The sequence below is a fragment of the Peromyscus maniculatus genome, chromosome X (genome assembly GCF_049852395.1).
Source record: "Peromyscus maniculatus bairdii isolate BWxNUB_F1_BW_parent chromosome X, HU_Pman_BW_mat_3.1, whole genome shotgun sequence".
Taxonomy (NCBI): Eukaryota; Metazoa; Chordata; class Mammalia; order Rodentia; family Cricetidae; genus Peromyscus; species Peromyscus maniculatus.
In genome coordinates, this window is record NC_134875.1 from 98,359,678 (window position 1) to 98,431,766 (window position 72,089).

The following is a 72,089-nucleotide window of genomic DNA, read 5'->3' on the forward strand; positions in this document are numbered from 1 at the left end:
CAGATACCCTGGGACTGGTATTTCTGGAGGTTGTGAGTTGATATATATGTGTTGGGAATAAAAACCAAGTCCTCTGGAACAGCAGCCAGTGCTTTTCAACACTGAGCCAATTCTCCAGCCCCTGGGGCACTTTTTTAAACAGAATTTTATTCTTCTGAATGCCTCAAATGACAAATGTATATCCCCATCCAAAAAAAGAAAGAAAAATATCTTCATACATTAAAAAAAAGGGTCATTCAAGTTATGATCCTAAATTACTGGAATGTCCTGTCTGTTCCTTCCTATATTATATATTTGTAATGACTGGTGACAAACTTCTATAACATGCTGGAGACATGGGAAGGCCAATATGAGAAAAATAAATAGTAATTTATAAGGAATCATTAAATGTCTATCAGCATATAAATGATGTAAAGGCAACTGAGATTTACAAAGAAGATATGAGAGTGTGAGAAACTGAAAAAAAGAAAACAGCAAGATCAAATAAATTGTTCAAAGAAAATCACAATAGGCCCTGTTTTCGCTTATGGAACTGTCTCCTCCAAGTTGCTAAAAGACACACGAACACATATGCAGTGCTGCTACCTTTTTCACTAGATACCCTGTATTGACAGTCTTGCAAAGAAGTTTGATCAGTTGTGACATCACAATGAGCTTTGAAAGAGTACAGGGTCTTAAGAGCCTGGAAAAGAAAATGTGGATAAATAAGAAAAAAAGCACAGATTTACTAACGCCTGCAAAGCCCAATTAAAAACTCCATTATTTCGGATCATAGCAATGTTCAGAATTTAAAGAAATGAAAGAAGTTTTAAAGCAAATTAAACTTTATTACTGTTCTCTAAATCAAGTAGTATTTATGTTTCACTGCAACTTTATTGCTTTTAGTGATTTTTTTCAAAAGTTGTAAGTGCTATGAAAAAGCAATTGTTTATAAGTTAGAAAACATTTATAGTATATTTGAGAAATACTCAAAATCAATATAAAATTTTAATTTACAAAATCTGATTGTCTTAGTATCATTTATGCCTTTTGAAAATAGTTAAAAGTAAGGCCCCTAAATTATTAAGTCAATAAAGACTATTGTTAGCTGAAAAGATTTATTCATTTTACAGTTAAAAGAACTGAATTCTACTTATTTCTTTTTAATTCCTATTTTCTATTTTCAATTTTATTTTTTTGCTGGGGTGACCTGAAAAAGTGCTTTTCACCTGCTAGGCAAGTACTCCTTTATATATATATATATATATATATATATATATATATATATATATATATATATATATATATATATATATATATATATATATATTATTTTACAATACCATTCAGTTCTACATATCAGCCATGGGTTCCCCTATTCTTCCCCCTCCCACCCCCTCCCCTTACCCCCAGGCTACCCCCCATTCCCACCTCCTCCAGGACAAGTCCTCCCCCGAGGACTGCGATCAACCTGGTAGACTCAGTCCAGGCAGGTCCAGTCCCTTCCTCCCAAACTGAGCCAAGTGTCCCTGCATAAGCTCCAGGTTTCAAACAGCCAACTCATGCAATGAGCACAGGACTTTGTCACACTGCCTAGTTGCCTCCCAAACTGATCAAGCCTATCAACTGGCTCACCTATTCAGAGGGCCTGATCCAGCTGGGGGCCCCTCAGCCTTTGGTTCATAGTTCATGTGTTTCCATTCATTTGGCTATTTTTTTTAATAATTGAGTAAAACTGAAATTTATTATAAGCCACAGTTGTCCTAGGGACCTCCATTCTATATATATAACCTCTATGGTTCTATGGGTTGTGGTCTGATTGTCCTTTATTTTATATCTAGAATCCACCTATGAATGAGTACATACCATGACTGTCTTTCTGGGTTTGTGTTACCTCACTCAGGATGATTTTTTCTAGTTCCATCCATTTGCCTGCAAATTTCATGCTTTCATTGTTTTTCTCTGCTAAGTAGTACTCCATTGTGTATATGTACCACATTTTTTTCATCCATTCTTCCGTTGATGGGCATCTAGGTTGTTTCCAGGTTCTGGCTATTACAAATAGTGCTGCTATGAACATAGCTGAGCATGTATCTTTATGGTATGAATCAGCATTCCTTGGGTATATGCCCAAGAGTGGGATGGCTGGGTCTTGAGGTTGTTCGATTCCTAATTTTCTGAGAAACCACCATACTGATTTCCACAGTGGTACAAGTTTACATTCCCACCAACAGTGGAGGAGTGTTCCCTTTGCTCCACATCCTCTCCAACATTGGTTGTCATTGGTGTTTTTGATCGTAGCCATTCTAACAGGTGTAAGGTGGTATCTCAGAGTCATTTTGATTTGCATTTCTCTGATGATTAAGGATGTTGAGCATTTCTTTAAATGTCTTTCAGCCATTTGTAGTTCTTGTTTTGTGAATTCTCTGTTTAGCTCTTTAGCCCATTTTTTAATTGGACTGTTCAGTACTTTGATGTCTAGTTTCTTGAGTTATTTATATATTGTGGAGATCAATCCTCTGTCAGATGTGGGGTTGGTGAAGATCTTTTCCCAATCTGTTGGCTGTCTTTTTGTCTTATTGACTGTGTCTTTGCCCAGCAAAAGCTTCTCAGTTTCAAGAGGTCCCATTTATTAATTGTTGTGCTCAGGGTCTGTGCTGTTGGTGTTTTATTTAGGAAATGGTCTCCGGTGCCAATGCGTTCAAGAGTGCTTCCTATTTTCTTTTCTATTAAGTTTAGTGTAACTGGATTTATGTTTAGGTCTTTGATCCACTCGGACTTGAGTTTTGTGCATGGTGACAGATATGGGTCTATTTGTAATCTTTTACATATTGACATCCAGTTATGCCAGCACCATTTGTTGAAGATACTTTCTTTGTTCCATTGTATAGTTTTGGCTCCTTTGTCAAACCAGGTGTTCATATGTGCATGGATTAATGTCAGGGTCTTCAATTCGATTCCATTGGTCTGTATGTCAGTTTTTATACCAGTACCAAGCTGTTTTTATTACTATAGCTCTATGGTAGAGTTTGAGGTCAGGGATGGTGATGCCTCCAAGGGTTGCTTTATCGTATAGGAATCTTTTAGCTATCCTGGGTCTTTTGTTTTTCCATATAAAGTTGAATATTTTTCTTTCCAAGTCTGTGAAGAATTGTGTTGGGATTTTGATGGGGATTTCATTGAATCTGTAGATTGCTTTTGGTAAGATTGCCATTTTTACTATGTTAATCCTACCTATCCATGAGCATGGGAGATCCTTCCATTTTCTGATATCTTCTTCAATTTCTTTCTTTAGAGATTTAAAGTTCTTATCAAAAAGGTCCTTCACTTGTTTAGTTAGTGTTTTCCCAAGGTATTTTATATTATTTGTGGCTATTGTAAAGGGTGATGTTTCTCTGACTTCTTTCTCAGTTCTTTTATCATTTGTGTATAGGAGGGCTACTGATTTTTTTGAGTTGATCTTGTATCCTGCCACTTTACTAAAGGAGTTTATCAGCTGTAGGAGTTCCCTGGTAGAGTTTTTGGGGTCATTTATGTATACTATCATATCATCTGCTAATAGTGAAAGTTTGACTTCTTCCTTGCCAATTTGTATCCCTTTAATCTCCCTTTGTTGTCTTATTGCTCTAGCTAGAACTTCTAGTACTATATTGAATAAATATGGGGAGAGTGGACAGCCTTGTCTTGTTCCTGAATTTAGTGGTATCGCTTTGAGTTTTTCTCCATTTAATTTGATGTTTGCTGTTGGCTTGCTATAAATTGCTTTTATTATGTTTAGAAATGTTCCTTGTATTCCTGATCTTTCTACGACCTTTATCATGAATGGGTGTTGGATTTTGTCAAAGGCTTTTTCAGCATCTAGGGAGATGATCATGTGGTTTTTTTCTTTCAGTTTGTTTATATGGTGTATTACATTGACTGATTTTTGTATGTTGAACCATCCTTGCATCCCTGGGATGAATCCTACTTGGTCATGATGGATGATTGTTTTGATGTATTCTTGGATTCGGTTTGCCAATATTTTGTTGAGTATTTTTGCATCAATGTTCATGAGGGAGACTGGTCTGTAGTTCTCTTTCTTTGTTGCATCTTTGTGTGGTTTGGGTATCAGGGTAATTGTAGCCTCATAAAAAGAGTTTGGTAGTGTTCCTTCTGTTTCTATTGTGTGGAACATTTTAAAGAGTATTGGTATTAGTTCTTCTTTGAAAGTCTGGTAGAATTCTGCACTGAAACCATCTGGTCCTGGGCTTTTGTTGGTTGGGAGACTTTTGATGACTGTTTCTATTTCTTTAGGGGTTATTGGTCTATTTAAATGGTTTATCTGGTCTTGATATAATTTTGGTATGTGGTATTTATCCAGAAAATTGTCCATTTCTTCCTGATTTTCCATTTTTGTGGAGTACAGGTTTTTGAAGTATGATCTGATGATTCTCTGTATTTCCTCGTTGTCTGTTGTTATGGCTCCCTTTTCATTTCCGATTTTGTGAATTTGGGTGCTCTCTCTTTGCCTTTTGGTTAATTTGGCTAGGGGTTTGTCTATCTTGTTGATTTTTTCAAAGAACCAACTCTTTGTTTCATTGATTTTTTTTGTATTGTTCTCTTGTTTTCTATTTCGTTGATTTCAGCCCTCAATTTAATTATTTCCTGGCGTCTATTTCTCCTGGGTGAGTTTTTTTCTTTTTGTTCTAGAGCTTTCAGTTGTGCTGTTAATTCATTGGTATGGGATTGCTCCATCTTCTTTATGTGTGCATTTAGAGCTATGAATTTTCCTCTTAGCACTGCTTTCATAGTGTCCCATAAGTTTGGGTATGTTGTACTTTCATTTTCATTGAATTCTAGGAAATCTTTAATTTCTTCCTTGACCCATTGGTGTTTCAGGTGGGCATTATTCGGTTTCCATGAGTTTGTGGGTTTTCTATAATTTTTGTTGTTGTTGAGGTATAACTTTTAGGCATGGTGGTCTGATAAGATACAGGAGGCTATTCCAATTTTTTTGTATCTGTTGAGATTTGTTTTGTGTCCAAGCATGTGGTCAATTTTTGAGAAGGTTCCATGGGGTGCTGAGAAGAAGGTATATTCTTTTGTGTTAGGATGGAATATTCTGTAGATATCTATTAGGTCCATTTGAGTCATAACATCTGTTAGGTCCTTTATTTCTTTGTTAAGTTTCAGTCTGGTAGATCTATCTTTTGGTGAGAGTGGTGTGTTAAAATCTCCCACTACTAATGTGTGGGGTTTGATGTGTGTTTTAAACTTTAGTAGTGTTTCTTTTATGAATGTGGGTGCTTTTGTATTTGGAGCATAAATGTTTAGAATCGAGACTTCATCTTGGTGGATTTTTCCCGTGATAAATATGTAATGTCCATCCTGATCTCTTTTGATTGATTTTAGTTTGAAGTCTATTTTATTAGATATTAGGATAGCTACACCAGCTTGTTTCTTAGGTTCATTTTCTTGGAAAGCCTTTTCCCAGCCCTTTACTCGGAGGTAGTGTCTGTCTTTGAAGTTAAGGTGTGTTTCTTGTATGCAGCAGATGGATGGGTCCTGTTTTCTTATCCATTCTGTTAGCCTGTGTCTTTTTATAGGTGAGTTGAGACCATTGATATTGATGGATATTAATGACCAGTGACTGTTAATTCCTGTTATTTTTTGTGGTTGTGTTGTGTTGTCCTTCTGTGGTGTATGTTGGTGTGGGATTATCTATTGCTTGATTTTTCATGGATGTGTTTAGCTTCTTTGGGTTGGATCTTCCCTTCTAGTGCTTTCTGTAGGGCTGGGTTTGTGGACAGGTATTGATTAAATCTGGTTTTATCCTGGAATATTTTGTTTACTCCGCCTATGGTGATTGAGAGTTTTGCTGGGTATAATAGTCTGGGTTGGCATCCATGGTCTCTTAGTGTCTGCATGAGATTTGTGCATGATCTTCTAGCTTTCATAGTCTCTATTGAGTAGTCTGGTGTTATTCTGATGGGTTTGCCTTTATATGTTACTTGGTCTTTTTCCTTTGCAACTCTTAATATTTTTTCTTTGTTCTGTGTGTTTAGTGTTTTGATTATTATGTGGCAAGGGGACTTTTTTTTTGGATCCAGCCTATTCGGTGTTCTGTAAGCTTCTTGTATCTTCATAGGTATTTCTTTCTTTAGGTTAGGAAAGTTTTCTTCTATGATTTTGTTGAATATATTTTCTGTGCCTTTGAGTTGGTATTCTTCTCCTTCTTCTATCCCTATTATTCTTAGGTTTGGTCTTTTCATGGTGTCCCAAATTTCCTGGACGTTTTGTGTTATGTCTTTTTTGTCTTTAGTGTTTTCTTTGACTGATGAATCTATTTTCTCTATCGTGTCTTCAGTGTCAGAAATTCTCTGTTCCATCTCTTGCAATCGGTTGGTTATGCTTGTTTCTGTAGTTCCTGTTCATTTAGTCAGGATTTCTATTTCCAGTATTCCCTCAGCATGTGTTTTCTCTATTGTCTCAAATTCATTTTTCAGATCTTGGAATGTTTCTTTCATCTGTTTAATTGCTTTTTCTTGGATTGATTTGATTTCTTCCCATTTTTTTTTTTTTGTTTTTCGAGACAGGGTTTCTCTGTGTAGCTTTGTGCCTTTCCTGGAACTCACTTTGGAGACCAGGCTGGCCTCGAACTCACAGAGATCCGCCTGCCTCAGCCTCCCGAGTGCTGGGATTAAAGGCGTGCGCCACCACCGCCCGGCTATCTTCCCATTTTTTGTTCATTTTTTCTTCCATTTCTTTAAGGGAGTTTTTTATTTCCTCTTTAATGGAGTTTTTCATTTCCTCTTTAAGGGAAGTTTTTATTTCCTCTTTAAGGCAGTTTTTCATTTCCTCTTTAAGGAAAGTTTTTATTTCCTCTTTGAGGGAATGTTTTATTTCTTCTTTAAGGGCCTCTATCATCTTCTTAAAGTCATTTTTAGGGTTGATTTCTTCTGTTTCTTCTGTCTTGGTATGTTCAGGTATAGATGTAACCAACCGTCTTATTAAATAAGAAACACAGAAACAATGTAAAAGAGAAAGCCGAGAGGTCAGAGCTCAGAGCTAAAATCTCACCCTTCCGCCTGAGGTGTCCCAGCTTCCTGAAAAAGACCTATTTCCTGTCTGTTCGTCTATTTATAGTATTTTGTTCTGCCTTCTCATTGGTTGTAAACCCAAACACATGACTGCCTCGTCACTGTCTGAATGTACAGCCCCCTAGGTCTTAAAGGTATATGTCTCCAATGCTGGCTGTATCCCTGAACACACAGAGATCTATGGGATTAAAGGCGTGTGCCACCACCGCCACACTCTTGCTATGGCTCTAATAGCTCTGACCCCCGGACAACTTTATTTATTAACATACAATCAAAATCACATTTCAGTACAATTAGATTACCACCACATTCAGGTCTTGCAGGTGTAGAATCACTAGGTTCTGATGTTGCCATATAGGTCTTTATGTTGTTGCCTGTATTTTTGTACTGGCGTCAACTCATCTCTTCCTCTGTGTGGTGCAGGTGGTGTCTGTGTCTGAGAGTGCCTCTCTTGTTCTAATTTTTAGTCTTGGTTTAGTAGTGGTTCTTGGTTAAATTGGTGCTATTGGGCTGTTTCTTCAGGGGCAGCTGATCTCAGTTGGTGAAGTATATACTTATGATTCTGGTGATCTGGTTTGGTGGCTGGGTAGCGCCTTCTTCTGTGTTCCCAGGTCACGTTTTGTTCATTCGTCAACTCCTCAGCTGATCTTGTTTCTTCAGACTTCAAACTGTAGACATCTGAATCCTCTCCCAGATGGGTTTCAGCTGAGCGGGGTAGTCTCACCAACACCTCCAAGTTGTTGGTTTCACAGGATCAGCAGCTGGGCCCTGGGTTGTCCTCAGACGGAGTGTTCAGATTTGTTCTGGTTCCGTCCCACGGAGATAGCTTCTTCCCCAGGTGTTGGGGTTAGAGGCGTCCCTGTTCCAAGCTGTGTCTGCTTTTCTCCGTCCCTGGGCCTGTCTACCTCTGCGGTCCGCCACCAGGCCTATATGTCCTTGTCAGCTACCGCTGGGTCTGTCTGCCTCTGCGGGCCGCCGCCGGGCCTGTATGACTCTGTCAGCTGCCGCTGAGCCTGTATGTCTTTGCCTGCGGCCGCCAGGCCTATATGTCCCTGTCAGCCGCTGGGCCCGTCTACCTCTGCGGGCTGCTGCTGCGGACCTACCTGTGTCTGCTTGTCTCTGCCGTGTGGCCTGTCTACCTCTGTGGGCCTGAATCACAAGTACTCTTAATGCCAAAATTACATCCCTAGCCCAGGATATTTCTATTCTTACCTTGGCTTTGTAAAAGAGTATTTTAAGACCTGTTCAGTTACTTCTAAGAGTTTTTAGTTTTATTTATAAAACTAGGGTGAAAAATTCTAAACGTCTATCTCTAGTATCAAAAAACAAAAACAGAAACAAAACCCACAAAACAAACAATAAAAAAACAAACCAAAAACTAAAGACATTTTATTTGGAGGCTAGAGAGACTGCTCAGCTGATAAGAGCACTTACTACTCATGCAGATGACCCAAGTTTGGTTCCTAGTACTCACTTTAGGTGGCTGACAATGTCTGAAACTACAACTCTAGAGGATCTGATGCCCTCTTCTGTCTTCCACGGGCTACTTCACTCACATGCACATACCCACAGATACACACATACACATGTAATTAAAAATAAAAATCATTTTTTAAAAAAGACTTCATTTGAATCCCTTAAGGGATAAGAGAATAAGTAAGGACAATAAAAATAACTCCAAAAAACAAATATAAGAATTCCAAGTATGCAGCAAAGAGTTTATTGAGATTAGGAGCCATTTAGTTCCTCCATAACTTGATGATTATCTTCTACATAAAGAAGCTTCTAAGAATGCTGTACTCTAATCAGTTGTCAGTATGTCTAAAGAGAAATCTAAGAAAGGATTTCTTCTTTCAAATATGCAAAAAAAATAATCCTAGGAGGAAAATATGAGAAACAGACAGTAGGGAAAAGGGTATAACTCAGCAGGTAGTTCTTTAATGTTATTTGTTAAAACATTTTAAAGGCTTTATTTCACAAGTTTAGTATATAGTAAGATACTTGTTACAAACAACTAAAAATTATCTTTAGATAAGCAAATCTCACCTTCATTCACTTTTGTCCCATGGTATTCTCTTCTGCTTTCCTACAAAGGAAAGCAATTAATGCCTTATTTTAAGTACCATAAATTTCTGAGAGGTAATAGTAGCAAAAATGTGTTTCAGCATCAGATCACTTCAATAAAATGATAAGGTAGCTGTTAGCTAGAAAACAGTGTATGAGTAATAATTGCTAATGGAACAATGGGTAGGTATAGGGCTTCATTTTAGGGTATCAAAAATGAAAGGGTAAATCAGAGATGATGGTAGGTTGGCAGTTACTGACTTTTGATTTAAGGCCATACCAGAGCCCATGTAATGTTGCTGGGAAGTAGAAAAATCATAAACTCAATGAAAGGTTCCATGAATCAAATCTCCTAACAAGAATTACTTGTTAAGATCCAAGTAAGTACTGTGGTACAGGCTTTTAATCTCAGAACTCAGGAAGCTGAGTCAGGACAATCTTATATTTAAAGTCATCCTGGATTACATAGTGATATTCTGTCTCAAAATTCAAGTAAATTAATTTTAGGGACACATTGCTTGTTAGGAGGCCTGATAGATTTAAACCACTATTAGTTAGTTTGATTTTTTTCCCCTGCATGTCCTCAATATGTCCCATACTCTAAAACAAATATATTATTAGACTGTCCTACCAGAAGAACTCAATCAAGGCCAAAATTGAAATATTAATAAAACACAGAATAAGCATTATAAAAAAAATCAGGTGCATAGAAAATCTCAATACAGAATGCCAACACTATATGCCTGTTGTTATGATGTGATGGTGAATAGACTGAATATCATTTGGTAATTAAGGGAATATACTTACGAAGTTACCCAGAAAGACCTCTGTATCTCTAACCCAAGAGATTTATTTGCATTTAAAGCCTCAACTCCCACAACTTTGCTTCTTCTGATAGTTTTCTCTCACCAATACCAATACTTCTCTCAGTACTTAGCTGTGCATCTATTCTTTCACTCAGTGGCCAATAATAGACTACACACCCGATTTCCCTTCCCCTTGATACTCACTGGTTTGTACTTTCATTCACTTCTTCCTGGTGTAGTAACACAGCTGTTCAGATTGTTTGGTCATCGGTATACTTTTCTACCATAATAATACATATTGTCAGATATAATCTGGGCTGTTTTCCTCCTAAATCACCCTCCTGTTTCAACTGGCTATGCAATTAAAAAATTTAGAGCTTTCTGCTGTGGGAAAATGCTCTTGTACACTGTAATGATTTGTTACTCCTATTGGTTTAGTAAAATGCTGATTGGCCATTAGCCAAGCAGAAAGTATAGGCAGGGAGACCAGACTAGGAGAATTCTGGGAAGAGGAAAGGAGAGATGGGGTCACCAGCCAGATGCAGAGGAAATAAGATGAGAATGCTGGACTGAGAAAAGGTACCAAGCCACATGGCTAAACGTGGAAAAAACTATAGGTTAATTTAAGCATTAAGAGCTAGTTAGTTATAAGCCTGAGCAATAGGCCAAACAGCTTGTAATTAATATAAGCCTCTGTGTGTTTATTTGGGACTGAATGGCTGCAGGACCCGGCAGGACAGAAGAAACTTCCGTCTACAGCTTTCTATGGGTTAACACTAAGATCCTCCACAATTTCAAAACCAGCAGACATATATCACTCAAACACACCCTATACACTAACCCAAAAAGACTGTTTTAATGACTCCTCATCTTATTTTGACTACATAGAATACCCTTTTCTGCTTTTTGAAATACCAGTGCTTTGAGACCATCAATAAATACAACTTATTTTCTGAAAGCTTTCGTGTTTCTTTATTCAATACAAGTATCTGATTCCAGATTTGGTTTATTCATTTACTTAACAAATATTGATATAAATCCCATGATGTACTTGGTACAATGTGGATAGAAGATACACACTCGAGTTAGCAGTGGAGAACATGCCTATAATCCCAGCACTTAGGAGGCTCAAACAGGAGAATCATGAAGTTGAAGTCAGCTTTACTAACTAGAAAGACCTGTAACTGAAGGAAGGAAAGAATGGCAGGAAAGATATACAGTTTACTACATAAAAGCTGGGAAATTGGGGCTAGAGAGATGGCTCAGTGGTTAAGAGCTCTGTCAATGAACTGGAGTTCAGTTCCTAGAAAACATGTTCATGAGTTCACAGATGCTGTAACTACAGTTCCAGGGGATCTGAAGCCATCTTCTGAATGTCAAGAGCATAAGACAGACAAGAGCACAAACACAAATCATGGTAATAGACACACCCAACCCAGACCAGACCAGACTGGCACAGACCAGACAAGACCAGACCAGACTGAGACCAGCACAGACCTGATCAGACCGGACTGGATCAGACTGGCCCAGACTGGTCCAGATTGGATCAGACCAGATCAGACCAGCACGGACTGGACCAGATGCAGGCAGGCAGGTAAGCAGGCAGGCAGCTTGTGCACACATGCTATCTTTTTAAAAACTGAGTGTTGTAGACTATTATTTTAACAGGCAAAGATGTGTTACATTTGGTTATGCTCTGGAATATTACTTGAACTGTGTAAAGGTGTGTCACTTTTGTTTATGCTACATTTGTTTAATGATGTAAGGATGTGTGTTTAATTATGTGAGGATATGTTGCATCTGTTTCACCTTGCTTGCCTAAGGCACCCGATTGGTCTAATAAAGAGCTGAATGCACAATAGCTAGGCAGAGAAAGGATAGGTGGGGCTGGGCAGGCAGAAAGAATAAGTAGGAAGAAAAATCTAGAGAGAGGAAGAACAAGAGAGAACAAGGGACATAACGTCCAGGGCAAGAAGCCAGGCAGACATCAACCACCCAGACATAGAGAAGCAGTAAAATCAAGAGTGAAATTAATTCATACCACTGGCAAAAAAATAAAATGAAATGATTCCTAATGATATTCTGCTATACTCATAGATTGGTGTCTAGCCCAAATGTCATCAGAGAGGCTTCATCTAGCAACTGATGAGAACAGATGCAGAGACCCACAGCCAAACATTAGTTGGACCTCGGGGGATTCTGCAGAAGAGGGGAAGGAAGGATTGTAGGATTGAGAAGAGTCAAGGACATCACTAGAAACTCCACAGAATCAACTAACCTCGGTTTATAGGGGCCCAGAGAGACTGAGCCAACAGCCTGCCTGGAACTGACCTAGGCCCTCTACAGCATGCTACAGTTGTGTAGCTTGATTTTCTTGTGGGACTCCTAACAGTGGAAGCAGGGGCTGTCTCTGACTCTTTTGCTTGCTTTTGGGACCCTACTCCTCATACTGGGTTGCCTAATCCAGCCTTAATATGAGAGGAAGGGCCTAGTCTTACTGCAACTTGATATACCATGGTTGGTTGATATTCATGGGAAATCTACTCTTTTCTGGAGAGAAACAGAGGAGGAGTGGATGGGGGTTGGGGAGAAAGGAGGTAGGGGAGAGATTGGGAGAAGAGGAATAGGGGAAGTGCAGTCAGCATGTAAAAATGACAATTAAAAACTGAAAAAAACAACCAAATTAAAAAAAAAGAATGGGTATATTTGCTACTCTCAAAATTGTTTATTTAGAACTCCTACAATGGTTGAACTTTATAGAAAAACAGATTTATTCATTCAGCTGAAGTAATAATTGTATAATAACCACGATTAATGTGAAAACAACATGAACTACAAAGAAATAAATTTGTCATCTGAGATGTTCAATGAAATAGGAATTTTTTTATTAGTTTAGGATGCTGAAATACACACACATATATATTCTCCTTTTTTGCTCCCTCTCCTCCCACATTTTGTCCCTTGCTCCCTGTGTGTGCATGTATGTGTGTCTTTTACTCTCACTTTTCTTATCCTCTCATTATATCTATGATGCTCACAATAGCCTTGATCACGGAAAACAAAAATTCATCTAAAAGTAATAATAAACCAAGAGTGGTGACTCATGCATTGAATTTCAAATGGATCACTGTGTCACAAAAATTGGTACAGATCTGAGGCCAGGCTGGGCTACATAGTAAGTTCCAAGACAACCTGGAATATACATTTATATTCTGTATCAACACAAAGAGAGGCTAGTAATAGCCACCTCATGTGTTTTAGGGAGCATCAAGGGAGCACACAGATTGACATCCATTTGTGAATCATAAAGTCCTATATACGGGCTGGAGAGATGGCTCAGAGGTTAAGAGCACTGACTGCTCTTCCAGAGGTCCTGAATTCGATTCCCAGCAACCACATGGTGGCTCACAACCATCTGTAATGAGATCTGATGCCCTCTTCTGGCCTGCAGACATACATGCAGGCAGAACATTGTATGCATAATAAATAAATAAATCTTTTAAAAAAATAAAGTCCTATATACATATGAATGTCATCATACTAAAGTTCTATTCCACAAAAGTGTGAATAGCAGCAGTAACTATGTTTTTGGCACCAAATCAAAGCCAATCGGGAATCCAGACTTGTCTGGCTAATTGTTAGAACAGGTGGTCTGAAGTTTATTTGCATAAAAGACTGGGATGGGTCTATAAAATACTCATTTTGAGGCTAGATTGAGACATAGTAACAAAGCAAAGAAAGAGATTAATGTTGCTACATCCAGAGACTATAGAAATCTAAAGTCAATTGTGAAGATCTGCCCTGGTGTGGTAGCACATGCTACCTATAATCCCAGCACTCCGGGCATGGAGGCTGTAGAATGAAGAGTTGAAGGCTGACTTTCATTCTATATGATACCTTACTTCAAAACCAACAACTCATGAAGCTCTCCAACTGACACCAGAAGCTGTGATCACTGAGAGTGACAAAGTGATGGCAATCATTTTAACTTTTCCCTCCAGCAAAAAGACTCCTAGGTCTTTAATTAGGAAAGACATCTGTCCCTGGCACATGAACTGGCTCTTTGGAACCTATTCCCTGTGATGGGATGCCTCTCTCAGCCTTGATGCAGGTGGGGAGGAGCTTTGTCCTGCCTCAAGTTGATATGCTACGCTTTGTTGACTCCCATGGAAGGCCTTACCCTTTCTGAGGAGTGGATGGGTGGGGGAATGGGATGAGAGGAGGGAGGGGAAACTGGTTGGTATGTAAAATAAATTTTAAGAATTTAATACATAATGAAAAAAAAAAAAAGAAAAGGCATCTATAACACAAATCTAGATGACTGCTTTTCGGCTGGAACACAGTGAAGTGCGTCTGAGCCATGTTTTAACAGTCCTGTAGCAAAAGGCCAATACACAAAGTGGGGAGTCACAGAACATGAAGAAATATTGACATGTTAAAATTCCAGAAATAGCTGGAGAGTTGTTGGAATAATATACAAAGATTGGTAAGAAAGAGGGCCTACATCAACTAGTCTACCTGTCAACTTGGAAGACAGAATTCACACAATGAGAATATATAAACAGAACCGATTAAAGTGAATTATTAGTTGGGCATGGCAGCTCATACCTGTAATCCCAGCACTTAGGAGGCTGGAGTAGGATGATTACTATTAGCTTGAGTCCAGCCTAGACTACATGGTACATTCTAAAACACCATAAGCAATAATGAGAAACCTTATCTTTAAAAAAAGACAACAGAGGCAAGATGTTGATCAGTTGATATATTCTTTGTCTAGTGTGCATTAAACCCTGGGTTTGATCTCTAGCACCACATACAATTGAGCATCATAGCATAGGTGCAGTGGGATGTCATTCTGTATGCTGTGAATGTGTGTTGCTCTGATTGGTTGACAAATAAAGTGCTGATTGGCCAGTAGCCAGGCAGGAAGTATAGGAGGGATAAGCAGACAAGGAAAATTCTGAGAAGAAGAGGGCAGAGTCAGGAGTCGCCAGCCAGACACAGAGGAAGCAAAATGACAAGGCAGAACTGAGAAAAGGCACCAAGCCACGTGGCTAAGCATAGATAAGAATTATGGGTTAATTTAAGTGTAAGAGCTAGTCAATAATAAGCCTGAGCTAATGGCCAAGCAGTTATAATTAATATAAGCCTCTGTGTGTTTACTTGGGGGACGTGAGTGGGAGAGATTTGTCCTGACCGCTGGCTGGCTGGGACACAAGAAAAATTTCAACTACACATATGTCTGTATTCCTAGCAAGGTAGAGGCAAAGGATAATAAGTCCAAGGTTCTCCTAAGTTACACAGCAAGTTTCAAAGGCAGCCTAGAATTTGTGAGAACTTTTCTCCAAAAAGGGTTTGTTTTAAAAAATGTTTTATCTCAAAAGATTTTACATAAACTATTTAGAATTACTTTTCATTAAAAAAAAATCTGCAATCTGCAGGGCTACAAGTACCACAATTTGAACAGCATTGATTTTGAGAATAAGTTACCTTGTTCTTATACATGCACACACACACACACACACACACACACACACACACACACACACCGAGTAATCTGCATTGAATTTTGAGGTGTTTATGTCTGAGAGCCATAAGCTTTACAAATTTTCAATCTTTGGTATCAAGAAAAAGGAAAATAACTGACCTTTTCTATTACTCAATTTCCCTCTAGAATTTTTCTGAATTTTATAGGTAGTAAATAAAATTCTACAATTCTTTTCCTTAATATCCATGGTCAGACATTGTGTTTTCAGAATTCTGTTAAAGTAAAAGTTTTCAAGACCTGGGGGGAAACAATTAAATGCAGATCGTGGTCATTGGTATCCAGGAGTATAGTTCCTCCAAGACAGATTTTTCTCTCTTCTTGATAGGCTTATTCCTGTTGTTGGCTTATGTATGTTTGACAAGTGGGAAACATGAAAATGACCATTACCCCATTTTGTCTTGAAATCTTTTCACTTTCACTTGTACCCCACAAAGTAGTCATCTTCATTTATGATTCAGAAATGGAAGAATTGTGATAATAGTGTGGATTCCTTTAGCCCGAATTTTTACTTAAATTAACAACATGAATTTATTAAATGCAGCTATAATAAACAAAAAATACTGAAATTATTGTACAAGTATATGTCTTTAAAGACATTTTTCAATAAATGGGTTAGTGTTGTTGGGATTACTAAATCTTAAACCCATGAAAACGTTTTAAATATATATACATGAACATGGATAGGAGCTAGTCCAGTGAAACTCAGTGGGTGACACACACACACAAACATGAAAGCAGGAAGGTGGCTGCTTGAGAAAAACAAGGGTTCCATGGGAAGTAAGAGGGAAGATGGAAGAGGGTAATGAGTGTCAAAATGACTAAAATTCATTCATTGTATGTATAAAGCTGTCAAAGAAAAAGTAACTAAAATTATAGTATAACATAAAACATATATAATACAGTCTAAGAAAAATTGTAGTATAGCATAAATTCTCAAAATAAGTACTATAAACCGTTATCACCAAATATAGTTATAAAAATAAAGACAAAAGTCATTTCCACTTCCATTACCTAAATATAATGACTTAGACTATGTCTTTTCTTTCAACCTACTTTCTATAAAGAGACGATTTTTAATTGTTATTACATTTTATTTATTTGTTTGAGTGTGTGAATTGGTGTGTGCATGCTTATGCTAATAGCCTGAGGGTTACTTTTTAAAAACATAACAGAACTCATGCAGGAGCTATATTAGTATGTAATGGTTTTTCCGCTTAATGTTACAGCCTAAGTATTTTCTATATTGCATAATATTCTCAAGCGGCCTTTTACATAGAGTAACAAAATAATTCACTTAATTATATACTGTAGATCACTTTAACATCCTCTTTTTAATTAATATTTAATGATACATAAATGTTAATTTTCATGATAATCATTACCTTGGATAACAATAAATTGTACAAAAAAATTATCTTGCCTATGCCATGTCATTTACACTAACTCTTTTTTATTATGGCTGATTACTGTAGCTATGATAAAATACATAAGGAAACAACATAAGGGAAGGATTTATTTAGGCTTAAAAGCTTCTGAGGTTTTGGTCATGGTTACTTCACCCCATCACCACAAGCCCGTGTCAAGTCAAAGAATCATGACAGAGAGGATATAGCGGGACAGAATTTTTCCCCTTCTGGTGGCTGAGCAGTAGAAAGAAAGTGTACCTGGACTATCTGGCTTCCTCCTCCTTCTCCCATTATCTCATCCAGACCCTAACATGTAACACTGTGCTAACCACAATCAGGGTAGGGCTAATTTCTTTGATCACCTTTGTAAATGCTTTCAAATATGCCTAGAAAGGTGTTTTCATAAACTAGCGTCTCTGAGTCTAATCAAGCTGATAACCACAATTAACCACTACCCCTTTATTTTTTTTTTATAAGAGGCATACTTTTCTTCACTTTAAAACTAGAGTAAAAATTAAATTTATTCTAACATGATAAGCTCAGTTGTTGTAACTTGAATAATGGTTCTGAATTTTACTTGGATAAGCTTTTATTTTGGATCATTTTTGCATGTATTTTCAGGGCACTAGGGGAAGAAGGATCATATCCCATCTCTGGTTACTCTATTGGCATCTGCTGCTCAAGTGTGTTAGGAGTCAAACACAGATGCTCTGCAAGAGCAGCAAATGTTCTTAACTGCTGGGCTGTCTCTACAGCCCACAGTCCCCACTTTTATGTCATACTTTAGATCAACTCAGGGTTTTGTACATGCTAGATAAGCACTTTACCTGCTAAGCCACATCCCCATTCCTAGCCAGGTGGACTCTTTCAGTGTGTCCATTGATCTTCAGCTACATAATAACATACCATCCTAGAGTATCTAATATTTTGAAAGGATCTAGTTCCTGATGCTGCTGGAAAAAGTTCCTTATTCAGGTCAAGCTCAAAGGAATGCAGCTTAGTTTGTTCATTTCCTTATTGTCATTTGGCAGGTAAATTGGGGGCTCACAGTCTCACCATTCATAAGCCTGTTGGATGATGGAGGGAAGGGGAATTACTGGCCCCTACAACCCTTGATTTCTGGTTGGATGACTGGAATTTTCCTTGTGGAGAAAGCTGGATTCCAAAAGCAGACATAGAACAAACTTCACACGACATTGTTTTAGCGCCATTGTTTCCATTATGGCAGCTGGCATGCAGCTGGTTAAAGCAGATAAAGGGCATAGAGGAAAAGAAATGTTATGTGGCCACTTTCATAAGCTACAACATGCTACCATTACCACTCAGTTACAGACCCTGTACCATGTAACCTGCTCTAGGGTACTACCCAGTTTGTTTTTCGGCAGCTGGTAGGGTTGAGAACACAGAAGCAATGATAGCTTTGGAATACTGCCTCCAGAGCTTTCCGACTAACTAGCCCACTGTCTGTTGTTTATGGGGTAAACCAGGAAATGAACTGTGCTGGCTTTATCTTCAATGTCTCTTGGATATTCTTAATATGAATTCTTAAATGCAGAAAACAGAATCCACTGAATACTTTAAGCACAAAATGTCTATCAAAATGTCAGCTGTGTGATATTAAAGTAGAAGCAGCCATGTTGTGGTTGAAGGTTTAATCAATAATGGGGGCAGGGGGAAAAAGGAGCAGAAATAGTGGAGATAAGGTAATCAAAACTGTCGATGTATGAATATGATTTATGGGGACCCCTAGTTGTTGCTAAATGAAATAACTCTGGGGTTTTTTAAGGACTTTGAGTGGAGGTACCAATAGGTGGATAATGCTGTTCACAAAAGCCATGGATTATTAACCAAAATCCTCAGTGCTAGACATGGGATTTTTTCCAATGATTTATTGGTCAGGAAGGTCCCACTGGACCCCTCAAACAACACAGGATACTGCTTTTGGTTGCTCCCCATAGCTAGATAGTAAGACCTTATTATTGAAGACACCACATGTTTGTGTTGCAGGACACAGAGACATTAATCAGAAGCTGACCAGGAAACTTCTTCCCTGTTGGCTAGCTTTCATAATGCCTGAAGGTGCTCTGCCGGCCTCTGGGGTAAAAAAGACACCAATAGTATTACCTAGTGCTAGAATCTGCTTGCTAAATTGCCTGCAAGTTGAACACTAATGCATAAAACTCTAAAAGCACAGGAACCTACATAGGCAATGTTTTTTTCATTTCCAACTTATATTTTAGAGGAAAGTAAAGCTAGAAGGTGTTTGCAATGGGTGCAAAGTGACCTAATCTGCAGTACAGTTGGCTGCCCTTATCTGTGATTTACATTTCATGGTTTCAGCTATCCACAGGCAACTGAAATCTGAAAATATTCAATGAAAATCCACTAATAAGCAATTCACAAACTGTTAAGTAACTTTTTAGTATGTTATCATTGTTCTGCTTTATAATTCATTGTTGCTAATCTCTTATTATACCCCACCTTTAAAACGGCTTATAGATGACTCAGTGGGTGTCTGTTCCATAAGCTCAGCAACTTGAGTTCAAGCCCAGGACTGACACATAGAGAGAGAAAGAGAAAACTAACTCTACAAAGCTGTCCTCTGACCTGCACATGCATGTCATGGCACATTCTCTCATATATACATGTCAGCACACACATAATAAGAATAATCGATAAAAGTAAAAAACTAAATGGTGTCATGGGTGGATAGGGGGAAAGAGGCATAAATAAAGACCCATGTTATCTGTGGTTTCAGGCACCTACTGGTAATCTTAGAATGTTCCCCTGCAGATAAGAGAAAGCTTCTGCTCTTTGTCCTGCTTTTAGTTGTGAATTCAGTTCCCTGAGCAACATGATCAGAGGCTTCAATATTCATTCCTGATGCTGGGAGACATTACAGGACATTCATTTTGCTTATGTGGATCACAAAAAGAAGAGTTCCAATCTGGAGCTCACAGCAGCAGTTTCCTAAGCATGCTGACTTCGTGATGTTAATAGAAACAACCTAATTCTGAATCCAGGAGCTCCCTGATTAGCCAAGAGGTAACAATAATGCCTTTCTGGTGAGGTTCTTTGGTGAGTCTGTGGGAATGGCCCCTGAATTTTTAAACTACAATATTTTACTTCAGCTCCTCCTGAAATTCTATAAATAATCCTTTCCTGTTTGAAATAGTTAAAATGCAGTTTTTTTTTTTTTTTTTTTTTTACAATTGAACACTAACCTAACCAGTTAAGACAAACATGGTATGTACTCACTTATAAGTGGATATTAGGCATTCAGTAAATGATAATCACACTATAATCCATAGACCCAGAGAAGTTAAATAAAGAGGATAGATCTAGGGGCAATGCATGGATCTCCCTGGGAAGGGGAAATAGAATAGATTTTGTGGGTAGACTGAGGACAGGTGGGGATGGGAACAGAACGGATCAGGCAGGGTTGGAGAGACAGAGGGAGAGAGTACAGGGAAAGATGACTGGAGTGGGGGGGGCATTTGCGGGGAGATGTGGAAAACAAGCACAGTGGAAATTATGAGGGTGACCCTAGCAAGGATTCCTAGTTAGTGGAGGATATGGAACCTGAACTGGCCATCCTCTGTAACCAGGGCAGGCCCCCAATGTTGGGACTGGAACACTCTCCTAGCCATAAAACCTATGACCCATAACCTGTCCTGCCTGCAAGATTTTCTGGGGTGTGGGATGACCCATGCCTAGCAGGCTTGAGGCCCAGCCAAGTAAAAAAGATACTTTCTGAGAGACAGCCTGGGTCTGCCTAAGGGCCTACACAACAGCAGCTGAGACATGATCTGGAGATGACCTAGACCAATGAGAGGCAGCCATGTCACACCAGCAGATGCATATTCATCAGACCTCCCCCCAGGGAGGAGTAGAGGGTATATAGGGCTTGCCTCTAACTGAATAAACTGAGCTTGTTGTTTCGACATTCTCCCCATTCTCCAGGAGTCTGTGTGCCATTGACTCTGTGCCTACTTGGCCCTCTCCCCCAAAGGGAACAACAGAAAGGACCCTGTTACACTGGGGCAATGGTGTCTCAGAGCTTATGGGAGTGGTCAACCAATGATTGGTCTAACTTGAGGTCCACATCCACTCTGTGAATGGGAGCCTATGCCTGACACTGCCGAAATGGCCAGGATCTGGAAGCTGGATGGTTCAGAGACCTAGGGTAGAACCAAACACAACTGACAAAAAAAGAAGAAGAAAAAGAAGTCAATGTAATGATTCCTAATGATAGACTGCTATACTCATAGATTGGTGCCTAGCCCAACAGTCATCAGAGAGGCTTCACCCAGCAACTGATGGAAACAGATGTAGAGACCAACAGCCAAACACTATGTGGACCTCAGGGAACCCCATGGAAGAGGTGAAGGAAGGATTGTAGGAACCAGAGGGGTCGAGGACACCAGGAGAACATGGCTCACAGAATCAACTAAGCAGGACTCATAGGGACTCACAGAGCCTGAAGTAGCAACCACTGAGCCTGCATGGAAATTCACCAGGCCCTCTGTATACATACTATGTTTTTTTTTTCCTTTTTGGACTATTAACTGTGGGAATAGGGGTGTCTCTGACTTGTTTGCCTGTTTGTGGGACCCTTTTCTTCCTACTGGGTTGCCTCATCCAGCCTTGATATGAGTTTTTTGTGCCTAGTCTTAGTGCATCCTGTTAGGCCGTGTTCAATTGATATCCTTGGGAGGCCTGCTCCTTTCTGAAGAGAAACAGAGGAGGAATGGATCTGGGGGAGGTGGGACATGGCAGGGAGGGACTGGAAGGAGGGAAGGAAGGGGAGACTGTCATCAGGATGTATTATATGAGAGAATAATACCTATTTTAAAAGTTGAACTTATGTAAGTAAAGAGAAAAATGGTGGTCACCAGGATCTTAGGAAAAGGGGTGAATTTTAAAAGATTCTGAAGTTTCAGTTAGTTTGAATATAATTGACCCCCATAATCACATAGGGAGTGGCATTAGGAGGTGTGGCTTTGTGGAGTGGGTATGGCCTTGTTGAAGGAAGTGTGTCATTGTGGGAGGGGCTTCGAGGTTTCCTGTACTCAGGATACCACCCAGTGTCTGAGTTGGCCTCCTGTTACCTGCAAGATGGAGGACTCTCAGCTACTCATCCAGCCCAATGTTCGCCTGCATTTCGCCATGCTCTCCACCATGATGATAATGGACTGAACCTCTGAAACTGTTAGTGAGCTCCCTTAATTAAATGTTTTCCTTCTAAGAGTTGCCATGGTCATAGTTCTCTTCACAGCAATAGAAACCCTGAGACAGGTAGATGGAATAATCTTTAGTGATCTACCATATATAAACATGATTGTAATCAACAACAATAATGCACTTTTAATTTCGACATTGTTGTAAGAACCAGGTGTAGTAGTGTATAATTCTGGCCCTTGGGAGGTAGAGACAGGAAGATGACGATAACCTGGGCAATGTAAGACCTTATTTCAAAACAAAACAGCTGAAGCTGGTGACATACACCTACAGTCCCCATTCTGAGGAGGCTGAGGCAGGAGGATCATAGTTTGAGGTCAGTCTGGATTTCTTTTTTATCTTTGGCAATTTGTCTCAAAATTATTTATTTGTTTGTTTGTTTATTGGTGTGTGTGTGTGTGTGTGTGTGTGTGTGTGTGTGTGTGTGTGTGTGTGTGTGTTTGCTACACGAGTGCATATGTACATGTGTGTGGAGATCCGAGGACAACTATGGTAGTCAGTTTTCTCCTTCCACCTCATAAGCCCTGGGGGGATTGAACTCAGGTTGTCAAGCTTGGTGGCATGAACCCAGTCTTTTTGCCCACCATCTTTGTCTGTTTTTAATCTTTTTATTCTTGCTATAACAGCCCTATTTCCTCATCTCAAACACTACACATACGGTTATAACAGGTCAACTAAAGATATTATATATACATATCATATTAATAATACACCATATTAATAGTAACTACATCAATAGTGAACTGTATGAAAGTACTTTAAGAATATCTACATATTTACAAATAAAAAAAGTATATTTTTATACATTTATAAGTGAAGTATATTTTAAAGTATCTGTTACATATATACTTATAATTATTCCCTTAGAATGTTTAATTTCCTAAATATTTTCTACTAATGAAATTTCTATCCACAATTAGGATCCCTTTCTAGTATTTATTCATTCCCCAAAAAAGGAATTTTGACTAAGATTGAATTATTTATTGCCTAATTTGATTAATAAATAATGATAGTATCTTATTGTCTCAATGAACATTTTTATATACCAGAATACTTGAACCTTTTGTACATTTATTAAATATACTTACTTCTTCTTATGTAGTCTTCAAAGTTGGAAAGGTTTTGAGTGTATAGTAAAACCTTACCTGGATTTAATTATATCTCTAGTGAATGAAACTGTGAAAGTCATTTTTCTTAAACACACAGAGACTAAGTGCTGCCATAATTAATTTTTATTAAATTATTTGAGCTCCAAAACCAAATTTAAGGTAACTGATTCTTTTCTAATCTTTTATGTGTGTGTGATGTGTATGTGTGTGGAGATGCTTGTGCCCCGGCATGTGCTTGAAGGATAGAGGACAACTTTCAGGGGATGGTCCACATTTCTGAGGCAGATTTCTTTTGTTTCTGCTGTGCTGAGTAGTTCAGGATAGCTGGACTGTCAGCTTCTGGGTGGTGGTACTCCTCTCTCTGCCTCCCATTGTACAATAGAGTGCTGGGATCCTGGAAGTGGGCCACAATAATCCATTTCAATCTTGTGTTCTGGCCCTTGAGACCTGCATGGCAAGTGCTTTTTACCCAAAGAACCATCTCACTGGCCTCGTAATTGGTTCTTTTCAGTAGTTCAAATACCTAAGTTATCATCAGTTTGAATATTTCAAACACCTTGTGTAGTAGAGAAAAAAATGAACAGGTGTTTGGTTAGAGAACTTATGCCTATGAAACGCCTCAAGTTCCAATTTGACCATCAATCAAGATACTGAACTTGAATAGCTTGAATCCCTTATCCAACATCAATCTCTGAATGATCACAGCTGTATTCAGTTCACCTCATCTAACCGAGGTGGCCAGTGCCATTCTCCATGCACTTCAGCCTTCCCAGTTAGGAGTACAGGAGTCCTCTCTTCACTGGTCCGCAAGGTGTATTTTTCCTGCTCTCTTTGCTCTCCTTGTGCTGGTCCTGATCCACTCGCTCATTACACAACATCACAACAGACCTCCTTTTGAAAGTCTGCGTTTAAGAACACTGAAGCCAGGCCTGGTCTGCAATCTCAGATACTCAAGAAAGAGACTGAGGCAAGAACACATGTTCAGTTCCAGCTTGGGCAAGGTAGTGAGAGCTGGTCTCCAAATAAATGTTAAAAGAGGGCTGGGTTGTAGCATGGTGGAGAAGTGGGTTCAATCCCCAATACCCATTACTGGGAAAGACGAAACTTTTAATCGTTTCATGGTACATGACATATATGGCAGTAACTGGCCCAACAGTAACTGACCCAAGTAAGCACACACTAGATGACAGGATTACTTCATGGGCTCCAAGGACGTGAGAATACAGCTATAAAACAAAAAGATCCCTGCCATCTACGAACCTTACAATTATCGATCTCTTCCTTGTCCGGCTCCAAACTATGTCTCTCATTTTCCCCTCAAATAATCATTATTTTGGCATTTAATTCTTTAGATTATTTTTTTCTGGCTTTAAATTTTCTTACAAATGAATTATACAGTGTATATTTTTTGTTTGGCTTTCATTCAACAACATATTGGCAAGAAAAAAATCCACATCATTCTGCATGGCAGTAGTTTATATGTTTTTGGCTGCTATATAATATTCCATCTGGTAAACATGATTTATCTATTAAAAAAAGAAATAAAGGAAATTGTTAAAAAATCTTGGGAAGTTCAGGACCTGGTCTGGGGACTGTCAGTAGTGAAATCAGTGCGGTCCATAAATAATGCCTAGGATCTGAGGAGACAGACTAATCTCTAGCAGTCATTTACAAAACGTGTCCTGTAATTAGCCTCAAAAGATGCTCATGAGGTGGGGCTTATTAAAATTCCCTCTTTGGGGGGGGGGCTTCCAAGAGATTCTTCTGAGATCCTTCCAAAGCCCAGGATTACGTAAGAGGCAAACAATTGACTGGCACAGGACTCTTCAGTGCTTCAGCTGTGGATGAGTCAGACTTTCAGGGGTGGATTTCTGATGCTGTAATTTCCTTTGAGTTGCCTATGCTCCTGTAAGTATTCCCAGTAAGCCCACTGGTTAATAGGGATGAACTTCAATAGAATTCTTTCTTTGAAAGGCACTATCAGTGCCTTTCCCATCTTGGGTGAATGAATTTTTCCTCGTGACTCCTTAGGGAAAGTCGTGCATCCAAAAAAATTTCATTAATTTATGTATAAAGCATTATGAGCTTTTCAACAAGGGAAACTGGGTGTGAAGAATGGGGTTGACAACAGGAGATCTCTTCACGACTTGTGCCCTCCCCCACTGTGGTGCTGGGGAAACAATCCAGAGCCTCACACACTCTCACACTGCCACTGAGCTACATCCCAGGACCTAATATTTGAATTGCTCTCATGTGATTCGTATGAGTTTATTTCTTATTCATTTGCATTTTATCAAATACAATTGAGATGTGATTTTTGAAATTTTAGAATTTAACTTGTTACCAAATCAATACTGGGCGTGGGTGGAGGGGGACCTTCCAGCATCCTTCACTCATTTCTTCAGAACTCCAGCTTCCCCCGGGTTATCTGTGGACCTGGACTGCTCCTGCAATACTGTAGCTGTTGTACCTGTGCAGCTTCCTAAAGCTGCTCTTTAGGATGAGCTACTCCTCCTGATGTTACTTGGGCTGTGCCAATGTGCTGTGGGCTGCATCTGGCATGTTCTGCTGCTGAACCTTATTTGAGGTCCCTTGCACCTACATGCTAATAAAGCGACAGTCTTATTAGAGTTCAGTCATGCATTGTTGACTCATTTGTGGATTTCCTTTTCTGTGGAATATGTTAATGGCAATAAACTCATGCACTCCAAAAAAAGGAGAGAGAGGAAAGAAAAGGAAAAAGAGAGATGAGGGAAGGGAAGGTTATATTGGTAGAATGGAGAAGGTAAGGAAAGAACAGGAAAGTGACGCAGAATGAACTGAAAAGGCAAAGGGGGCCTGTATGAAGGAAGAGAAAGAGATGAAAGAGGACTGTAGAGTGAAAGTGAAGAAATTGTCTCTTTCCATTGCTTCTTCTCCTTAGCTCTCATCATTAGACTAGAGCTAACTCTATCTTCTCGTTGGTCCTAGTCAATTAATGCCATTGGTTCAGAAGTTAAAGATTTCTGAGTTATTTCTTCCTTGGACAGGACAAGAAAGTGGAACTGTAATTTCTACAACTTCCACCTCACCACATACTTAGGTGTAATTAATAATACCTGCCCTTGTTTTGCTCCCTCTTTTTTGGCTTCTTTCCTCTGAAGAGCTGAATTTCTCAATATGAACTGTTGTTTTCCCATACTTCAACTCATGGACTTTGGGTCATCAGTTGACATTAGTTATCCAAAGTCACTGCCAAAAGACAAAAGATTTATTGTCCTGTGTGTAAGCCCTTTAAGTATCTGCTGCTTCTAGATTACAAGTCTGAGACCTGAGAACATAGAGTTTGAGCCCAGCAATGGCAACATATTGAGACCTGCTTACAGAAAAACATTTCTATTGCAATAATAAATATATTGAAGCTGTTGCTATGTGCATAAAACCTATACACAAAAAAGGTATAGATAGATAGATAGATAGATAGATAGATAGATAGATAGATAGATAGATAGATAGATAAATACAGAAGTATAAAGGAGGTCAGTTGGGGAAAAGTGGGTCAGCAAGAGTGGGAAGTGTTGAGAGAGGGAAGCAGAGGTGACTATGATCACAATACATTGAAAATATGTATGGAATGATAAAAAATAATAAAAACTTTAAAGGAAATAAACTAATTAAAAGTTTGACTTTAAAACCATAATGCAAACAAAATAAAGCGAAAGTCCAATAAAGTAAACCATTCTTCTGATTGGGATGTGCAGAGAGCAGAAAAACATTTTGTAACTTGTCCTGTAACTCAAGCTGAACTATTCACCCCTACACCTTGACCCTTGCTTCTCTGTTTCAAAGGAATTGGTTAACTTTATTCTGCAAAATAAGGTAAAGACCTGCCAACCTGGGAAAAATACAGACACCAAAATATAGCATCAAATGGATGCTCAGTGAAAAACAACAAACCAGTTGGTTTTCTAGCATTATTTCTCAATAAGCAAAAGAAATTAGCCATGGTGATGTTTTATTACACATTGTTTCCACATAGCATTTGCCTGCTGATAAGCCCATTTATTCAATTAGTTTACTTCATGGGGAGGAAACTTTAATATTGTTCTTTCTTGCCACAATTATCTGATTTTCATATTGATTGTCTGTGACTTTGATCAGCAGATGCAGTATCCAACATTATCCAAACACAGCCACCCATTTCTCAAATATTACTCACATGCTATGTCCAAGCAGGGTTTGGGATGTAGGGTAACATGAATAGACTCAAACTTACGTTCTGGGGAGAAGATATAAAATAAACATATAAGGAAATGAATGAACATAATTATTATCAGATTAATTAGTTGGCTCCTCTGGAAGTAGAAAACTTGAAAGAGATGTGCGTAAGAGAGCAGCCAAGGCTTGTGTTGTAGGCTGTAATCCTAGCTACCTGGACGTGAGGCAGGAGCGTCTTGTGTGAAAGGACTAACTTGACTACCGAGTGACTTGAAACAGAGCCTGGGCAACTTGTCAGACTCTTTCTCAAAGTGAAAACCATAAAGTGGATAGAGAGGAGAACTCTGGTAGAGTGCTTCTCTAGTTTGTATGAGGCCCTGCCTGGGTTTCACACCCAGGAACAAGAGCCAAAAATAAAAACAGGAGAAAGCATATGGTAGTTGTTTAAAAAAAAAAAAAAAAAACAGGACTTCTACCTAGGCATAGTAGTGTGTATCTATCCTGTTATCTGCTCTCTGGGATGACTGATAGATTAGCAACATGACTTCGAGACTTTCTTGGGTTCCATAACAAAAACAGCAACAGCAAAATAAAAACCCACAGAACTTTCAAACTGAATGGAACTGAATTCAAATTAAGTTCTACCATCTACCATGTGGTTTGGGGCAAATTATGTAAATTCCTTTAGCCTAGCTGGCTTATCTTTAAGGAGATAAATCTCTCTGCCCTTTGATTATTATGAGAAATACATCATTCATGAAAATGCTTAACATGGTCTAGATACAGAGTAGGCAGTTAAGGCATAATATTAATTATGATTAATTATTATTATTATTATGATTAATTAGTTATTATTAATATTAATTATAATTTTGGTGATATATTGATACTAGTGAATAAAATTTCAGAATAATTGCTTCAAAATCAGGTTTCCTTGCTTAATAGTATATGCTATGAAAAATATATTCTTTCACTCTGCATATACAAATATGGAAAATCCTAAAAGATTGTTTAACCCAAACTCTTCCTTTTGAATGTGAAATTCCCACTGCAGAGGCTACCACCATAGCTGCCTGGAGTTTGGATGATGAAGACTCACTATAGACTTCTGGTCTGAAAGTTGCCCTCACTGAACCACCTTGCTGCTAGATGCTTGAGTACGAAAGTCAGCTCTTTTGTTTCAGTTTGGAACTGTTCTAAAGATTCATCCTAACTCCTTCTGGCAACCTCTGCATTTGTTTCCCTCGTTTCCTCACAGAAGTTCTTCCTGAGACCTATTCTCCATAAGCTTGCTCCTTAACATCCTTTGAGAGATGCCTCCCTGCAAACCTAAATCAAGAATGGACAAAGCACTGTTGTTGAACAGGGTAGGCAAACGTCTGTGTAAAGAGGCAGATAGTCATAAGAGTATGGCTTTGTCATACTGTATGGTCCTTGCCATGTTCTTTCAACTCAGCCATTCTTGTGTGAAAGGAGCCTCAGACTATATAAAGTAAGTAAGTAAATAAATAAAATCCATAAATAAATAAATAAATAAATAAATAAATAAATAAATAAATAAATAAATAAATCTAGTAGGCAGCTCAGGGTGTATCTCAGTGTTAGTGCACTTGCCTGTCATGAGTAAGGCCTTGAATCCCATCCCCAGCACTTCCAAAAATAAATGAATAAATCAAATTTAGTTCATATACATTGAATTTCTAGTTTGAATTTTATCTAAGTTTCTCATGCTCTAGAATATTTTAATTTAAGCATTTGGGTTTTTTAAACTATATTAAAAATTAAAAATAATAAAAACCTGCTGGATGTGGTGTGGTGGCATATGCCCTTAATCTTAACATGTGGGAGGCACAGGCAGACAGATCTCTGTAAATTAGAGTTCAGCCTGATCTACATAGTGAGTTCCAGGACAGTCAGAGCTACATATTAGAAGGACCTTGCCTCAAAATAAAAAGAAGGAGGAGGAGAAGAAGGAGGGGGAGGAGGAGAAGTGGAAGAAAAGAAAAAAGAAAGAAAAGAAAAAGAAAGCCCATCCCTAGCTCACAAGAGTTCAAAACTATCATAAGGTTTGGTTTGGCCAATGGATCATAGTTTTCCAACTCCTGAACTAGATAAAAGATTAAGTGAGTAATGCATACATGAACCTACTGTTTTAATAAACAAATATACAGAACTTGGTATTATGGAACCCTAGGTCTTGTATGGAGCATGAGAAGAGCTTTTGCTGGCTCCAGATCACAAGAACATATGAAAAGGGAAAATGGGGGAGGGAAATATTCACAATTACTTTTGAACATTACAGCACCATGAAAATTATACTCAGCAAAATAAAACAAAACATTTTAATGTTCACAGTGGGAGGTTTTACGCTGAAAAAAAATGCTATCTGTATCACTAAATAGAAGTAAGGGGTTTAAGTCATTGTCAAAAATAAAACTACATCCAGATGTGATGGTGCATGCCTAAACTTATTTATATACACTGAATTTCTATTTTGAATTTCATCTATGTTTCTCATGCTCTAGAATATTTTTTATTTAAGCATTTGGGTTTTTACTTGTGAGATAGAAGCAAGCAGATAAGGAATTCAAGATCATTGGCTATATAATGATTGCAAAGCCAATCTGAACTACATTGAACCTTGTTGCAAAAAAAATTTAAAACAATTGCAATTTGTTTGGTATACCTTTAATATTTACGAAGAATATACCTAAATGACCTACTGATACAGAATAGAGAAAAAAGATACAAGCTTATACTTGGAAAAATGTCAGTCCACCCAAATTTAACAACCTTCTTGTAGTCCATTTCTTTCTAGAAGAAACAACCTAGAGGAATTTACATGAATATGAAATACATATTTTAATATTCCCAATCCTGAAACCTGTTAGCTTTTTAGTTTGGCCATACTATTTCCTTTTGTTCCCGATTTGGCTTCTCTTCCAATTTCAGCACTCCTATAACTGAATTGTAATACCTTCCTTCCTCTGTAACCATTTTTATGTTTGCTCTGTTTCTGTATAAGCCTGCCCTTGAAACCATTCCTCATGGTTCCTCTTCCTGCATTCCTTCAGTATGTATAGTAGTACGTGATTTCCAAACTTCCCTTTACTAATCTTTAATTCCCCTCCATAATTCCCTCCATCATATTCTCTGAATAAATGAATACAGTATTACTTTGGGATTGATAGGAATGAGGGGAATTGACAGGAATCTTCTCTATGGAGTTATATTACTATACTGAGAAATATGGAGACTAGGGGTGCTGATCTCAGAGGATACCAACTGCAATAGGTGGCTAATAACTATGTCCTTGACTTTTGAGGTGTCCAGATTCTTCTCTCTAGATACTTGAAGACTAATTTGGTCCACATTTGTCATGATGAGTTCTGATGCCAGAATCTGGGTAGGAGAACTGTCATGAAACACAGTGTCCATAATGTATTGCTTATATAACTCCACGACCTTCTGCTCCAGGTACTCATTGAGCACTGCATTGGAAATAGGCTTCTGCATTTGCAGGCTGCTTTTCTCTTTGATGCTGGTTATTCTCCAGTAGGATGAGCACCTCTGGATAGGTTTGAAGGGAAATTCAGTGGGCTGAGTGGAAATGGAGTCCTCCATGGACAAAGAAATCTCAGATGACCTCAGCAAAGGACCATCTTCAAAGCTGCTCTCTGAGGGAAAATCTGCCATTACTGAGTTAATGGCCATCACCTGTCCCCCTGCAATATGTAGGTCATTGTAATTTTTGCAAATACTTTTGCAAGAAGATGGAACCAAATAGGTCTCCCTGATCACATCTCTGCAAATGTCAACTGTGGCCAAGGTTGAACTTTCAAACACAGGGTTGGGGTTTGCCTGCAGCACTGTTCTTCTCTGGCTTCTGTTGTGGTGACTCCCTCTCGCATGCACTGATGAAATGAACTTGCCAGAGGATTTGCAGCTCACGTACAGACTTTGGACTTGCGTTTCATCCACAGAGGAATATGAAAGAGCAGCAACAGAACTTGTCTCCTCTCCCTGTTCCCCAGCCACCAGTTCATTACAAGATGCACAGTTCCAATGGATGTCATTCCAGTAGGCAAGTCCACTAAGATACCCTTCTGACAACATTCTGGAAAGAGAATTCATGAGAAACAGTGGGAGACAAGAAGACTGGAAAATTTTAATTGCCAGTTGATATACCAAAAATGAAGGATGATGACTTCATTCATTCATTCACTGACCAGGCCATCACTAACTGTGTACCTGATATATACCAGGCCTATGATATATGCTGGAGATTCATTTTTGAAAAGCTATAACCCATCCTTCTCTTATGGAAGAAAATAAACTGGATACAAATAGCCCCAATATTATATTACTGGAGATTATAACAGTGGTAGGTACAAAGGTAGCATAAAGAAAAGGACTCTAAGCCGGGCGTGGTGGCGCACGCCTTTAATCCCAGCACTTGGGAGGCAGAGCCAGGCGGATCTCTGTGAGTTCGAGGCCAGCCTGGGCTACCAAGTGAGCTCCAGGAAAGGCGCAAAGCTACACAGAGAAACCCTGTCTCGAAAAAAACCAAAAAAAAAAAAAAAAAAAAAAGAAAAGGACTCTAACATAGTCCAGGGCAAAGGGAGGACTCAGGATGAGGCTTACAGCGTGTGGCATTTCAGCTCAATGGTAAAGGGTATGGAGGAGTTGGGGCTTCCAACATAAAATTATAAGAAGACACTGTGGACTAGTCACTACATAAGAAAAGGCTAAGAAGAAACAGGCCTGTACAATAGCCCTGAATCTGATTGCCAAGGCCGTGGGTGTTGTGCCCAGAAAGGGAAGTGGAGAAACTGCCATCTGGAGAGTCACATGGTGAGTGTTATGAGAAAAAGATTGAAGAAATACGTGGAAAATTCGACTGAAACAAGAACTGTAATGTCGCTCACTTTATAGCATTTTGTTCCAGGGGATTAGATAGCAATTGGAATATAGGAGGGATTCTAAAAATATTTGGTAAGTTGATGAGACAATTGACAAGAATTCTGAAATGAATTCATAATTGATACATTATGGAAGAACAAAGTTTCCCCATCTTTTAAGGCCATGTTGGCTTTTTTTCTTTTTATCCCTCTCACTTTGCAGAATATATCCTAGAAATGTCTACACTCAACTGACAAGTTTACCTCTACCCTAGTTATTAAAATTCTTTCCTGACAGTATGCCTTCCCCTCCCTCTCCCCCCCCCTCCACATCCTTAGCAGTTGTCATTGAAGTCTGGGGTGGATAGAACAAGCCAGAAACCAGCAGCTGCATTTTCTAAAAAAAGGACCTCACTGGCATTCCTGGAATTTGAGCAACAGGCAACAGTGAGAAGAACTGGTTGTCTTTGATCCCAAGGGCTGGGCTACTAAAGCAGACCTGTCAATTTGACACTGAAAATGAAAAGTCAAAAAGAAGGACCATTTAAAAAAATACAAAACATTATGTTTTTCAGATTCAGTCCCTGCTTTACATTCATGCTGCTTTGCAACTAAATAAAATGTTCCTTTTTGGGAAACTGTGGTCAGGTGTAATATATGAGAAAAGAATAAATAAAAAATGTACAAAGATAATGTTATAAATATCTATATTTTCAGAATTATTTCCAAAGTATATTCATCAAATTCATCAATTGTTTAATTGTTCATTATTCTGTAGGCAAAGTTATGCAACATGAAAATACAAAGCTAAGTTTTCAACCAATCTGTGAGTAATAATGCATGCATTCTTAGAATAATTAAAAGGATAAAAAAGAAAATGTGATGCTTACCTTAAAAAATACTTTCCAAGTACAGTTCAACAAAACTAGTATCTAGATGAAAAGAAAAAAATGTAAATACATGAGAGGATAATTAGCCAAACAACAAAGATGATCATAATGGCCCTAACAGTGATGAAGCTAGTTCCCCATCCTAACCGCACCCCAGGCTGTAACATGCCATTCTGCATATATTTTCAGAATATTGTGAGTCAGGGCAAAAGCTCATTGATGACTTTTGAATTTCTATATGAACTTTAGAAAATCTTGGCAGTGACTGTCCTGTAGACCATTGGGAGAGTATAAAGTAAAAATAAAAATAAAAGTTGACAGCGAGAGCCTGTCTCAAAACAAACAAGCAAACAAAAAGTAGAATAAAATTCAAGCATGGTAGTGCACATCTGTAACCCAAGTTGTCATGTAGAAGGACATGACATGTTTTTGATATCATGACTCCAAAATAAAAATAAGTAAATAAAAATTGCGGTGATTCTTCCAGCTTGAGAAGCCTGCACTCACCCCTTAAGTGTATGAGTTTTCAATTCCTTATCTTGTCCTGTCTCAGAATTCTTTCTTTGATGGGAGAAAGACCTGAAAACACAGAATAAAGATCTTAATCTGGTCCCTTTGAAACATCATTAGCCTTCACCATCCTCAACACTGTGAAGTGATTAAAAGAACCTTGACTGACAAAGTGTATTTCATACATATTAGGAAACTATGAGCCCAAATTTGCAAGAAGGGGATGAGGATTGCCCCCAAAATAGCAGAATAGGCATATGGATGTGTTGGGTGTTTTTTTTTTTCTATCTCCTGAATTATTGCCATTCAATTGCTATTCAATAGACCTAACAAGTTCAAAAGAAAGCAAATATAAAAACAGCAAATAATCGAATCAATAAATGTGCAAGTGAAAGGAACAGACAGTTATCCAAAGAAGGACAATACCTTTACCTTTAGACATCAGGGAGATGCAAATTAAACTGTTTTGAGATTTCTTGACACTCTAGCCAGAATGACTATCATCAAGATAATAAACAACAAGCACTCCTAAGGATTTGGAGAAAGAGGAAGCCTTAGATACCACTGATGTGTGTCTATGAAGGTTAATATTGATTGTCAATTGGCCAGGATCTTGAATTACTTAGAAGACAAACTACTGAGCATGCTTGTTTGTCTGAGTTAGGTTAGCTTTTGAAAGTGCCTGTGGTTAGATTAGGCTAACTGAGATAGGAAGACACATTTTAACTGTGGGTGTTATCATTCCATGGGCTAGAATCTCGGAGTAAATTCAAAAGGAGAGCAAGCTGGGCACTAAAAATCTACTATTCTCTGTATCCTGACTGCAGGCCAAATGAGAGCAGCTGCCTGCTGCTTCTCTCCTCCTGCTGCTGCCATGACTTCCCCACCCTGATGCACTATCACCTGGAACTGTGAGCCGAAATACACCCATTCTCCCTTGAGTTGCTTTTGTCAAGACATTTTGGCACAGCAACAATAAAAGCCATTAATGCAGAATCTGAACTGGTACAGCCACTCAATACAGAGGTTCCTAAACAAAAACGAAAAAGGAAATTACCATATGACTCAACTATACCACTCTTCCTAGATAGACACCTGAAGAACCCTATGTCAGCATACCAGAGACATTTGCAAATTCGTGTTTATACTGTACTGTTCACAATAGTCAAGATACACACTCAGATACCTGAATATCCATTAACGATAAATGGATCAAGAAAATGTGGTGTGTGTGTGTGTGTGTGTGTATACAACAGAATTTTACTCAGTTATAAAGAATGAAATTATGATACAGGAAATGAGTGGAACTGAAGATCATACTAAGTGAAACAGACTCAGAAAGACGTCATTTTTTATACAGAATCTAGATTTAAATTACTTACACACGTGTGTGTGTGTGTGTGCACGCGCGCGCGCGTGCGTGCACGCGCACGTGCTCCTGCCTGCACACAGCATGAACATAAAATATGACTAAAGCGAGAAGGGGGAGCAAGAGAAGGTGATGGATTCCATGTGTTGTGAAAGGAGAAGGGTGGCCTGTTTGGGAGAGAAGGAGACGACCAAGAAGCAGAGGGGGAGGAGGATGTCAGTGAATCAAAACAGAGAATACTTTTGCATGTATGTGTCCTAATGACATCCATGTATTTGTACGCTAACCAGAACATCCAACACCCTCTTCTGGCCCCCTCAGGCACCAGGCACATGTGTGTTACATATGCATGGATGCAGGCATTCACACATACCCATAAAAATAAATAAATAAATAAGTCATTTTTTTAAAGTAGGACTGAGGGACTAACTCAGTGCCATAGTACTTATTTGCCTGGCCGTTGCCAAGTTCTAGATTTAATCCAAGTTCCACAAAAGAAAAAATGATTTAAAAACTACAGAAAAATATTTTAGAGTAAGTAAGAAGAAAAAAAAAAGGTGGCACTTCCTGTCCAGCTGGACTGTGGTGGTGAAAAGAGGCTGTGAAAAGCGAACTTTACTGGGCTCAGAAGCACAGGGCTGACTTAGAAATACAGCGGGCAGGTTGAAGGTACTGTAGACAGGAGAGAATGTCAACACATGTGACTAAGTCTCTCTTGTCTCTCTCAAGTTTGGTGTACTATATTCCAGAGTAACCCAAGCCTTAAGAGCTTTCCTTGAAGAGCGCACCTTTCTTATCCCTGTTTCCATTCAGACAGATGCCAAATCTCCCATCGCTTATCATCCCACTCTTCATATTCATCGATCGGATCTGACAGAGGATTCTCTCAAGGTGTGGGGATATTTATGAAAACTACTGATAATCTCCACTCCTTCACAATAGTGGAGGAAGGTCTAGAATTGTGTTATTTGTGAAGAGGTTTGTTGGAGTCTTAATTATGGTAAATAAGGTCACCACCAGTCTAGCTGAGCATGGAAGGCCAAGGCAGGAAAATCATGAACTGTAAAACCAGCCTGTGTTATGGGCTTTAAAAAAATGCCATTCTTGTATATGAAGCCAAGTGCAGATTAGTAAATTGCTGAAGCAGAAAATTCATCCTAGTATCTAAGGATAGATTTACCCCTGACCAAAGGGAGTGAATCCTAGGAGAGAAGAGTGGGTAATAAAGTCAGTGAAATCCATTGAGACAGACAAGGCTGAATGTATTCCATCTAACCTCAAAAAACATGAAGCATGTCTAATAAAAAAAATCCTAAATCTGAAATGCTCCAATGTTTGGATGTTTTTGAACTCCAACATGACACCATAAATGGACAATTCCACTCTTCATCTCATGTGATAGTCTAAGTTCAAGTGCACTAAAAATATCATATAAGGTTGTCTTCAGTGTCAGTATGTATATACAAAGGTATATATGAGACATGAATTTTGTATTCCCAGTTGGCTCCTTTTCCTAAAATATATCGTTATGTATATGCAAATATTTCAAAATCTTTACTAAACACTTCTGCTGTCAAACATTTAAGATCAAAGTTTCCCAGGCCGACATACCAGGAAAACTATTGAGAGCTTGGTGAATTCTAACACTAAAGAACAAGGTGAGTTTCAGTGAGATGAGAGGCTGTAGTTATGGCTACAAGCTAGGACAGTGCTGGATTCGTTCCCCACCTGACACGGCGCTAAGAGTGGGACTGCAGATAGGTGAGACAGGGAATGCATATGAGTGCCCCAGAAGCAAGCATGGTGGAGCACTCCTAGACGCCTAGCACCTGCAAGGTAAAGGCGGGTGGCTCAAGAACTCAAGGCCAGCTTTGCACAGTGGCAATATCATAGTCAATGAGGTTTATCCGAGGCGCGATTATTGCTAATTTAAAACTTTTCCCAATGCCCCGCCGTGACGACTGGCAATTTTTGACAGTCTATACAGAGAATTAAAATTAATTAAAAAAAAAAAAGAACTCAAGGCCAACTTTGGCTACATAGCAAGTATAAAGCCAGCCTGGACTACATGACACTACCTCAAAAACAACAAACAACAAACAACAATAAAACCTCTCAGATGCGCAAATGGAGAGATAAGCCCCAAATAACACTGAAGCCAGGTCTGGTGGCTCAGTCCTTTAACCCTAGCAGACTATGGTTAACCTAGGAGATTAGGCAAGAGCACTGTGAGTTTGAGACCTGCTTGGGTTACGTAGTAAAAAACCAGCCTTCAAAATAGAAATAACACCTCAGAGTCTGGATATATCAAGATATGGCACTAGCACTGTCTGAAATGGGGTGGGCGGGGGGGGGGGGGTGCTTAGTTCTTCTTGAGCCAACAAGAGATGGGACAACTGACTACAAATATTTGTGCACCCAGAATGCCTAGTGTGATGAAGTATATTTGTAAACTTATCACTTGAGAGACAAAGACAGGAGCAGGCCAGCTTGGTCTATATGCCATGATCCAGGCCAGCCAGGGCTACTTTGAGAGATAATGTGTAAAGACTGCAGGAGTTTCAGAAATACCAAATAGATCTCTTCAGTTTCAGGTATTAAATTGAACAGCTTTGGAACAAATGTATCCAAAGTTACCAGGCACTCAGACACGATCAGTGAGAAAACAGAGCTTATAATTACATTCCTTACTTTTCAAACACTCAGCTGCCTGTGTGTAAATTATTACATTATCTCTAGAGTGCCCTAAAACTTTACTATTGCATGAAATTAGGAAGAGGGCTAATGGATTTACCCGGAATCTGATCTTCCTAAAAACTGGCAGCAGAGGGCAGTAGAAAGCACGTCACGGAGGTTTGTGAAATAGTCCTGAAGCTGTGCAGACTAACACTGCACAAAAATTACAAACGGAAAAAAAAACAAAACACACAGATACAATCTATTTGATCGGCACTTTATGGCCCACGCCTGTAATACCAGCACTCTGGAAACTAACATGAGAATATAGCTGTGAGTTCGAGGCCAACTTGTGCTACATAGCAAGATGCTGTCCGAAAAGGGGCAGGGCTAGTAAGATGGTTTAAAGGCATTTGCTGCCAAGCCTGGTGACCTCAGTTTGACTGACTTGGTAGGGGGTGAGGACCAACTTTGGCAAGTTATCTTCTGAGCTCCACACAAGTGCCATGATACACACACACACACACACACACACACACACACACACACACACACACACACACACTTTGTTTTAAAAAAAGAAATAATTTCATCTTGTAACCACAGTTTAAGGCACCACTAGAATGAGTACAGTGTTATGTATCTCAGAATCCTAAAAATCACAAAACAGAAAGAGAAGAGCTTCCTGGGACTGTTTCAGTTTTTTTCTAGCATTTTTCTTAATAATTTTTATTGCTTTGAAACTTTAAAAAGCTATCACTATATCTCAAAGACATACTTAATTTTATTTGAGGCACTAAACCTAATGAATTATGTTTTTGTTTGAAGTTTTGTTTCTCATCTTAGAGAATGTGTGTGTGTGTGTGTGTGTGTTTAAATCTATGACTGCTTAAATGTGAAAAAAGACATCCAAGGACATCTGCTGATGAGATGTTTTGGCAAATTTAGCCTGCATTAATCATTACCAGACAGTGGCATACCAAAATTAACCTGATGTGCAAATTAAAAAAACTAGAAGTACCGGCTAAAGTGCAGTACTTGGTTCAATCATTTACTTGGTTTTCTGAAGAAACTTCAGTATAAATTCTTCCTTCTAGTCAGTATATATATATATATATATATATATATATATATATATATATATGTGTGTGTGTGTGTGTGTGTGTGTGTGTGTGTGTGTGTGTGTGTGTGTAATGAAACTTGTTATAACTTGTGTATATAGAAATACTTTTAACTTATGCCCTAGGAACACAAACACAGGATCAACAAGAAGACCTAATGATAGTACATGTCTAATCCCAGCACTAGGGAACCAGAGGCAGGAGGATCACAAGTTTAAGAGCAAATTTACATACAAATTCTAAGCCATCTAGGGGTACATATGTAGTGAGAACCTGTCTATACTACAAAAGCAAAACAAAGCAAAAAGAAAAAGAACTGAAGAGGGTAGGACTTTGCAAAGGGGGCATCTAAAAATGCCTGTTAAGGACAGTAAATAAGGTATTATAGGTCATGCAGAGTCTGTTGCAACTCTGCCGTCATAGAAGAAAAGCAAGCACAGACAACATGCAAACAAATTGTTATGGCTGTGTTCCAATTCAACTTTATTCATAAAAACAGAGTCCTGGGCTGTGGCTTGCTTAACCTTGACCTCAATCAAGCTTCCTCCTATACACCAGCTTTCTGGCTGTGGTAGCTCATGACTGTAGTCCCAGCACTTAGAGGCCTGGAGCAGGAGCATTGGTTGCTTCAAGGTCAGTCTGGGCTAGGTTATGATGAGTTTCAGGCTAGCTTGTGCTTCAGAGTAATATCCTATCTTAAAAATACAAAATAACAAACAAACCAAAAGTGGACACAGATGGTCTTGGTGGGACATATCCTAACCCTATGCATTGGAAGATCGAGGCTGGAGATCACGAGTTCAGGACCAGCATGGACTAAATATACAGACCTGGTCTCAAAAAGAAAAAAGAAAGGAAGGAAGAAAAATAGAAAGGAAAAACAGGAAACAAAGAGGAAAATAAAAATGCAGATACAGTAAATTGAATAGGACATCATGATAGCAACTTTGCTTTGGTTGCTTTCTATATATTATTCCTAATCTTTCAACAATATAAGATATTAAATATTAAATCATAGCTGTCAAATGAGAAAGCTAACAAGGTGATAGATGTGAATATAAAAATATCTTATGGGGAAAAAGATGGGGATCATCAGGAGCGACAGGGAAATCCATAAACGTTATGGGGGGTATAGCATCAAAATATATAATATACATGTATGACAATGCCAAAATGGAGCTCATTACTATATATAATTAATATATTATACACTAATAAAAACTGTATAAAAAGAAAACTGCCCTTCCTAAGGTCATACAACTACTGTCTACTGAAGGCAAGATTGAAGGCCAAGTTTATGAACTCCAAAGCTTGTGTTTAGAACATATTCTTCTGCTGCATAGTTAAAAGTAGTTAATATCTATCACACAATTATGATACCAAGCACTTTTGTTCCTCCAGGAAAATGGCATCATCCCTGACTTCAGGTAGTGACAGCAGCACTTGCCAGGTAAAAGAAGGAAGATGCAATGAAGTATAAATTTTGTATGCCAATGCTCATTGATAAATAACTTATCCTTCACCTTTGAATCTAACAATATTAATATTTTCCTTAACTAGTCGTAATACTGCAACCTAGAAATATATGTCTTGATTTTACAACTACCTTTCATGAGATAATTTAATTTTATCAATATACTGTTTACACCTCAACCAAACAACTACATATGTCAGACCCTCATGTGTAGTCTGTCTACTTAATCTCATCTTTGCCTGCTCCCCACAGGACCCAAGATCCTAGCTATTCTGAGACTATCCCAGTTCTACCTATCCCAACTACCATCCTAGGGATATTTTATTCTTCTGTCCTGAGAGCTTAGGCTCTACAGTTATCCCTGGCCCATCTTCCATAATCTTCACATTTCACCTCAAACACTTCACATTTCAAGGACTCTCTCTTCCTAAATTACAAAAGGATTCGAGGTTCATCTCTTCCTTATCACAAGATATTTACCAGAGTTACATGGAATGTTAATAAAACCCAACCAATACTGCAATCACTAACAAATAACTGAAACAGTGTGCGTAACAAAGGAGTAACTGGCAATAGCAACAAGAGAGATTGGGATGGTAGTGAGCTAGAACATAGCTCATCTCTTACAGAATACTTTCAGTAAGGACAAACTAACACACCAGAAGAGGTTGGACTGCCATGGGTACAAAGGACACCTCCAGTAGTAGCCAAACACGAATGGAACCAGTGGCCTGGAACCACCACCCAGCTTTGTATTGTATAATCTGGTGGGGGGGGGAGAAAGTAAAATGTTGGCTGCTGTTTCCTAGAAGATCTTGAGCCAATTTCTGATCTTCCCTCCCCCACCTCTCCAATGCTAGCACAAGAGGCAGGCACTATCACACTTCATGCATGCCAAGCAAGTTCTCTAGCTGCTGGCCTATACCACAACTGACTAAATTGCCTTTAAATTAGCTTAGACAAATTTATTCTCTTGCTAACAATGTTTCAGATTATTTCCACTGAAATTCTCAAACACTTCCCTGATTTTTAGAAGTTTTCCAGTAGAGGAACCAATTCATCCTTATCTCACATTTGATACTGAAGCCAACTGCCTTAAGATTGTGGCTAGCAGTCAGGAGTGATAGCACACACCTGTAATCCCAACCCTGGAGAAGCTGAGGCAGAAGGATCAGAGGTTCAAAAGCAACCTCAGCCACAGAGTGAAATAGAGGCTACCCTGATTTCATGAGATCCTGACCCAAAATCTAAAAAAAAAAAAAAAAAAAAAAAACTGTCTCACCTATTCAGAGGGTCTCTGAATAGGTGAGACAGTTGATTGGCTTGATCTGTTTGGGAGGCATCTAGGCAGTGGTACTGGGTCCTGGGCTCGCTGCATGAGATAGCTGTTTGAAACCTGGGACTTATGCAGGGATGCTTGGCTCAATCTGGGAGGAGGGGACTGGACCTGCCTGGACTGAGTCTATCAGGTTGATCCCAGTCCTCGGGGGTGGCCTTGATCTGGAGGAGGTGGGAATGGGGGGTGGGCTGGGGGGAAGGGGAGGGGGGCAGGAAGGAAGAGAACAAGGAAATCTGTGGCTGTTATGTAGAACTGAATAGTATTGTAAAATAAAAAACTAAGTGAAATAAAATATATGTTCTTTCTGGACATAATGGCACACATCTAGAATGCTAGCACTGGAGAAGCGGGCAAGGAGGAGTGCTTCAAGTTCCAGGCCAGCCTACGCCAGTCTACATAGCAAGTACCAGGCCAAACAAGGATATGTAAGTAGGCTTATCAAAAACAAAACAAATAGAGACAATAAAAACTCGGTTCTTTAGAGCTAGAAAGAATGAACCTCTTAATCATACATTTTAGATGATATCCTGAGTAGTTCATCGGACTCATCCATATTTCTTGTTGTATTATTAATGTGTGTGCAGTTGAATGCATGTGTGGTGGTGTTCCTGCATACGGAAGGCAGAGATGAAGCTTGCATGCCATTCTTCAGGCACTGATCACCTTGTTCTGTGGGACAATGGCTCCCACTGACCTGGAGTTCACCAAGTATGATAGGCTGGGTGCCCTGGGTCTCGGCTTCCTGTGCTCTGGGATTACAAGGCACATTACCACACTTGTTTTTAATGTGGATTCTGGAAATCAAATTCAAATGTGCAGCAAGCACTTGACCTACTAAACTATCTCCCCAGCCCCATATTATTAGTTTTTTTAAAGTCAGCACACAAAGTAATGGGTTTCCTTATCACATTTTTGTACATATGTGCCATTATACTTTGTTCTTGTTAATCATCGTCCCTTACTGCCTTCTCCCATCTTCTCTGCCTGCCTTTTGCTGATCCTGTTCCTCTCCCATTACCCTGTCTCTCCCCTAAAACTTCCCTCTTAAGGTTTCTTCTTCCCCTATCATGACGTCCTTCTTGATTTAACACACACACACACACACACACACACACACACACACACACACACACACACACACCCCTAGACATATGAGAGAAAATATGGTGTTTCTTCCTGGCTTACTTTGTTTACTTAAGTACTTTAAGTACTGCTGATTTTACTACAGACATCATGATTTCATACTTCTTTACAGTGGGATGAAATTCCATTGTGTATATATGCTGCATTTTCTTTATCTAAGTATTGGTTGATGGACATCTGAGCTGGTTCCACTTGTCCACTATTGAAACTAGAGCAAGAAACACAAACATGGAAGTATCCCTGTGCTACTGTGCCTTAGAGACCTTCAAGTGTCCACCTAGGAGTGGTCCAGCAGAGTCATATACTTATCCTAAATTGGATGTTTTGCTTAAGACAGAGTCTTGAACCTGTGATGATCCTCCTGCCTTGGACTTCCAAGTTCTGGGATTACAAGTGTGAACCAATACACTTGACTTTTAGTTTTAGTTATTTGAAGTACCTTCACACCGGCTTCCACAGTGGATTCACAGGTTTACCATCCCACCAGAAGCACAGAAGGGCTCATTTTTCCCAACATTCTTACCAGCATTTGCTTTTTTCTTTTTCTTTTCTTTTTTTTTTTTTTGATGATAGCCTTTCTGACAGGAGTTAGATGGATTCTCAATTCAGTCTTAACTTGCATTTCCCTGACTCATTCATATTTCAATTCCTGCTACAAAACAACATTTGTGATTAACTATTCTTCTGTAACGTATTTTCTTAAGACAGGGTTTCATACTGGGTGTAATGGTATATGCCTGTATTTCCAGCACTCAAGATGCTGAGGCTGCAGGGCCACCACAAGTTCAAAGCCAGCCTGGGCTACATATCAAATTATGGAAATTATGTCAAAACTAAAGGAACAAATAAAAAATCTTCTTTTTCCATATTAATTTGACTAAATCAGTAAATAATTTCTGTTTGGATGCTGCTTGGATTCTTATGTTCAAAGGTAGTAGCTACATCCAAGGGCTTTACCTGATTATAAAATTCTGCATTTCAAAATATGTAAAATTTGGTGCAGAAGTATTAGTAAATATATTTTTTAATAATTTTTCTGTTTCTTTATATTCCTTCTTACCATCTGATATATTGGAAATCAAACCTTATGACCACTTTTCAAGAATATTTTAAATGTATTTTATGTAAAAGAGATTTTCAAAATAAGGAACAACTTTTCTAGGTTATAAATTCAAGTTTCAAGTTTCCTTCCTTTTCTTTTTTGATACTAGATTGCATTCTGTACTCTGGATCATCCTGAGACTCCCTATATACATCAGGCTAGCCTGGAACTCATGTAGGCAGTCCTGACTCAGCTGCTCACTGTCAGTACATGGTCAAAAGAGTGACCCGTGGTGAACGATGCCTTGGGAAACTATGAGAGAGACTCCGGGGGGGAAAAAAGGCAGAGCGCCTTTTACCTCAGGTGCGTTCTGTTCCCTGGATTGTTCTTGGACATGATTTCATGCCTCCTGCAACAAACATTTGCATTCAATTTATAAGACATGTTCATTCTTGTTGGATGTCAGAACATAGCTACAGAAGCCAATCTGGTCAGTGCACCCTGAATGTGGATATGGCCTTCTGCCTTGTTTTAGTGTTTTCCCAGATATAATCTTAGTACGTGCCAGGCAATTGTGTTTAAATTGGTCTGTCCTGAGAAAGTTCTGGGAAAGGGCTGTTCTGTCAATATCTAGTATGTGCTTACTAGTGTTTATTTACATGTCTATCTGATCATGTTTTTCTGAACTCAAACAGCCTTCCTTGGATCAGCAGCATTAGACTATATGCAGTCCACAAAACTCTTTCCGGTCCTCAGATCCCGAGTCTCGAAGACAGATCTGCATAGGTCGATGGTAGTTAACACCCACATTCTGGCAATACAGACACGAGCCACTGCCCTTGGTTTGGTCTAACAGTTTTGGTGTCATAAATATATTATCATCATGTAAAGGGATGCTCATATTCTTAGGAAGCATACGCTAAAAACTTAGGAATACGATGTTTAATGAATCCAACAAAGTACTCTCAAAAGGTGTCAGAAAAAGGAACAGAGACAGAGAGAGATGGAAAATAAACACGGTAAAATAATACACCAAACAGATGTACTTTATGGAGATATGGGTGCTCAATGTATTATCTCAAAAGAATAGAAAGAAATCATTGTTTTTGAGCTTGAGAAGTTTTTGTAGTTCTGGAGAATATTACAAATCTATTAGACATTCACGTCACAATAGATTTTTTTCGTTTTTTAAAAACAAGATATCTGAGCGTGGTAGTGCCTGCCTCTCATGCCAGCACTTGAAAGGTACAGGCAGGAATATCAGGAGTTCAAGACCAATCTCAACTACATAGGGGTTTCAAGGCCAGTCTATACTAAATGAGGCCCTATCACATAAAACCAAACAAAACATAATTCCCATTGTGGTATGGCTGTTTAAGACAGATTTCAAATACTGTTTATACCAACAACAAGCTTCTCAAGCTCAGAAACAGGCTAATGTAACAAATGCTCTAAGAGTGTCAGGATGAACAGTCCGACCAACCCAAGTCTGTATTTAAGTATAGACAGATGTGCACCAAAGAAAGGATGTTTCAGGTCTAAAAATGATTAGAATAAAGTCCACTCGCGAATGCATTCCTCGTCTTTAGTACCAAAAAGAAAGCTTCCCTTAAATCATCCAGATAACAATTTAAAAAGCAATATCACTACAAAAGCATATTCATTTTTAGTATGTCTTGCCACACAAAACAACACTGTCACAAACCTGCTGAACTGAATCGAGACTGAAATTCAATGGGAATGTACTCTGATTTCTTTTTCCTTCTCTAGAAGTCATCCACAACTGAGGTCAAGAGCAATGCTGTCCCTGCATACTCTGCTTGCGTTGTTATGACTTCTTGTTAAAATGCAGGCTCTAAACAAGGTAGCAACTAGTGAAAGAGGACTCAAAACATATAATAAAGCATTTGAAGGCCTTGCGATCTCAGTACTGCGGAGGCTGAAGCTCAGGGCTGCAGTAAATTTGTAGACATCTTGCGCTACATAGTATGCTTTAGGTCGTCCAATGCTACATAAATAGACTTTGTCTCAAAACGCGCGCACACGCAGACACACGTGTGTGTGTGTGTGCGCACATACAATTTTTTTTTATCAGAATCAAACTCATTGGTGCTTGTCTATAATCCTAGCACTTTGGAAACTGAAGCAGGAAGTACACAAGTCACAGTCCAGCCTTCGTTAGCAAGGAAGAAGCCATCTCGAAAACTAACAGGAAGCAGTCACAGAGCCTCAGGCATGCAGTTTGCCTAGGCTGCCCGCTCTTCTGGCTTACTCAGAAAAGTATAAAGTTTCCTTCTCTCCTTTTCTACCTCTGCTCTAGACATGCTTATGAACATGCATAAATCAAATGTCATGGTTTTCTCCCCCCCCCCATCTTCCTCCTTTGGACAGCTGCTGAGATTTACAGCTTGCCTGCCCTGGAGTTTTTCTGTTAAACACTAATAAAATTGTCTTTGCACTTCCAACTTTTAAAAATTAATTGATTAAAACAAATTTTAAATGAGTTTGACCAAATCAGTCAAAAATTTTATATTGAAAAAGAACACATCATCCTATGCCTAGTGTCTCATACCTATAATTCCAACATTTCCATGAATTCAATACTAGCCTGGTCTACAGAGTTCGTTCTCAGTCAGTTAGGGCTACATAATGAAACCCTACGTCCAAAACAAACAAACAAACAAAATTCAATCAATCAAACAAACAAATAAACATACATAGAATTATTTTGAGGAACTAACTACATGAATCACGTCTTTGGGTTATGTGTTAACATTTAGCAGACATTGCACATGCAATCTCTTGCTCCTTTGCTCCTACTAAAGCTTCTAGCTTCATTGCAGATGAGTACACTAAAATCTTGTTCCTCAGCAGGGTCACACCTGAAATCCCAGTGGGCAGGAGGCTGAGGTAAATTGCTGCTAGTTCACAGTCAGTCTGGGCTACAGAGTGAGACCCTATATCAAAGAAAATAAGTAAGTAAATAAAGAGATAGCATTTTAAAGTTTGGCCTGAAACCTATAATGCCAACTACTCAGGAGGCTTAAAAAGTTCAAGCGCTATTTGGTCTATCTGGCTAGATTTTAATGGAGCCCCTTTCTCAAAAAATAAAGGTTTAAATGTAACTCAATAGTAAAGTATTTGTCTAGCATGTGCAAGGCCCAGAGTTCAATGGCCAGTACTAAAATGCAAACAATAAGAACAACAATGACAAAATAAACCCAAACACTATTTTAGAAATATTCAACATCTCCAAAACGACATAAGAAGGTCAGGAAAGGGAGTGTTTAGCCTAATTTTTATTGTACAACTGTCCAGACTCACTGAATAATTGATCAAGTTCCTAGTCACTCTAATTTAATAAGCTGGAAAGCCTTTGTGATGGCACCAGAGTAGGCTGATGATAAAAAGCTAAGAATGTGTAGGAAGAAAAAAGAGAATAATTGATAAGAGAATCAAAGGACCCAGTGCCTTCCTTACCTTCACCAAATAGTCTGCTCCTTGGATCCTGCCGCGACACGATGACTGATTTGGCAGAGAAGAACTAGCCACTCGAGGCGCTTCCCCCAAAGTTCTCAAGCCTCTCACTGAGGAGACCACCGAAACACTAAGCTGCTCCCTTCTTTGTATAGCTGAGACCATGGAAAAAGAGTTGTTTCACTTAAGTCTAGTTTGTGCTAAAGAAGGAGTGGGAAGTCCCAGGAAATGGGCAGGAGGTAACTGACAAAGCCGCATAGGGCCACAGAATGGTGTTTCTTCCTCTTTTTTGAAAAATGAAACCTATCTGTGAAACTGTCTCTTGTTAAAAAAAACGTTGATGGTTGCACATTATAGTAATAAAGTATCTGGTAACCCTCTTGCAAATGAGAGCAGCAGGCACACATGACTTTTAAAAAATTCTGTTTCTTGATTAATCATTAATAATCTATGATTTTAAGAAGCATTATTTCCCAGCCCAATGGTAGTGGCACACACCTTTAATCACAGCACTTGGGTGGCAGAGGCAGGCAGATCTCTGAGGCTGAGGCCAGCCTGATCTACAGAGCAAGCTCAGTTGCAGGACAGCCAGGGCTACACAGAGAAACCCTGTCTTGAAATAAACAAATAACACATACACACACACACACACACACACACACACACACACACACACACACACACACACACATGTATTTCCTTATTGTTAAATAAAATGTTAGCTGGGTTTAGTAGCTCATGTCTTTAATCCAGAGGTGCGAGGTATTACTGAGGCAAAAGGATTGCCAGGAGTTTGAAACTAGCCTGTTTAAAAAGAAAAAAATGCTGAATTTTATCTCAGCACCCCAGAGGCTGGAAGATTGCCATAAGTTCAAGGCCAACCTGGTCTACATAACAAGTTTCAGGCCCGGCAGGGCTTCACTGTGAGTCTCAAATAATAATACATCCAACATGCCAGCCATATTGCCTCACAATTGTAATCTTTACACATTAGAGGCTGGAACTGAAGGATCACCTTAAGATCAAGGCCAGCCTGGGCTACATAACAAGTTCCATGCCCATCTGTATTACAGAGCAAGGCCCTATCTCAATTTTTTAAAAAAGTAATTGAAAAAAATTTTATCTCTCCACTCACCAAAGATCAAAACTGTGATAATATATTGTATGGACATTCTTGTACACGTTTGGTATATTTTGAGGGTTAATTCACTGCATCTATCAAAATTTTAAACATTCATATGTGAATGCATTTTATTTTCTAGTTCAAATATGGTATAAGCTATGTCTTTTTTAGCAGACTTTTAAAAATGGGTCAGTTACTGTGGGCCAGAACCTCAAACAGTGGTTTTCAAAGTCATTTCCCTGGTTCCCCCTAACTGACAAAGAATAACTCTCCCTAAATGACGGTCACTCTTTCTTCCCTTCCCAGCTCTGACCGAGCTGATTTCCAATCCCTTCTTTTTGAAAGTTTCCGCTTGGTGAGGTTGCTAAGTTTTATGCTTTGTTTCAGGACTTACTAAGTCACATTTTGAAAAGGAGACCCGCAATTCCTTTTCTGTTAGAGTCCTTCACCGTTTCCAGCATGATTTCATAGAACATTATTCAGATCTGGTTGAAAAGACAAGTTCTTACATGTGAACCATAATAACTCGACTGGGCCCACTCAAGGCCCCAAGGGCAAGTTCAGCTTCAGCAAAATCATAAAATCAGGCATGGGGATAGCTCTAGGCCTTGGTAGCACATCAAGACTTTACCTGTGATCAAGAGGTTCAGTGCACCTTCAGGGACAAACACTGCTTAATCTCACCCTAATGGAGGCTCAACCATGACCATGTAGGGCGCCTCCACTGGTTCTCAGCTAACCTCAGGGAGAATTCCTCGTGGGGGTTAACAAAAGTTCAACTAACAATGCCATGAAATACCCAAGGAAAGGTAATTTGGTTTGTCCATGTTGCCCCTTACGTCATATGTATACTTTTGTATATTTCAGAAGTGTGTGTGTGTACGTCCATGCCCTATGTGCTGTGCTCTGTGTGTGTCCCCATGATCTATGTGCTGTGTGTGTGTCCATGTCCTATGTGCTGTGTGTGTGTCCATGCCCTATGTAGTGTGTATGTGTGTGTGGCTCCATGCCCTATGTGATGTGTGTGTGTGTGTCCATGATCTGTGTGTGTGTGTGTGTGTGTGTGTGTGTGTGTGTGTGTGTGTGGTGTGTGTGTCCCCATGCACTATGTGGTATGTATGTGTCCCCATGATCTATGTGGTATGTGTGTCCATGCACTATGTAGTGTATGTGTGTATCCCCATGCCCTATGTGGTGTGTGTATGTGTCTCCATGGTGTCTGTGGTGTGCACGTGTGTGGTGTATATGTATATGTGTGCAGGTATGCCAGAGGAGGATGTCATGCACCCTGCTCTGTCACTCTCTGCCTATCCCCTTGAGGAAGGGCCTCTCACTCGACTTGGAAGTAGTCTGGCAGCCAGAAAACTCCAACAATCTTGCTATCACTACCCTTTACAGCAATTGAGTTGTGGCTGCTGTGCACAAAGTCTGTGTCCATGTTTTGCAGTAAGTATTCTTACTCATTAAAGCATTTATCTAAATCCCATTTTCTTTTTTAGAAAGAATCTCACTCTATAGAATTAATTGGCATAAAATTCACTATGTAACCTGGGCTAGTCTCAAACTCATGATAATCCTCTTGTCTCAGCCTTCTGGAGTTGGGATTAGAGGCATGTGTCCAGGAAATACATTGTTTTACTCATATATAAAACCCAGTATGATGATTCACACTATCATCTTACCATCCAAAAGGTTGAGACAGAAGGATTACCACGTTTGGCGCCACCCTGGTCTATATTGCAGGATTCTGTTTATAACAAGTGTGTGTGTGTGTGTGTGTGTGTGTGTGTGTGTGTGTGTGTGTGTGTGTGTATACATAAATACATATATGTAGCTGGAAGTTTTCTCTGGTCCCACCTGGCCCCACAGTCCCATAGCCACTTATAAAATTATCATTCAGTAGGCTGGGGGTGGGGGGCAGGAGAAGGGAGGGGGACCTTTGATTGATGTGTAAAATGAGTGGAAATATTTTCTTAATAAAAAAGAAAGAAAAAATAATCATTCAGAGGCTTAATATTAATTACCAATTGTACGGCCTATGGCAGGCTTCCTGCTACCTAGCTCTTATAACTTGACCCATTTCTATTAGTCTGTAAGTTGCAACGTGGCCGTGGCGTTAGTGATCTGCCGGCATCTTGCTCTTCCTTCAGCAGTGGCTGGCATCTCTCCCTTCTCTCCTTTCTTCCCTCCATATATCTGTGGAGATTTCCCACCTGCCTCTAAGCTGCCTTGCTGTGGACCAATGCACCTTTATTTATCAACCAATCAGAGCAACACATATTCACAGCATACAGAAAACATCCCACAGCACATACACACATATTTGTATACATAAATATACATAAATATGTATATATGTAATAAGACTGGAGTGGTGGCTCATGCCTATAATAACAGCATGCAGGATGCTGAGCCAGAAGACAGTTTAGTTAGGCTTTCTGTCAAAATCAAAATTTAAAAATGGATGGAGGTGTCCTTCAGTGGTACCTTGTTTGCCTAGCTTGTGAGGTTCTAAATTCAATCCCCAAACTACAAGTAAAAAGACTTTCGATAGTTGGAGTTTGGTGGAATGCTTTCATGAACCGACCAGTTGTGTGTGTGCATGTGTGACGAGATAGATATATACTTAATATATACTTAGGGGAAGGCAATAATAGGCTTTTCCGATAGAACGTGATGGAAATATCTACTATTATGGTAAAATTACTTGGAGACAAGCCGAGGATGGTAGTGGTGGAGAACTGACAATGAATAAGGTCTGGATGATACAATAACAGAAAGAGCTTGGAGAGCATTTTCACCCCAGCAGAGGTAACTGGATGATAGGAATAAGATCCATTCAGAACAACGGAAATGAAGACAATAACCCTTACCTGCCATTTAACAGAATGACACAAAATCACAAGAGTTCCCCTACAAAGGATGTAATTCTAGTTCATTAGAGTCAGCAAAGATCTAGCAGTTTAAAGTCAATTTCGTACACTCAGCTGTTATAAAAGAGAAATGGTAAGCTAACTTGACGGGCTGCCTACATTTTGATTAAAGATTCTTTTCTCTTGGAAAGGATAATTTTTATAAAAAGTGTCAGAAACAAAATGTGTTTATTTGTTTTTTATTTGAGGTTTTTTCTTCTCAGTTTCCACTGGTCTGGAACTCCCTCTGTAGCCCAGGCTCACAGCAAAACTAACACTCCTGCACTGACTCCTCTTTATGTGTTTTCTCAATGCGTTCGGAATCAGCGAGTCTAGCGGCCTTCATCCGAGTGGATATATTCACGTTTCAGGAGGACTTCACACTGGTCACTTAATTCCTTCTCTTCTGAAATGGTTTTTGAGGGCCACCAAATGGCTCAGCAGGTGAAAACTCTCCCCACCAAACCTAACAGCCTGGGTCCTAGCACTGGGATCTCCGTGGTGTAAGGCAGAAACCAACTAGCACCACTTGCCATGGGACCTCCAGAAGGGTATGTGTACATAGGTAAATAGAAAGGTAATAAAATAGGTTTTTGAAAAGTTGATGGACCGCCTGGTCATCGTTTGAATGGGAAATGACTGCCATAGGTTCAGGAATCGGAACACTTGGTTTCCACTCAGTGGCTCCTGTTAGAGAAGGTTTAGGAAGTGCAGCTTTGCTGGGGAAGTCTGTCACTTGAGACAGGCTTTGAAAGTGCCCAATCTCATCCCACTCCCAATTTGCTCTCTCCCCTTTGGGCTTCTGGTTGAATCTATTATCTCGGAGCTTTCTCCTCCTGCTGCCAAGCCTCTCTGATTCCATGCCTCCACACTATGATTAATTATTCTCCCTCCAGAACCATAAGCCCAAATAAACTCTTGCAAAAGTCACTTTTGATCGTGCTGTTTTATCACAGCATCAGAAAATAACTGAGACATGTATGTAATGAAAGTGACAGCCGGTGGTACGAAGAGATACACTGAAATCAAACCTTTCTCCCTATTAGAGACTACCTCACAGTTCTGCTTTCCCAGAGGCAACCATTAGTGTTGGAATTTGTTTTATTTGATATTTGAGGCAGTTTGGAAACGGTCTCACAATGTAGCCCATGCTGTCATGGAACTCACTCTGTAGCATAGCATGACCTTAAACTCACAGCAATCCTCCCAGTACAGGCTCCTGTATGCTTAGCTATTGTTACCTTCTGGGATATCAATTCCAAAGATTACATATATGCATTACATTTTATATATTATATATATATATTACATTATATATATATGTGTATATATAAAATACATATATATTTCTCCTGCCTCTTACCAATTTCTTTCTCCCCTCTCCCCTGACTCTCTTGCTTGATGCAGGGTCTCCCATAACCCAGGGTGGCTTTGAACTCACTATGTGGTTAGTCAAAGCTCAAGGCTGGCCTGAAACTCCTGATTCTCCCACTTCCACCTCCCAAGTGCTAGGAGTATGTACAGGCATGAACACCAAGACTAGCTTTTCGGTTTATTTTGGTTTTGAGGACAGAGTGTCCTATAATGCAGGATGCCTTCAAACTCTTATAGAGCTTAGGCTGGCCTTGAACTCCTGATCTTCCTGCTTCTGCCTCTCTAGTGCTTGGGTTACAGGTATGTGCTACACAGATGGGTACTATTTTAACATCGGAATGCCACAGCAGATCGATCTTGTCCTTTCTAACAACTACATTAACTTCTGGTGTGTGGATGAGTCAATAATGATGTATTTAACTAGGGTTTTTTGATGCAACCCTTCCTTAGATCTCTGCACCATCACCACCACCTAGTTGGTTTTGTGTCGTTGCACATTAGCAGTTATTTTCCTGCCTCCCACTTCTCCCTTCAGATCCCTGTCCTTGGATTCCTGTTAACGATCTGTTTCCTATAACTGAGGTTCCTGATCTTTCTTTACTTCAGCATCTCATTTTGGTAAATTCATCATCATTTGCCACATTTTCCATTTTCTCCTCTGGATGACTTAGCTATCTGTAGCTCCTATCTTGGTGTTTTTATTTTATGAAAATTAGAATTTCATTTATGAACACTTGACTACTTCACATAAACAATGATAAATACTTATCTTCTGGTCAAAAGTCACAATATTACCTTTATAGCATTACCCAATTCAGTACTTTGTAATAAAATTCCCCTCTAATTCATCTTATAACTACAATTAGTCACCAGTGCCCTCCAAATCCATACAATAGACCAGAGAGAGTCATTTATAACTGAATTAGATTTGTGCCTCTAAGGAAAATAAACCAGAATAATGAAAATCATTAGTTCCCAAAAGGTATGTTATAAAAATAAGCCTTTTCACAGTAATGTATAATCTAACATCTTGCAAACTATAGTCCTTTTTCCCATATTAATTTTCACAGTTTATCTTAGTAAATTTATAATTACTATTTTCTGAAGTCATAATTACCATATTCTGTAACATTTTAGTGTTCTTCCACTGCAGACTATTCATTTTAATTGTATTCTACAAAATTAACATGAACATGATAGAATTTAGGAACATATTCTATGTCCCATAAAATAAAATTAATATAACACTTAAAATTATTAGTTATACTCCAATAGGTTTAAATGTTACCAAAGAACTCCATAAGGTAAGATTCAGGTCAGGACTGATTATCTGGAGGACAGGGTGAGAGATTATAATTGCTTTATTAAGTACAGCATCCTGAATTCCTATGAAGTTGTAATAGCTTCTTGTGCACTAGAGAATTTGTTATTTAGGATGTAATTGATTATAATGTATACTGTTTTCTCTTGGATAACTCCCATTTGCCTCCTCATAGAGATTTCATTTCAGCATCAAATTATCCAATGATTACTGCATTTGTAAAGTTTCTGAAGCATTTCAAAATTCTTTTAGTTGAAAAATTACTTTAAATAAAATACTATATAAATTTAAGTGGAAAAATTGACTTTCATTATACGTCTTTCATTTGAAAGCCATGTACAGTATTTAGAATGCTTCATCTTTACTGATTGGACACCACCCTTCATTTGGAATCAATCAGAAGTGGTAAAGCAAGTACCTGAATGTTTACAGAGTAGCATGAATGCTAGGTGGTGGTGGGAGGGGCGGTGGCGCACACCTTTAACCCCAGCACTCAGGAGGCAGAGGCAAGCAGGCAGATCTCTTTGAGTTCAAGGCCACCCTGGTCTCCAGAGTGAGTTCCAGGACAGGCTCCAAAACTACACAGAGAAACCCTGTCTTGAAAAAAAATAGCATGAATGTATGGTTATATTCATTGGATTCTGCTTTCTGGGGTTTTTCAAACTTTTTTTTTTATTTTGTATGTGTTAGTGTGGGAGCATGTATAGAGGTCAGAGGTTAACTTTGGGGAGTCAGCTCTTGCCTTCAACATTGTTGAGGCAAAGTCTCTCTTCCTGCTTCTGCTGCTGAGCTGGCTGAAGAGCTGCAAGCTAGCCTTTCTGTGAGCTTCCCATCAAGTCCCCCATCTGTGCAGCACTGTGGAAGAGATGTGGGACAGCATGTCTATCTAGTCTTTTGTGTGGATTTCAAGTACGAAATGGGTCATCAAAGTACACAGCTAGCTAGGACTTTCGCCTTCTGAGCCATCTCCCTGGCCCCTGGGCTTCTACTTTCTAATTGTTACCTTTTCTCTTACTTGGTACAATTTGCCTTAATCAGCAAATATTCCTACACCAAAATTTCAGGTGTAAGTTAAAGTACACCTGAAAATGTATGACAACATACGTAGATGTGTGTGTGTGTGTGTGTGTGTGTGTGTGTGTGTGTGTGTGTGTGTGTGTTGTTAAGACTACTTCCACTGCAGAGGTAAACAACATGTATTGCTTTTTCTGAGGTCCCCAAAGCAAAGCACAATTCAACCAAAGTTCACTCTGCAGAATCAGTGAGTTTGTTGGGCTTCCTTACAGAGCAGGGGTTATTTACGGGGGTGTGGGTACTCCTCCTCCAACAGACCACACCTGAAAAAGCCTTTACCCAACATGGAAGAGGGCTTACCCATACTTGCACAGATGAAACACCCATACCCTAGTCTTCCTTGGGTTACATAGTCTAACCCCTTCTTGAGGCCACATGTAATTAAGGCAGATTTGTTGACAACAGGAGGTAAGGAGCAGCTGGATACTCAAATGAGGGACTCATTCTCCTCCTCAACCCTGCATGAGGGGAATAAACAATCAACAAAACCAGCCGGGATAATCCTTTTACAAAGGGATGCAACTGAACTCCCCAAGATGGTGATTGCTTGGCTAAGAGGACAGTCACTCACAAGTGGTCTGTATTTGGTACCTGGCTTGGTGTTTGTTTCCAGTAAGCATGTTTGGAGAGAATTCAGCCCCTTTCCCGAACTTAACATTTTCTCTCTTGTCTCTCTCCCAGTTTAATTTTCAAGTTGATATTTACTCCTTAAGTCAAGATAATACCTGATTTCCTCTGCCAAAACTGGTCTTGAACAACTTGCTCCATTTTCTAGTTGAACAACTATCTCCACTTGACTGACGTTGCTTATTTACCTATTCTTTGAGGCTCACACAAATTCATATACTATATAAACCCTGCTTAAGCTTCATAATAATTTACTTCTGTAAAGACCAGGCAACAAAAGATACAGCTAATATCTTAATAGAGAAACTGCCTTGATTTTAATTTTAAACACAAGTTTATCATCTTGTTTTATGTGCACTTTTCACAATTTTGAAAGGAAAGGGGGAAAGTGAATCGTTGGTATCTATCTGTCCTTGTTGGTGCCTCTGTAAAGGACCAAGTTACATGAAAATGAAACACTGAACCAAAAGCCTAAAATCAATTGTATGTTAAGATATGATGTTATTTCAATTCTCTTTAACATCCTTGCCTCTGTATATTTAGATTACCCAAGCCATAAGGCAGAGAATGAGCACAGTAAGCTTTCAAATACAAAGGTGGTAGTTATTTACCACTCTACTTGGTGGTGTGAACCAGGGAGAGCCAAGCTTAAGAATTAGGAGGGCTAAAAGTCTCATGCAATAGCCAGCTTTATTCAGAGCATCAGACAATTTATACTCTGAGAGTTAAGAAGAGTCACCTGAGTAAAGTGTATAATCACCACATGTGGCAAAGCATGTTTTTCCATAGAGACATACGAATAACAATAGCTGAAGTAAACTTGCTCCTAGCCACTACACCTGGGAGGAGCTTGAAAACACATTCCAAGAACAATTCCGTTTTTGAAGAAACTGAGGTCACAAGACCCTTGTCTTGTTTCCTCACAAGCACTCAGAGTTCTCCTCACACAACTCCATTCTTGGACTGTGTCCCGACAGTAGTGCCTTTTTACCATGCTCCTCTCCTCCAACCTGCTCTAGGACAACGGCTTTGGAAAGGAAGGGTTCTAAACTAGCTAAATATTGTTGTGTATCCAGGCTTTCTTTACATTTTTTACATTTATTTATTTATTGTGTATGTGTGTACACACATGTGCACACATCATGTCATATGTGTGGAGGTCAGAGGGCAACCTGTGGAAGTTGGTTCCCTCCTTCTACCACATGGTTTCTGGACTGTGTGTTGTTTTATTTAGTTTGACCATGTTTGCTTGTTTTGATAGTCAGGTTTGGAGCAAGCCCCTTTACCTTCTCACCCAAGTCACCAAGCCTCTGTCCGGAACTTTGATAACATATTTGACTTCCGTCATCACGTGGCTGATGTGAAATGACAGGCTTCATTGTACATGCTTACTCAGCAGCTCTTCAACACTGACCCTAGTTAAATTATGACTATCAAGAAGGAAACAATGGGGCTGCAGAGATGGCACTGGCTGATCTTCCAGAGGATGCAGGTTCGAGTCCCAGCACCCACATGGAAGCTCACAGCCTTTTGTAACTCCAGTTCTAAGGCCTCTGACACCCTTTTCTGGCCTCCTCGGGCACCAGGCATGCATGTGGTGTATAGATATAAATGCAGACAAAACACCCATAGATATAAAAAAATGTAAGCATGTACTTTGTTTTCATTTTTGCTATTTTGTAGTTTTATAATGTATTTCCTTTTCTATTACATTTAGCGCGTGCGTGCGTGCGTGCGTGTGCGTGCGTGCGTGCGTGCGTGTGTGTGTGTGTGTGTGTTTTAAGGAAATGGGTGCATGGCATGGCATATGTGTAGATGCCAGAAGAGAACTTGTGGGAAATGGTTCTCTCTTTCCACCTTATGGATCCCCAGGATGCTGAAGCCCTCCAGAAACACGTGAGGCCTGTAGAGGAGAAACTAGAACCTCAGCCCAGTAACATTGTTTCACAGAGCAATAGAGAAATGAAAATACTATCATCAAGTTGTGTTTGTTTCTTTAAAATTTTTGTTGGGTGTGTGGGGGTGTGGATGAGGGATGCTGCCTCTGGACCAATCAGAGGCACACAGCAAGCAGGTGTGTTTGCAGGAGTGGGTTTTTAAGAAGGGAAAGACTGTGCTAGGGTCAATTAGTAAGTCCTGATTGGGCATGTTAGCCAAATAATGGATTTTGATTGATGGACCATGGTGTTTTATCTAAGGAATGAATCAGTGACCCAATAAGGGAATGGACCTTGGGGCTAGTTTTAGCAAGGGAAAGAGAAGGGTGAAAAACCCTGCTGGCACCCTGTTTGCCATGCTCAAGCCTGTGTTGGCCATGCTAGAGAGCCCTTCCATATTCATGCTCCATTACCTTCTCTTACCCCTTCCCATCACTGATGTCCCCCTTCTTCCCGGCCATGGATGTTCAAGCTTTACTCAGGTTGTCGCAGCTGCTGTTTGTACATTATGTTCCCAAGACAGGGTTCCATAGGACTTTCCCCCATTCTCTGGCTCTTAGAGTCTTTCTTCCTCCTCTTCTGCTATGTTCTTTTGACCTTAGAGGAGGTGTTAGAGATGTCCTAGTGAGGATGGGGCATTCAACAGTCGCTTCTTCTCAGCACTTTGACCAAATGATGGTATTAGAGGTGAACACCACCGTGGTCAGTCTGCCTGCAACATCTGCCCCTCATTGGTCTCTAGGGTTACTTTGGCTAATCTAGCTGACCAGGCAGGTTTTCCTAATGCTCCTAACCACTCCATATGTTCTCCCCACAGAGATGTATGCTGTGTTTAAGAGGACAACAACTGTTCATCCATGAAGTTTATATGTGTATCTTCACTCTCCTCTTAGGACCCAAAATGAAAATCCCTCAAAATGTTTCTTTTTTTTTGGCATTTGGAAATGAGGCTCCATTTGTAGCAAATATTTTATTTGTAGGATGTCTAGTACATGTATAATGTAGACTAACATGTTTGATTTATGTAATGAAATCATCAAAATAACCCTGATATTTATTATTATTTTTATGGTTCAAAAGATCGAACCCAGGGTCTCGTGCATGCTAAGCAAGAGCTCTATTACTCTTTTACATTTCAGGCAAGTATGCTTATTTTTAGAAATAAAGTTTGGCTTTTCAGAGAGAATGCCAGGCCTATAATTTCAAAACCTGAGAGGCTGATACAGGGGTGTGTTGAATTTCGAGACTAGCTTGGATAACAGAGTTAGCTCCTCTCTCTCTCTCTCTCTCTCTCTCTCTCTCTCTCTCTCTATATATATATATATATATATATATATATATATATATATATGAAACAATCACTTACAATGACAAAGATTATTTTGTTCAAGATTTGCATCAAAGTATATGATAGAAGTTTGGGCCCAGGTTTTTTTTTTTAACTCCACAACTAGAACACTATGGGAAATATAATCTACATGTTATATGCAAGTGTTTTAGGGTATGTTTAAAGAGAAATAATGAAAAGTTTATATACATGACTTAGGGTTTCTATTACTATGAAAAGACACCATAACCATGGCAACTCTTATAAAGGAAAACGTTTAATTGGGGTAGCTCACTTACAGTTCAGGGTTTAGTCCGTTATCATGGTGGGACACGATGCTGGAGAAGTAGCTGAGAGTCCTACATCTTGCAGGTGACAGAAAATGGTCTGAGACACTAGATGTTGTCTTGAGCACATATGAGACCTCAAAGCCAGCCTCCCCAGTGACAAACTTCCTCCAACAAGGCCACACCTACTTCAACAAGGCCACACCTCCTAATAGTGCCACTCCGTATGTGCTTATGGGGGCCAATTACATTCAAACTACCACAATCCATAACAATCAATACAAATTGGACATATCCAGTATAAGACATTTTTGAAGTGTGGCACAAAGCTGAATGTAGTGATATAGTTTTGTCACCTCAGTATCTGGGATGCTGAGGCAGGAGAATCCATAGTTCATAGCCAACCTGTACTAAATTATGAGACACTGTTTCAGAAAAAGGCAAAAATTGGGTGGGGATGGAGAATATGACTCAGTTTGAAGTGTCTTACATCAGGCCACTGGATTTAATCCCAGCAGTGGTGTATGTCTATAGTCCCAGGTCTGATGAAGGAGTGGATGGAAGATCCAAAGTTCAAGGTCATCATGGACCACATAGAAACTTTGAGGCTAGCCTGTCTTACATGAAAGTGTGTCCCAGAAAACAAAATGTGAAAATAAATGTATCAAAGGAAAACACAGACTGCTGAGTTAAATTGTTATAAAATAGAAAAGGGCAAAAAGTCAACAATCTACATGTACAAGCTTAGTTTAGATTAACTTTCATTAGTCTATTTTTCTGTATTAACTATAGAAATACTTCAAATAGAATACCACAGGGTCTATATTGATGTCTGTGGTCCATGTTGCCACAAAAAACCACATGGATGCCCAGGGTGTGAGCCATAAGCTCTGGCCATGAGGGCAGCTGAGGGCCATGCTGCCTCCAGGGACATTCTGATCTGAGTGGCCTGCACTGTCACCCAGGGCCATGGCGTCGTCCAAACCAGGGCTGAAGCAGAAGGCCATGTCTGGGTCCAGGGCCCTACAGCACCCAGCATCTTAGTTGATGTCCAGGGCTCCTGTTGTCACTGAGAACCATGCAAATGACCATGGTCTGGTCAGCTACCTAAGAACATGTCAGTCTCCAAGGACTGTGCCACGCCTGGAGCCATGCTGATCTGGGTGGCTGGTGCTGCCACCTGGAGCCATAGAGATGTCCAGGCACAGGCCACTGCCTAAAGCCATGTCTAGGTCCGTGGCCCTGTGGAGACTGGGGTCTGGGGTGATGTCTGTGGCTCCAGCTGCCACAAATGGCTCTGCAGATACCTGGAGTCTGGTCAGCCACCTGCAACCATGTTGGTGCCTGGGGGCCATGCTGCTAGGGCCATGTTAATCTGGATGGCCTGTGCTACCACCATGGCCATGCTGGTGTCCAGGGCCGTGGTGCTGCTGAAGGCCATGTCTGGGTCCATGCTGCAGCTGGGGCAGTGGTGCTGTCTATGGCCTGTGTTAGCACCAAGGTCATTGGAACCATGCTGGGCTGAGCTCGCCCTGCCCTTCACTGGCCCTGGGATGGCTGGCCCTGCCCCTCGCTGAATACTGCGACAGGTGAGCTGGCCCTACCCCTCAGGGAAGAGCTGGCCCCCACACTCAAGAAAGATGGCCCTACCCCTCACCATAGGTGTGCACCTCGCCTGGGCAGCACACTAGAGCTGACCCTGTGATTGGGGATTCAGGTGAGCAGACTCTGAGGGCCTGAGAGCAGGAGAACTGGCCCTGCTCCTTGCTGTAGGCTGCATTGGGTGAGGCAGTGAAGGGGAGCTTGACTGGGTAGTGACGATGAGGGAAAGCTAGGGAGCTGACCAACCCAGTTACCACCCAGGCCCAGAACCAGGGCTATGAGCTGGCCCACCCCAACATCTACCAAATCTATGAACTGTTGGATGCTGTGGAATAATCCCTTTGTACACTGTGAAGATCTGTCGCTGTGATTGGTTTAATAAAGAAGCTAACTGGCCAATAGCCAGGTTAAGGTTAGGCAGGAGAGCCAGACTAGGAGAATGCTGGAGGAAGAGAAGGGTAGAGTCAGAAGGGTCGCCAGACAGGGAGAGAATGAATTGAACACACAAAATGGGATAGAGGGAGATAAATGGGATCGGAATGCATGATGTGAAAAATCCACAAAGAATTCATAAAAGTTAAAAAAAAAGAAAAGAATTCCTTATTTTTCTGTCTTTACTTCTCAAGTGCTGAAGTCACACGAATTCATTACCACATCTGGCTTGTGGTTTTAAATAGTATCAGTTTCGTTAGTCCACAGTTCTGTAGGAGGCAGAACTGTGGTTTGGACCAGGATGAGTTGATCTCATCTGGAATTGCTCATTTGTCTACAGCAGCAGTTCTCATCCTGTGGGTCAGAACCCCTTTGGCAAACCTCTAGCTCCAAAAGTATTTACATTATGGTTCATAACAGTAGCAAAATTGCAGTTATGAAGTAAGCAACAAAAATCATTTTATGGTTGGGGGGTCAACGTAACATGAGGAACTATATTAAAGGGTCACAGCATTAGGAAGGTTGAGAGCTCACTGGTCTATAGTGAGTTGAGGAATGGATGTTGCCAGAGACAACATGTCTGGGATAATGAGGGAAAATAAGCCACCTGTCTAGCAAGTAAATGAAGTAACAACAGTATGAAAAAGGCTAACATCCCATTAATCAAAACAAAATTAGACATAGGCATAGTGATGGAAGCCTATAATCTCAGCATTTGGGAGGTGGAGGCAGGGGCTCAGGAGTTCAAAGTCATCCTCAGCTACATATACAGTGAGTTAACCGCCAGCATGAATTACAGGAGACACTGTCTCCCACAACCAAAGGCCGGAGGATCACAAGTTGAAGGCCTTCTTGTGCTAAGCTAGTGCATTTGAAGCCAAGCAGAATAACTTATTGAAACTTTGTTTTAAAAATATAGCAACATAAACGGGACTGGGTATAAGGCTCAGCTGAAAGGTGTTAATCATGAAGCCGCCATGATAGGTGTTCAATCCCCAGGACGATCAAAATAAAGGATGTATGTTTATGTTTTTCTATTGTCACGACAAAGCAAGGAAACTTATAGAAGGATGGTTTGGGGCGGCTCACTGTTTTAGGAGGACAAGAGCCTATCACCATCACTGTGGGAAGCATGGCAACAGGCAGGCATGGCCTTTGGAACAAGCTAAGAGCTCATATCTAGAACCTCAAACAGGAGGCAGAGAGACAGGGACTGAGCCACTCAAAAGCACATGGCTTTTGAAACCCCAAAGCCTGCCCCAGTGACAATACTTCCTCTAGCCATGCCACAACTCCTAAGCCTACCCAACCAGTGTCACCAACTGGAGACCAAGTATTCAAATGTACAAGATGATGGGAGATATCTTCTGCAAACCACCACAGGAGGGAAGGAAGGAAGGGAGGGAGGGAGGGAGGGAGGGAGGGAGGGAGGGAGGGAGGGAGGGAGGGAGGGAGGGAGGGAGGAGTCACTTAATAATCTTTCTCATTTTTAAATTTTCGACAGTGCTGTGGATGAAGCACAAGCCCTCACACACGTGGCCTACCCCTGAAACACACACCCCAGCTCAGATTCTATTCTCCTTTTGAATTTTATTAAATATACGAGTCTCATACTGTAGCTCTGGCTATCAAGATTGGACTCAGTTTCTCAAATATGGGGATGACAGGCCACATCCAGTACACAAATTTCATATTCTATCTCTTACTAGAATAAGTTTAATATTTTGGGCATTTGAACACCTTCCATTTATAGACAATAGTTGAGAAGAAGTTGGAAAGTATAAGGAATGAAATTCTGAGAGTGGAGTCTGGGCAAGAGAGAAAAAGCACTGTCTTCAGGGTCTATTTGAAGTCTCTACTTGTCTCATTAAGTAATTCAAAATTTAAACTTGTCAGAGATGGAAAGTGAAGCCTTATTAAAAATTGTATTAAAAATATTCCAGGTGGAATTATTATTTAATGCCCTTTTGACTTTGAGATTTAGATGTTATCACTGGATAGATATTTTTAGATTTTGTTCTGATTTGGTTTGGTTTTGGTTATTTATTTATTTATTTGTTTGTTTGTTTATATGAGATAGGGTCTCATTATGTAGTACTGGCTGTTCTGGAACTCTATATGTTTGCTAGACTGTCCATAAATTTTCAAAGATCTTCTTCCTCTGTTTCTCATATTCTGGGATTCAAGTCATGTGTGACGTATCTTTTGGGTTTTAGATTTCTTGAAACAGAATATTATGTAGCTCAATCCATCTCACCTCACATTCACTATGTAGCCAAAGCTGGCTTTAAACTTCTGATTCTCCTGCCTCCACCTTCCAAGTGCTGGGATTACAGGTGTGTGCCATCATGCCCAACTGATCACTAGAATATTCAATTCAGAAAATACTTACTTTTCATTTATTATAAAACAGATATTAGGCATTTGCCAGTTAAAAATCAAAAGGCTAAGTAGTTGCGTGACTTCCATATATCTGTCTCTAACCAGAAAAAGAATGAGCATGGCTAAGCAGACAAGAAATTATTATTTCACACTAACTGCATTCTTACTGTTTTACGATAAGAGACAAGATTGAATTTTTCAACTAAGGTAATGATTTATTGGTATTGCCTTTCAATTAGATGGCAACCCTCAACAGATTCATTTTCATTTTTACTGGTAGCTGTGCTATTGTAGAATATATACTAAATAACAAATTAATATCTTATAATTACATAATTGATTGTAAACTATACTGTGACATTTTGAAAATGGGTATTTTTTCCAGATACTGATTACTTTATATGTTTCTTCTTTTAGATTTTACATCTCACAAGTCTCATTTCTACTATAGTTATAAAGAGTATTAAGTATTCATAATAAATACATGCAGATTATTTTAAATGTTAATTAAGAAATATAATGGCATCCAGAACTCACAACCCTACACAAAGAACTACAGACAACTAAGGAATGCTGGAAGTGAGAGAAACAGTCTTTCCCAGGGAAGACACACCAGTTGGTTTGCCAGTACCAAATGGTAAGTTCTGCAAACATATATACAAGTAACATTATACAGACCGAGCAGGTTGTATTTATGTGTGTGTGTGTGTGTGTGTGTGTGTGTGTGTGTATAATTTATATATATACACAATTAATAAAAAAGAGGCTGTGAATTTGAAAGAGAGTAAGGAAAGGTATATGGCAGGCTTTGAAGGGAGGAAAGGGAAAGGTTAAATGCTGTATTTAATATCAAAAATAAAGGAATATTTAAAAAGAGAAAGAGGGAGCCGGGTGGTGGTGGTGGTGCACGCCTTTAATCCCAGCACTCAGGAGGCAGAGGCAGGCGGATCTTTATGAGTTCGAGGCCAACCTGGGCTACCAAGTGAGTTCAGGAAAGGCGCAAAGCTACACAGAGAAACCCTGTCTCGAAAAACCAAAAAAAAAAAAAAAAAAGAAAAGAAAAAGAGAGAAAGAGGGAAAGTTGGATTTAAGGGTACACTTCCTTCAGGGAAGTTTTGCTTCTCCACTATGATTTCTCATAAACTACTTTGTAGTCTTCATTCCAAGGTAATTCGTTTGAACTCCTCCTTGTACCTATTTGCCTTCTTACAATCCATAAGGAAATGACACTCTATTTACAAAGCTTTTATCCCCAGTGCAGGATGATCAAATCAAGAAAAACTGGTTCTTTCTGAAGTCCTCTGACATTGGTCTCTCTGAACACTTGAGCTAAGGAGTCAGTTGCAGAATTCACTCAACCAAGTCAAATTTATAAACTTCCCTCAGAACTGTATGAAGTTTGTATTGAGTATCCTGAGAGAAGACAAGAGTCCCTTCACAGAAGAATAACACCTTGACAAAGGACTTCTGTACCACATTTTCTTTATCCATTTTTCTGTTGGGGGCATCTAGGTTGTTTCCAGGTTCTGGTTATTATGATCAATGTTGCTATGAACATAGTTGAGCAAGTGTCCTTGTGGTATGATTGAGCATCCTTTGGGCATAAGCCCAAGAGTGGTATTCCTGGATCTTGAGGTAGGTTGATTCCCAATTTTCTGAGAAACCACCATTCTGATTTCCAAAGTGGCTGTAAAAGTTTGCATTCCCACCAGCAGAGAAGGAGTGTTGTCAAAGGACTTCTGTATCTTTGTTCCTTTGTGAGTCTTGTTTGGTAGGGAAGGGCCAGTTACTTTATTTTGTTTTGTTTCTGATTTTTGGAGATAAGGTGTTCCTCCATAGCCAAGGCTGGCCTGGAAATCACAACAGTTCTCCTGCCTCAGCCTACCAAGTACTAGGATTGAGGGTATGATCTACCACACCCAGCCTATTTGTTTGATTATTTTGAGATAAGACCTCTGTAGCTCAGGCTGGCTTAAAATGAACTATGCTGCCCAGGCTTGCCTTCAATTCATGAACTTCCTTCCTCAGCCTCCTGCATGCTGACATTATAGTTTCGCATTACCACACCTGGGTCCTTCAAGTTTTAAAGTCAATTCTGCAGGAAAATATTACTTTAAAATATAGCAGCCCAAGAATCAACTTGATTCTATTGAGACACCTGATCAGTTGCAAGAACACAGCCAGTTATGGCTTCTGTCACATCTCCTGGAATCAGGAGACAAGAAGGACCAAGTTTGACAAAGACCAATACCAGGTTATTATTCAGGCCTTTGAAAAGAACCAATATCCTGATCAGAGAAGTGGCCAAACCGATCTAGATTCAGAGCCATGAGCGATGTGTGGTTTCAGAACGGGAGAGCACGAATATCAAGGAGAAGCCAGAGAAGCCCCAGTGGGATCACAATGTGCCTGAGTTAAGTTGTTCAGATCAGCAAGGCCTTTCGGGGGTCGTAGGAAAGATGGACAGCTTTCCTGGGGAACTGGAGTGTTCCAATTCTAATCAAGTCATTCAGTGGAGGAATACTGATGTCCTGGATGGGAATGTACCCTCCCCTAACCTGGAGACTCCAGCCAGCGAGTCAAGTGAGCCTTCTGGAGACTTCTGTTGCTCTTCCTCTTTGGGTCCAGCTCTGTTTCCACCTCTTACTCCCCAACATCTCTTTCCACAGCTGGATGCTGGTGTCGCTAGAACTGAAAATTGTCTGGAGACACCCAAGATACTGCTATCTGGGGACTAGACCCTGCGGACACTAGGGTCTAGGGAGCTGTAGGGAGCTCTAGGAAGCTGCCATTAGCATGGGGCTGGCATCCTCTACCAGCTCCAGATCCAGAAATGGCATCTGTACTTCTAGGGGCTTGGGAGCAACCAGAATCCTACCACACCCAGCAGCTCTGGACACATTCAGCTTCTCCCCTTCTGAACTGGCATCAACCTCAGCCAATGACGAGGCCTACTGAGTGCCACGAGCAATTTCTATCTCCCTTTTCCAGACAGGATCTGTATTGGAGGCCACAAAACACATGGCCCTCAACCCCAAGCCGCTGTGGGGTCTGCAGCTCAAACTCTCCCACAGGAAAACAGGAAGCAGCCTAAGTAAGAGCCCATCACTGGGGGACCAAGGAACTAAGCTGTTACTTATCTGTAGCACAGAACACTATGCAGAGTTGAAAAGGAATGCAAAGATTTGAAGACTCTTTCACAGACAGGACTTCCAGGCATACTTTTTGGAGAAATGTGATTATGTCAGTATGGAAATGCAGGGGAAATAAGACAAGCAAAAGAGCCTGAAGCTTTCCTTTGATGGAAGACTGAAAAAAAAAAAGTTTAAAAAAATCCCTTTCCTGTGAGAGGTGTGCATAAAGAGTCACTTGCTCCATAGCTGAGGAGCTATCTCATGCTACCGGGATAGGGAGAGTCAGTTTCAGTTTTCTTTTATGATGTGACAGCTGAAATATCATCGACACTCCAGCACAGCGCCCCCCCCCCCGGAATATTAATATTCTGTCAACACAGAGTGAATTCGGTGGGTTTGAGAGAAAGAGACATGGAATTGGGTGGGTAGGGAGGAGGTAGGGGAGATGAAGGGTGAATTTGGGGGACACGATGAATATAAAATTATGTCTGAAATTATTAAAGAATGAATAAAAATATATTTTAAAAATTTGTCTTTTGCATATACATGGAAGAAAGCAAAGACAATATTCTCCAAAGTAACTAAAAAGAAGAGGTTCAGGATCAGGATGAGAACTATTCTGCGCAAGCGTATTATTTTATAGTCAATAGACAATGATTCATAAACTGGCCAATTCATGTTCTATTCTGTGGTTCTGGGGATTGATCCCAGGGTCTTGAGAATGTAAGGTAAATAAGTATTTCTATCACTAATCTGAAGCTATTTTCATGAATGAATCCTCCCTTATGGAAAGGCAAAAAGCAAGCAGCAGTCCAGAGAAACTTGTAAGATGCATAATACTCCAGATTTCTGTGGGTTGAGTTCAATTCATTATATTTAGTCTCAGGATTGCTATATTTAGTAACTGTTTCCATGATTCTTATGGTGAAGCAAGTTTGGGGAAAGCTACAAAAGGAAAATAATTCTCAATCCTGAAAGGGCATTACTATTACCTGAGGAGGTTTTATTTTTAAAATTTTACTGTTGTGCTGGGCATAGTGGTGCACATCTTTAATCCCAGAACTTAGGAGGCAGAGGCAGAGGCAGGTGCATCTCTATGAGTTTGAGGCTAGCCTGGTCTATGGAGTGAGTTCCAGAAAAGCCAAGGCTACCAAGTGAGACACTGTCTCAAAAAAATATTATTGTGTGCATGATATGTATGTGTGTGAGTGTGGGCACACCTGTGCCATCATACCCGTGTGGAGGTCAAATAACAACCTTTTGAAATGGTTCTTTCCTTAGACCAAGGTTTCTAGGAAACAAATTCATGTCATTAGGCATGTATGCCGGGCACTCTTGCCTACTGAGCTATCTCAATGGGCCACCTGGCCATTGTTAAATATACACACTGCATATACTAGGGTTCAGACTCCAGAGTGAAAGATTAGTATTTAACTCATGCAGAATGGGGATAGGCATTAGTTGGTTAATTAGTTACTTGGTTTTTGTTTGTTTTTAAAACAGGGTTTCACTACATAACCCAGATTGTCCTGAAAAATCAAAATCCTCCTGATTCACCTGAGTTATACAACTAAAGACACATGACACCATGGACTGACAGGCATTGATATATTTTGACTGATATATTTTGTTATTACCTTTATATTTATGTATGTATGTATGTATGTATGTATGTATGTATGTATCTATCTATCTATCTATCTATCTATCTATCTATCTATCATCTATCTTGTATACGTTAGTGTCTGGGTATGCAGGTGTCATGGTGCACATGTGGAACCCAGAGGACAACTTGCTGGAGCTGCTTCTCTCTTTCTATCAGGTAGGTCCCAGGGGCAAGCATTTTTACTTGCTGAGCCCACAGCATTGATATCTTTAAACATCTTTGCAGATGAGTACAGGGTTGTGCTATTCGCCATCCTAGTATTCAGAAACAGTGCTCTTTCCCTCTCTCCCTTTCAGGTTTATTTGTTTGAGAGACAAGTTGTCACTTTTTAGCCTAGACTAGTGTCTAACTCATAACAATCCTCCTGCTTCAGCCTCTTACACTCTGTAAGTACAGGCATGATATACCACATCCAGCAGAAACAAGGATTTCAAATAGATCTTTGGTTTTAGGAATGCTTTACACACTTAAACATTACAGAAAATACAGAGAGTTTTGTTTTAAGCAGTTCATACTAACATTTTTCCTTTTTTATTCAAACACTATTTTATACAGCATATTCTAATCATGCTTTTTCCCTCCCCCAACTCTCCCCAGATCCTTCCCCCCTCACTACCCACCTGGTTCCATGGACTTTCTATCTCTTTAAAAACAAACATACAAACAAACACATACCAAAACATATCCACACATACACAAAAAATAAACCAAAGTATAGTAGCAAAAGAATAAGACAAAAATGCTCAAACAAAGCAATAGGAAACAAAAAATTTACAAAAATACCATTGATTTAATTTTGTATTGGCTATCTACTCCCAGAATTCTTCGGTCTCTCATTTTCTGCACCTTGGCCAGTTGTAGTATAGTAGTTTTTCAAAGATTAAACAGAGCTAGAAATATAGTTCAGTGATAGAACGTTTATTTGCCTAGCCTGTGCAATGCCATGGGTTTAATCCACAACACTGAAGAAAAATTGAAACTAATATTTTAAAATACTCACTTATTAATTGAAAATTCATAATGATAGAATCATTGCACGATAATATAAATAACATACAATTGGTAACTTTCTCCCACACACACAAAAAGAAGTTATCTGGATATTGCTGCTACATGCCTGTAATCCCAGCACTCAGGATACTGAAGCAGGAAGAAGATCTTGAGTTCAAAGTCAGTCTGGAATGTATCTCATAAGACCCTGCTTTAAAAAAAGTCACAGATGTCAGGCAGTGGTGGTGCACACCTTTAATCCCAGCACTCGGGAGGCAGAGCCAGGCAGATCTCTGTGAGTTCAAGACCAGCCTGGTCTACAGACGGGCATCAAAACAGCACAGAGAAACCCTGTCTTGGAAAACCAAAAAAAAAAAAATCACAAACACAAGCATTAGTGAGAAGAGTAGCATCAGTCTGAATGGAGATAGCAAGCCCAAACACATCTCAGAAGCCAGCCTTTGCAACCTGGTGGACCAACTGACTGAAGAGCAGATTGCAAGATTCAAAAAAGCCTTTTGGTTATTTGGCAAGGATGGTGATGGAAACATGAGAACAAAGGAAATAGAAAGTGTAATAATGTCTCGGGCAGAATTCCACAGAGACAGGGTTACAGATATGATTAATAAAGTAGATGCTGATAGAAATGGCACAATAGACTTCCTTAAATTTCTGACAATAAGGCAAGAAAAATTAAAGCACAGAGAGTAAAAAGAGATTATATAAGCATCTTGTGTGTTTGATAAAGATGTCAAAGACTGTATTAATTCACATAGCTTCAGCATGTGATGACAAACCTTAGAGAGAAGTTAACAGATGAAAGGGCTGAAGAAATGATCTGGGAAGCAGATAGTGATGGTAATGCTCAGATACACTGTCAAGACCGTGTACAAATGATGATAGCAAAATGAAAAAGTTATACAGAATATGCTAAATGTCTTATTTTTGAGACAATGTTTTACCATGTAGTCCTGGCTGTCCTGGAAACCCACTATGTAGATCAGGCTGTCCTGGAACTCACTGAGATCTTCCTACGTCTGTCTCCTGAATGCTTGCACAAATTTTCTCTCCGTAAGTCTCTCTCTCTCTCTCTCTCTCTCTCTCTCTCTCTCTCTCTCTCTCTCTCTCTCTCTCTCTCTCTCTGTCTCTCTCTCTCCCTCTCCTACTCTCCCTCCCTCCCTCCCTCCCTCCCTCCCTCCCTCTCTCTCCCTCCTTGTGTGTGAGTGTGTGTGTGTGTGAGAGAGAGAGAGAAAGAGAGAGAGAGAGAGAGAGAGAGAGAGAGAGAGAGAGAGAGAGAGAGAGAGAGAGAACAGCATACTTGTATCATGGCTTACATGTAAAAATCAGAGGACAACCCCAGGTTTCCTTCCATTTTGACACAAGGTCTTTTATTTAGCACTGCATGCAACAGGCCAGCAGATCCATGAGTCTCCAGGGAGTCTCCTGTCTCCATTTCTCATGTGGTCATAGGAGCACTGGGTGCTGTATCTACCTTCACATGTGTTCTATGGATTGGAACTCAGGTCTTCACACTCCGACAGCAGGTACTTTACTCAACTGAGCAATCTTCCCAGCCCAGGATAGATTAAATTTCTTGAGCCAAATTGCTTATTTGTCTTTTATTTGCTTATAACTTATAAACTGTCTCCACAACTATCAAACAAGTACAGGTATAGCAATGATGATTTCATCGCTCTATAGTTTCTTTACTTTCTCTTGGTGGTATTGTCATTGAACCTTTTTCTAGACAGCATGCACCTCCCTCATTTGAATCATACCACCCTCAGTAGGCTCTACTCTACTTTCATGGGACGCATGACCTTTCATCCCCACCTCCTTCTCACTGCCTCTACTTCCTCTCTTAATGGCACATATAACACAATGGATTTTCACTCAACCATGAAGAAAAAATGAAGTCATGAAACTTTCAAGAGAAAGGATGGTTCTGGAAAGGATAGTATTGTGTGAGATGACTCAGAAAAGCAAAAATAGCATGTTCTCACTACTACACAGATTCTAAGTTTAAATGATATGCATGCATATAAATGAAGGTGGATTATGCTTCTTTTAAAGGCAGTTTTTAGGACTGATAGCATGTTGTTGAAGTGTAGAGTTGTAACTCTGCCTGGATTGTGTACAGTCAAAAATAAGTACAAAAAACAGCAACATTGCAAAATAGGTACACTGTTTTTGTGTTCTGTTGGTAGTATACCAGAAACATTTTAGCAGGGTGTATTTGAGACAGGGTTTCTCTGTGCAACGGTCTTGGCTGTACTGGAACACGATTTGTAGACCAAGCTGGCCTCGAACTCACAGAGATCTGCCTGCCTCTGTCTCCCAAACCCTGGGATTAAAGGTGTGCGCCACCACCACCTAAGAGAAACATTTTTTATTGTTATTTATTTTATATAAACTAAACAGAAAATAATACTATTCTTTTTTTTAATTGAAAAATTGTAACTGAAAACAAATACACCACCTGGAATATATGTGAGGCAAATTGTGCTATAAGCAAATTTTCTTCAAGTGT

The 72,089-nt window shown here is 39.7% G+C and overlaps 1 protein-coding gene, 1 long non-coding RNA gene and 1 pseudogene across 3 annotated transcripts in view; 2 read left to right on the forward strand and 1 right to left on the reverse strand.

Annotated features, from left to right (window-relative positions):
* Positions 1-29,041: 29,041 nt before the first annotated feature.
* Positions 29,042-47,609, reverse strand: Tasl (TLR adaptor interacting with endolysosomal SLC15A4). Of its 2 annotated transcripts, XM_016006056.3 has the most exons (4): positions 47,375-47,609; positions 33,728-33,799; positions 33,221-33,262; positions 29,042-31,546 (listed from the first exon to the last, which is right to left on the reverse strand). In XM_016006056.3, the coding sequence occupies exon 4, from the start codon at positions 31,543-31,545 to the stop codon at positions 30,649-30,651; it is 897 nt and encodes a 298-aa protein (XP_015861542.1). In that variant the 5' UTR covers position 31,546; positions 33,221-33,262; positions 33,728-33,799; positions 47,375-47,609; the 3' UTR covers positions 29,042-30,648. The 2 variants fall into 2 exon arrangements, with proteins under 2 accessions (XP_015861542.1, XP_076417990.1); XM_076561875.1 differs by lacking the exon at positions 33,728-33,799.
* On the forward strand, positions 36,967-37,089 carry LOC121825990 (U4 spliceosomal RNA; annotated as a pseudogene).
* Positions 47,610-68,430: 20,821 nt separating the features above from the next.
* LOC121825736 (uncharacterized) overlaps positions 68,431-72,089 on the forward strand; it is a 6,599-nt gene continuing 2,940 nt past the window's right edge. Inside the window, exons 1-2 of the long non-coding RNA XR_006068108.2 lie at positions 68,431-68,725; positions 70,956-71,103. This is a non-coding gene — a long non-coding RNA (uncharacterized LOC121825736). The remainder of the gene's footprint in view (positions 68,726-70,955; positions 71,104-72,089) is intronic.

Excerpts from the sequence above, each read along its gene's own strand:
- Tasl (XM_076561875.1), bottom strand. The coding sequence starts at position 31,545 with ATGTTGTCAGAAGGGTATCTTAGTGGACTTGCCTACTGGAATGACATC.